The following is a 60,948-nucleotide window of genomic DNA, read 5'->3' on the forward strand; positions in this document are numbered from 1 at the left end:
ATAGTCCTATTTGCTAAGAGCGAATTCTGATATTAGCTAGCTACTTAATTTGGCCCGACCGCTTTTCCCCAATACACTAATCACTCATTTTGTTATGGTAATGAGGCTGTTAGTGGCAGTGTGTGGGGTGAGGGGGTCACATTTCACACACTTCACACTTCAGTGGTGAAGTCATGTTGGCTACTTCTGTGTGAATGTGAGAATGAGGAATAAAAACACATTCTATTCTAAAATGTGAACATGTGAATGTCCCATGTGACCATAACGACTCATGTGACTGCAACCAGACAATTGTTTGATGGATAAATACCTCAGTGCACATGGACTATCGCTTCAGTTCCCTCAAGAATTTTGTGGTGAAAGAAGCTCCTCTCCAAGGAACGAAGATGCAGAGATTCAACATTCAACAGGCATTGTAAGATTTCATTTCTAAGCTGTAAGGTAACTAACAGCCACATTTCCATAACAAAATGAATGTCTACAGGGAGGACTTGGGGCCAATTGGCCCTCTTGTGGGTTTTCTAGGTAAAAAGGCCAAATGGCCCCTGTCTGGGACTTCTAGTGTTTAATAGTTTACAATGTGTTGCTTAATTGTTCACCACATCCACACAGTGAAGCATGGTGGTGGTAGTGTCATATTCATTTACCCGTCACCTCTTGGTTGCTAATTTGGCAAATGCCCTCTTTACATGGTCACTGATTATTGGGTGGCGGCCTCTTCTAGGAAGAGTCCTATTCTGTCCGTTTTTTGAGAATGGGAAGTTCAAAATTGGATATATATTTTTATAACTAGTTGATTGGTCTGCTGCATGGCGGTATTTGTTTAGGTGTATTTTCAAACAAATTCTGGGGTCTTTCAGGTACCGGTGTATTTATATTGAGATCACATGACACTTTAATTCCATAGAGATCTATTCAACTCTATTCAGTTAACTGTGACATCTGATGGCAGCCCATAAGTTATTTTAAGTAGATTCATGATGTATAATCCCAATTATTCTATCCACATTCACTGGATATGAGCAATCACACGCTCTGATTGGCTACTCTACTACTAGGCTATCAGCTCATATACGATGAGTAGAGAAAAACAAAATGGTGGCATACATCAAGTCAGCTATACGGTATCACTTTGTTATTAAGTATTTAAAAGAAACGGAAATAGCTAAAATAATACAGGGTGTTTTCAAAAAATTTGATATCATTTCACAATCTAATAACTTTACCAATTCTCATTCAATTGACCTCAAATTTTAACAGCATGTGTGGAAACAGGTCAAAATTTTATGTTTAATGTTTTTTGTTTTTATCTTTTTGGGTATAGAAATGCCATTCACTGGAAAAGAAAAGGCGTTTTGTGTATTAGAGTACGCTCGAACACAGTCGAACAAGACTGTGCAGCATGCATTTCTGAGAATTCTCTAAAAATGCACTGTTACCAGAAAAGACTTTTACCAAAGACATGCTGCAGCATGCTTGGCAGGAGCTGGACTACTGACTTGACGTGTGCCGTGTCTCAGGTGGCACACGTTGAAAATTTGTGAACTCGTTCATGGAATCCACATACCTTTTGAATTTCTCATTCAAATTTTGAGGGATAAATCTTATATCGCTCAACATTATGCCTGTTCAGTTTCATTTGCCTAGACTATGTAGTTTCTGGGATATTTACATCTCAAATAATATCAAATATTTTGAAAACACCCTGTATAATTTCTCTCCCCCATATCACCTGTTCCACACTCCAGCCCAGTCGGTGATGGTAATGCACCTTTAAGTTGGTTTGCCAACCACCAAAAAAAAAATCCTAAAGAAGAAGAAGAAGAAGAAAATACTGACCATGTTGCTGTGAACCAACTGAGGACGAAATAAAAACTGTACTTGAAAACAAAACCCCCAAAATTGCAAAAAAAAAAAAAAGGCAACAAAATATGGAATAAAAGTATTTGATGGTAAGAACGTATCCTCTTTGTTTATTTTTCAAGAATTATTATTACAGGATTTTTCACAAATTGCTACTGTCATTTCGCCGGTTTGTTTACATTCTAAGCGGAAATGATTTTGACGTCATTTCCCATCCCTGATGAAGGCTCCTGAAGGAGTTGAAAGCTTGGGTATGTCCAAGAATATTGTGCAGTAAAAAGTTTTTTAAAAATCTTTATATAGAAATGATTTCGTAGGATGTTTTGTATAAAGTTTTTATTTATTGAATTTGCAATAAATAAAAATGCCCCGTTTCTCAAAATCCAGTGAATGTGCATAGAACAAAACAGTTGTTCCACTCAATCTCATCGTACACGGCTTATAGCCGACTCAACGCTACGAGCCTCGTCGGCTATCAGCTCATGTACAACTCGATTTCATTGAATAACTGTTAAATATGTCCATTTAAGTATCAGGTTGTAACATACTACAAATTATAGAAATGTTCAAGGGACGTCAATACTTATGCACAGCCCTGTACAACAGGACAAAGTTATAACATTCTTAGTAATTGTGGCTTGTTTTTCTGAACCGCAGCATCCCAAACAATGTTTTTGAATATTCCTTGAAGGCTGTTGCTTGTTATAATGAATTCTAAGACTGGTGTTTTGGATATACCCTTACATGGGCTTAACTGGGCCTGGATATATATCGTGTGTGTGTGTGTTGGTTTGCCCAGCATGTGCAGTTGTCACTAAAAACGGCGTTTCAGTTTTCTCTCCTCAAGGCACATGCTGCCAGACAGCTGCTGTATGAAAAAAAAAAAATCCTCTGATTATAAGACGTATTATATCAGAAGGGAGGATGCCAGAATCGCATACTTCAGCACTTTTAATGCTCTCCCTAGAATTCCTCGGCCTTTACGTCAACACTTTAACCGTGCTTCAATCACTAAATCACATGGCAGTGATCTGAAGTTACACCAAATTGTTGGGGGGGGACTTTTTCAGACAAGCTGTTCAAACTGCTTGAATTATGCATAATATGGTTGTCACTGAGGTTTGATTCTGAACTATGTATCAGGTTTTGAAGGACGCTTTCATCATTGACATCATCGAATTGGAGACAAATTGCTTTATTGGAAATGCATTCGAGTGCTTGGTGTGGAAGGTGTCTTGTTTGGGACTGAGCCAAGTTTGATGACACATCAGCAGACGCCTCCCAACCCCACACACGCCTCTGACAGCCGTCTATGAAACGTGATATGATCGTATAGTATCCCATGACAAGCCACTCAGTATGTCTGTGCATGTGTGAGCGAAAGAGGGAAGGGATTGTGTGTGTCTGGCTGTGCTTTTCTTTTTAATGGGGCCAAATATACTCTTTATGAAATTTAATATATGACCGTTTTAACCTTGTGAAGACCTTTGGCTGGTCTTTTTTCCTCAAAGGTTAATTTAGCCGCATTAACAATTGTGTCAAAAGGAGGTCCTCACTAAGACAAAAAGACAACCGTGTGCATGTGGGGGGGGGGGGGGGGGGGGTCCTACTGTCAAAAATAGGATAACCTCGATGGTCACACAGCACTCAGACTAAAGCAGGTTTTTTTTTTTTTTTTTAAATAAAGCAGGGATTACATACGGCCTTGAGAGCACAGATATTAGCCTTGTCACTACCATAAAAAGGTATAATACTCAGTTTACACTACACTCTATTTGTTATTGACTCATGAAAAATAGTAAAGCAGTGAACCAGACAATGTTTATCTGTGTTTGAGATTTGTTACAGCTGCTACAACTTGGCTCAGCCCAATAAGACTGTACACTGCTGTTAAAAGCTATGCTGTATCCATTTATCTCCATAATCACATATTTAGAGATGAACAAAAAGTGAATAATGAGAACTTTTGCCCTGAGGTGTTTAGACCAAATCTGAACCAGAACTAACAATAATTCGTTTAGTTACACAGCCTAAAACCTGAGATCTTACTGCTTGTTTACCTTAGAGCATGGATTTCCAAGAATGGCTTGACAAGGCTTATGTACAAAAGTGGATTTGTTAAGGAAGGAATTTGTGCTCCGGAGACATCAATATTTGCTTTTTGATTATCCCGGTTTTCAGTCAGACCAGCCTCAGAAGCACTATGTGGAATGAAATGCTCAACTACAGCTCCCTAATTGGGAGAAAATAACAACAGGTAATGGATATTAATTCATTCAGTCAATCATTATTAGTAACCACGTCATCTTAGTCAGGGTGGTCAGGCTTACCATGGATACCACCATGCCATTTACGTGATGGCTATATTAAGAAAATAACCATGGGTGAGGGCTCCTTGGGGAAAGAAAGCATGGGCAAGGGATCCTTGGACCAAAAAAGCATGGGCAAGGGCTACTTGGACAAAAAACAAAACAAACAAACAAAAAAACAACCACCATGGGCGAGGGATCCTTGCAGAAAGAAAGCGTGGGTGAGGGATCTTTGTACAAAAAAAAAAACCCATGGGTGAGGGATCCTTGGACAAAGAAAGCATGGCTGAAGGATCCTTGGAGAAAACGAGCATGGCCGAGGGGTCCTTGGACAAAGAAAGCGTGGATGAGGGATCCTTGGAGAAGGAAACTGTGGGCGAGGGATCCTTGGAGAAAGTAACAACAGGTGACAGATCCTTGGAGAAAGTAACTGTAGTTTGTTGAAGTGACAGGAGCTAAAACTATGGAGGCTGTAATTATAGATGACAGCTCGCTGGAGGAAATAAGTTTAGACCAAAGGTCTATGGTGCAGGCATTACATAAAGGACACACCTATGAACTTGTTAAAAATGCCATGCTGGAGGAGAGAAAATGTTTCATGCTTCTGCCACCAAAATAAAAATGTCAGTCAGTGTAAAGGCAGCGTGCTCGTTCCAGAGCTTTACTAACAACGACCTTGACTGATGAAGTTGTACGGATGGGGCCAGCTGCTGTGGAGCTCAGGGATAATTAAGACCTTGGACTTTCTTTTAGAAAAACCACAGGTGGCACTTGTGAAGCCATACAAGCAAATTTCAGATCGGCTTCTCCCCCAGTGGACAAGTAGTCAAGTTACGCATGACTTGTTACATGCGGTTTTGAATTGAGAATACATGGAGTAATTGCGTAAAAATCACCAGTTTCATCACAGAAATGAAATATTGACATCTGCTAGACACTAAAGCACTACTGTTAGTAGATAAAGAGATCCATTATTGTGTACAGGATGACGCTTTCTGCAAGGAGATATTTGTTTGGCATTTATGGAAGGAGTCTCCAGTGTCAGCAATCTGTAACAGTCAGTAAGTTTTCTGCCAGGGAAAAGTCTTCAGGTTAGGTGTAACATGGCAACCTGCGATCATTTGTCTTGTTAACTTTAATACAAGTCAAGAAGTAAGTAAAGAACTTCACACCACCCTGATGATGAACAGAACAACAAAACTCTGGGTTACAATACGAAAATGTTTTTTGTCTTGTCATGTCCTCCTTGGAGACTGTAACCCAAGAGGCCGGGTTTCTGAAGAGCACCTCAAATATCGTGCACAGCCGTCTTACACAGCTGTGAGATCCACTCTGACTCTGCACAGCTGTTTCTCACCCTCTCTTTAATACTGTCCCTCATCACTCTAAACACACTAATACACACATATAGAGTGTACGCTGATCATACCTGCCTGTATGGAGAACACGCCACATACTCTATGGCTAATAAACAAATTACAAAACGTAGCATTAGGTACTGTATGGTTTTTTTTGGAAGGAGTCTCCAGTGTCAGAGAGCAATTTAACAGCCAGTAAGATTTCCCAAGTTCACTTGAAAGTTCTTAGGACTGAGGACTATGAAATTTCTCATTAAGATGACAAACTGTTTATTTATTTATTCGTCTTCTTAACATCAGAAGAGAGAGAAAAAGGAGGTTGGTGAGAGAACAACTGTTTATAGCTGGGGTAATAAAATTTATTCTATCCACATTCACTGGATATGAACAATCGTGTTCTCTGATTGGCTACTCTACTACTAGGATATCAGCTCATATACCATGAGTAGAGAAAAACAAAATGGTGGCGCACATCAAGTCAGATACATCACTTTGCTATCAAGTATTTAAAAGAAACAGAAATGGCTAAAAGAATAATCCCCCCCAAAACAAACAAACAAACAAACAAAACAACCCTGTTCCACACTCCAGCCCAGTCGGTGGTGGTAATGCACCTTTAAGTTGGTTTGCCAACTGCTAAAAAACCCTAAAGAAGAAGAAAATGGTGGTGCGTGTTGCCGAACCAACCAAGGACAAAATAAAAATTCTATTCAAAAACAACCCCCCCCAAAAAGCGCAACAAAATATGGAATAAAAGTATTTGATGCAAGAATGTATCTTTTTTATTTTTCAAGAATTATTATTGCATTTTTCACAAATTGCTACTGTCATTGCGCTGGTTTGTTTACATTCTAAGCAGAAATGATTTTGTCAGACATTTCGTATAAAGTTTAAAAAAATACTTTCAAAAAGTTTTTTAAAAATTAAATAAAAATGCTCCGTTTCTCAAAATCCAGTGAATGTGGATAGAATGAAACAGTTATTCCACTCAATCTTGTCGTACATGGCTTATAACCGACTCGGTGCTACATGCCTCGTCGACCATCAGCTCATGGGCGACTTGATTTCGTGGAATAACTGTTAATTAATTTGTTTCATGGACATTCCACAACATAAAATGTGATCCAAGTAGCTGAAAAAAGTCAGAATTTTTATCACTAGAAACATGTGAGGCATCTTGGAGCAAATATCAGTTTCTTTAGTCCAGGAAATTGCCTACGTAGACTACTGTTCAAAAGTTTGGGGTCACTTTGAAATGTCCTTATTTTTGAAAGAAAAGCACTGTTCTTTTCAATGAAGATCACTTTAAACTAATCAGAAATCCACTCTATACATTGCTAATGTGGTAAATGACTATTCTAGCTGCAAATGTCTGGTTTTTGGTGCAATATCTCCATAGGTGTATAGAGGCCCATTTCCAGCAACTCTCACTCCAGTGTTCTAATGGTACAATGTGTTTGCTCATTGCCTCAGAAGGCTAATGGATGATTAGAAAACCCTTGTACAATCATGTTAGCACAGCTGAAAACAGTTGAGCTCTTTAGAGAAGCTATAAAACTGACCTTCCTTTGAGCAGATTGAGTTTCTGGAGCATCACATTTGTGGGGTCGATTAAATGCTCAAAATGGCCAGAAAAATGTCTCGACTATATTTTCTATTCATTTTACAACTTATGGTGGTAAATAAAAGTGTGACTTTTCATGGAAAACACAAAATTGTCTGGGTGACCCCAAACTTTTGAACGGTAGTGGATATGACGGCACTATGGAGGCATTGGGTTTTTTTGTTTCCTGGAGAGAAGCATTAATGAAATTATTCAAAAATGTAATGACCTTGATTTGGACTAATTTAATTTAAAACCCTCGAATAAACTCGTATTAATAAATCAGTTTAATCTGTAAGGGGTTCCGTGGCATGTAGTCATGATTCTGGCGCTCTCTGCTGCTCAGTGTTGTGCTGGTGCTTGGTGTCTGTAATAAATCCCTTTAGTAGCGATTATTTGGGTTGTGATAATTTCTTAATAATAGGTTAAACTAGTCCAAAGGGAGGGGGCGCATAATATGTGAAGTTGAAAAATACAACTTGCATGTGTTTATACAAACTAGCTATGTACAGATACTGTAGAAAAACACTGCTCTTTAGAGAAAGAGACTGCAACATGTTCATGCTGAGGATTCGGTGTTGACTGGTCCAGTGGTGTTGATCAGATCTCTGGGCAGACTCTCTCTGGCTTCCTGCATCCGCTTACGAGCCCTCTGGAACGCCTCTGTGTACACACACACACACACACACACACACACACACACACACAAGATACAAGGCTCTGATTGGCTGCTGTGTCTGGTGTAGTGTGTTAATAGGGGTGTTCACACGGCAACTTTTACTCCGGTGTAGCACCGGGGCTGCCCCGGTCGGGCGTTCACACGGTACAAAGTTATAGCGGTGTCGCCCCTGAAAGCTGCTTAAACCGGTGCAAATCTAACCCTGCTCGGGAGGTGGTGTAAGAAATTTACTCCGGAGTAAATGCTAGTTTGCGAGGCAGCACCGATATAAAATGGGACGTCTGAACGCTACAGGGGTAGACTCGCTACGCGTGAGGAGAGTTGATTACATACGGGCATTGCATAATTTGCATCTTGGTATTTTGCGCTTCCAAAATGGCGAATATCAACAACAACAGAACTGCGTGTCTTCCAGTGTTGCCAGATTGGGCGGTTTTAAGTGCATTTTGGCGGATTTGAACATATTTTGGGCTGGAAAACGTCAGCAGTATCTGGCAACACTGGTGTCTTCATCCACGTGGTTTTCCCGGCACTTGGTGATGCCATGACAACCGGGAAAAGGAAGTACATTTTCACGCATGCGCATATTTCATTTCCGCATTATTACTATCGTATAGCACGGTCGCAAAAACTGCCGTGTGAACGCAAGCGGGGCTGCACCGGTGCTAACACGCTTCTCTCTAGTAAGCAGGGTTGTGACGTGTGAACGCTCCACAAAATTTACACCGGTGTAAGATATATCGCAACAACATACAATCGGTGCAGCATCGATGCAAATATGTGCCGTGTGAACACCCCTAAAATCTTCTGATATCAGGCTTCACCTAGCACGTTATAAACAGATCCTTTCTGACTGTGGCCACCCAGCTGGTCTAAAACAGTCTGCTGTCTCTTCTTGAGAGCACTGGCCTCCACGAACGCCCTGCAATAAAACAGCAACACACTCACATTATGACAAAAGTTTAAAAATCATGTGTTTAATGGACTGGATAGGAGCTTTAGGAAGATGCTTCATTTAAGCTCACCGAGCATGCTGGATGCAGTTCAGGCTGAAAGTGACGCTCCCTGTCGTCTGTGTGCGAAACCCAAACCGACTCAGACGATCCCCCTTGTACAAAATAAAAGTTAGTCAAGTATGCACTGTTAAAGCGAGACGGCCTTTCTATTTCATAAAAATCCAGCGTTGCATTACTGCCATCTACAGGTTTACCTTTGACCGTGCACGGACACGAACAGCTGATCACACCGAGGTGCTCGTTGACCACCGATATTTATTAGTTTGGTCCTGCGTTTCCTTTCCTTCGTATATAACATAACGTCTTTTCTACTCGCCTTCCATTACTGTAGTTGGTCTTTCACACTTCATTCACGCACTCACGTCCTCCGTTTTTCTCTCCCGTTTCAAATTTGCATCCCACAATGCCTTGCGTGAACAAGGAAAGCCCACCATGTGACGCATGATGTAGTATTTTGAATTGGGTCATGGTGAAGCAGGAAAAAAAATAGTGGAGAATTTAGGGCCACGTGGAAATAAATTCATTAACTGTTCCATTTTAAAAAAACTAAAAATTGGAAGTCTGTGACTCGAATTCAGTAGCTTTCAGTCCACTGAACAAAAATAACTGGGTGTCAGGGAAAATTCTTTTTATTACCGTATTTTTCGGACTACAAGTCGCACTTTTTTTTCATGGTTCGGCTGGCCATGCGACTTATACTCCGGTGCGACGTATATACGTTTTTTTTTTTTTTCACCGCGGAATAACTGGAGCTGATGCTGAGTCTGACGACAGCCATGCAGAAGAAGAGGAAACGGCGCTTCATCTGCTGCTGGAGGCAGAGTTGTTCAGAAGCGACACCGAGGATGAGGAATTCAATGGATTTGCTGATTTGGAGTGAAATCGTCAGCTTGATAAACTTGATTGACCTGTGTTTTATTATTAATGACAGGCCTATAGTTATTTAAATAAGTTATGTAGTGATTTTAGGCAGTGCTTAATTTGTGAAGTGGGAGGTCCCAGAACGCAGGAGGTGGGTGGGTCCGGCGACTCAAAAAAAAAAAAAAAAAAAAAAAGGCGGGGGATGGTTTACTAACTTTACGCACATGCGCTTGTGTGTGTAAAATAATAATAATAATAATAATAATAATAATATTATCAGACATTATGATCTTAGAAAACGCTTTAGTGACAAACAGTTACAGACAGTAATATGTCGTGATATTATATTATAAAATATTAATTTTTATTAGTCTATATATTAAATTATATATTACATTTATCTTCTAAAATAACAGACTGTACTCATCACAACCGGTTTATTTCACCATTGGAGATCAGATCACACAAGACATGAGTTAAATGACTCATTTTAAGGATTTAAGTAGGGGATTTAAAAGCGGTTGTTGTTTTTTTTCACTAGACGGTTGTTTTTACTACCGTACCTGTCTTTGGAGATGATATACCTATAGCCTACTTGACCTCTGATTTGATGAAATAAAATTCGACAAAAATGAAGAATGACACTCCTCGATGATGACTACAGCTTTAATAACACAGATGAAAGAGCCATGGGGCGATAATAAGCCCTACCGGTAAAAATATTCTAAAAGCAAACTGATTAATGCATCAGTAATAGGCTACTAATATTAGTTATAATAATAATATAGGCTATTAGTAATAACGATAGTGATAGTATTAAAGATAGTAGTAGATATTTAAAATAATCAGACTAGGCTACTTACAGGGCAAAGGGCGCGTTATCACTGCTCAGCTGTTCGTTTATTAAATAAACAATGCAGTCGCGCAGTAACCACGCGCCGCTTATCAGATACAATCACAGATTCTATGGATAGAATAACCCTTCAAAAAAGTGCGACTTATAGTCCGGTGCGACGTATATATGTTTTTTTCGTCTTCATAATGCATTTTTTGGCTGATGCGACTTAAACTCCGGAGCGACGTATAGTCCGGAAAATACGGTACCTACACTTGAAAAATCTGAAAGGCAGTCTACCTTTAACATTCATTCCTTCCTTAAATTCTGAGCGGAACACTGAACAATCCACGTAATATACAGACAACCAAATATTATTAAATGTTTTTGTTATGACTATTAAATCGGTCCTTGTAGCATATTTTAAATAAGGGTTTCTGTGAACATTTATACCACAGCACTATGAGATTTCTCAATTCTGACTGGTCAGAAAGTACTCATTCGTTTTCTATAAACAGCAGCTCTGACGATACTTCTGGCTGCAAGGCGTATATTAATGAAACTCCTTATATTAAAGCGATGTTATGTTTATTTAACATTTTTCTTAGAAGTATTCAGTGTTAGAGCTTTGTATCAGTTAGAGACGTTTTCCACCACAGGAGAGTCTTCTCGATGGAGACGTTTGCACTTTCTTGGTAATATGACAAGCTGGTTATAGCCGCAATACCAGGAATTATTATACATACAGGACACTTTTTCGATGGAATAAAAACACGTGTTCTATTCCCTTATAGCGGGTTTATTGATGGCATGCAATAGGGCTGTAACGATACACCCAACTCACGATTCGATTCGTATCACGATTTTTGACCCACGATTCGATACGCCCACGATTTTTTAAAATGTTTTTTTAAAAGTAGTAAATTTGACTTATTAACATTTACTTACTTACATTAACTATTTAATAACAAATAATTCAGACCACTGCAGAGAATGAGTAATATGTATGCAAAAATGAACAAATGTATATCCAAAGATTGTTTTATTTCTCAAAATAATACTGTTGAGCCGGAAGCTCTGTTTTTTTCGGTTCTGAAAAAGTCATTTTTCCAAATCGTGTAAATCCGTTAAGATTTTTTTTGGGGCGGAGGGCTCTCTCACTGTCTCACTCTCATAGGGCCAATGATTTTCTGTGATCGCGGAAAACCGATGGAAATTACGGAATTTTTATGGTGAAACATTGCTCGCGTGTCAAAATGTAACTGCCGCAGAAGGCTTCCGCCCAAGCAGACATGCCTTCAGTGTTGCCAGATATTGCTAACGTTTTCCACCCCAAAATATGTTCAAAACCAGCCAAAAAGCACCTAAACCCGCCCAATCTGGCAACACTGCATGCCTTTCCGGTCAAGTGATTGTGATTGGCTTGTGGCACACCTAGCCAGCCAATGAGCTGCTTGTTTACAGATTCGCTCCCCGCGTCGCAACCAGAATGGCGACCGCTTAAAAGAAATGAATGCTCTGCCAGTGGCGAGTGTGGACGTTGCGTGACTCGCAGAAGATTGTCGCAGATCGGCGAAAAAACGACTTACTAATAGATATAAAAAAATAAAAGTAATTTAAGTAAGTTTAAAATGTAATTTAAATAAAAAGTAAAGTATTCATAAATTGAAGTTTGGAAGCGCCTCTGTTTTTGGGCTGAGGAGAAGTTTGAAAGGGTGTACCGCGATTCTGCCTTCTTGTATCGCGACACGGATCGTGGCTCTGCGTATCGCGATTTCGATACGCATATCGTTACAGCCGGGCGGCACGGTGGTGTAGTGGTTAGCGCTGTCACCTCACAGCAAGAAGGTCCTGGGTTCGAGCCCCGGGGCCGGCGAGGGCCTTTCTGTGTGGAGTTTGCATGTTCTCCCCGTGTCCGCGTGGGTTTCCTCCGGGTGCTCCGGTTTCCCCCACAGTCCAAAGACATGCAGGTTAGGTTAACTGGTGACTCTAAATTGAGCGTAGGTGTGAATGAGTGTGAATGGTTGTCTGTGTCTATGTGTCAGCCCTGTGATGACCTGGCGACTTGTCCAGGGTGTACCCCGCCTTTCGCCCGTAGTCAGCTGGGATAGGCTCCAGCTTGCCTGCAACCCTGTAGAAGGATAAAGCGGCTAGAGATAATGAGATGAGATGAGATATCGTTACAGCCCTAGCATGCAATATTATATCGCTTATCCTCCATATATTACGCCCATAGACATATAAACATAGACGCCGCCTTCTGCGTAGAATCATACGTCATCCTTGCCGCCATATTGGATGTGGCAAAGTGGAGATTCTTCACCCGTCTCTGGTATAATGTCTAGACAGTAGCCGAGAATAAAGATGCCTCATTCATGTGCTGCGTTTAACTGTACCAACAGGTTTACCGTCCAAACGAGATCACATGGGATTACCTTTCACAGGTGAGACTGGAAAAATACTTTTCATTGTATTTGGTCATTATAACGTAATTTTACGAACAGATTTTTCTGACTTTGTGGCTAATATGAAGTCTTGTGCATAATAGCCGCTCGGTGAAACCTGTCTCCAAACAACGAAGTATTTCCTTCGTAACTACGCTGATTGTTGTTAGTTGCTTAGCTAACTTTTCACATACTATGTAGGTTTCCCAAAAATAAAAGACATGAAAAAGCAGTGGGAGACAGCTGTGCGACGGGAAGGGTTTTCTGCTACTCCGTCATCCATGCTCTACAGTGAACACTTCAGAACGGAGGATTTTGACAGAACAGGTCAGACAGTCAGGATCAGAGAGGGAGCTGTTCCTTCAGTCTTCAGTTTCCCAGCTCATCTCCACCGGGTAGGTGTATAGTTATAAGCAGTGAGAATTAGATAATACAGTGCCACACTATGATGAACGTTTTTGAACGTATGATGAATGTTTTTAACCTTTCTGAATGTGAAAGAATCAGTGATGTATTTTGTTTTGGTATGGCGTTAGAACCTGGCCGAACTCTGTTTGGCGGTCATTCAGCTCACTTTATTCAACGAGAGCAGGTCTGTGTGGTGACTCAATAAATAAAACAGTAAATTTTTATTTTCATTCACCATTTCCAGTTTTTCCATTATTTCCATCATTTATCATATTCAGTCTTGTAGGTTGGTTATTGTGGCCTCAGGTTTTGGTAGCTTGCTACGGTATGCTGACTGATTAGCTTACCTGAGCTATCTATTGCGTATCTGTCGCTAGTTTGCAGTGTACAGGGTATTTCGCACACTACTTATAACCATCACATTAAAAGTTATATATGTTGTTTTGATGCCTGTTTGTTTCCCAAATATATACGTGTGTGTCTTAATGTGTGAATAAAAGGCATCGAGTTAAATATTATTGTAGAAAGGGGCTTTATGAAGTTCAGTCTATTTACTTGCATTGGTTTACGGGGAAGATTTGCCACAGCCAATATGGCGGACACTCTGACATATCCCAGCAACGGGCCACCAGCTCAATACGGCGTCTATGTTTATATGTCTATGATTACGCCACTCTACCCCATGGAGAATGAATGTGCAATATTGTTAGAATACTGTATGCTGTCAAGACGACACATCACACATCAGAGCTCATGTGACGATCCAGTGACAAAACTTTTCTGCTGCGGATGCGCACAATCATTTCTTTGTCTGCCGGGAAAGAGAGAAGACGAGGCTAATCCAGTGCTACTCCTAGGCTTAGCTATGCTATAATTAAGCACTAAATAAATAAACCGAAGACGTGCTGAACACCCGAAAGGCTACCAAAACTTCATTATGTAATTCTTCACACATATTTATATGAGAAAAACATACCAATGGACATCGAAAAACTGGAAAAGGGACACCTCGGAGATGTAAAACTTCTGCTCTAGCAAGTGACTGGCAATTTGTAAACAAACATAGCCGCGAGGTTTGCTTCGTTAAAACTGGAAGATTTTGAGAAAATTTTGCCTGCCAGGTCACTCCGTTCTGTGTAGTTTTCGATGTTGATTTTAAAAGTAGCTAAGTAAATTACACAGGGAAAATAATGATATTCGGCTTGACTGTGCTAGCATTGGCCCTCGCTAACACTACACCAGCTGGAAGGTAACTGGACTGCCGCGTGTTAACAGCGCCAAGTCGCGGGTAAGCTAGCATTAGCCTTTGCTAACGCTACTGCTACACTGGCTGGAAGGTAACTGGACTGCTGCCCTAACAGCACCGAGTCATGGGTAAGCTAACATTGGCCCTTGAGAATGCTGATATGAAGAGGGTGTGTGTATGTATGTATAATAATAATGGCTTTTTTTTCATGGTATATCAGATATATTCCATTCAGCTACTCATCTTTGACTCATTAAATATCATGCTAGCTGAATGGAATACATCTGATATACCATGAAAAAAGCCAGCCAATATTACTTAATGATATCATGAACTAAAATTGGTCCACAACCAAAATTATGGTTTACTCTTGCATTGCAAAATCGAGTCCTTTTTATTTGCATTATTGTTGATTACTTAACCAGAACAGCACACCACAAAAAGTGTCCAAGTGTACATAGCACTCAGTTCATATACTGAACTACATTTTGTCGCTGCTACCTTGAATGTTCCTGGTATTCTGACGTCACTGATGTCTTCGAGTTCAGAAGCGCCGCCAATAAAGAAACGTCTCAGTTCAGCCACTGTGCTGGTCTGCAGCGGCCTCCAAGTGTGACAGGTCACTCTGTGAGACCCTGACACACACACACACACACACACACACACAAAGAGAGAGAAAAAAAAAGGAAGGGGGAAAACCCCCCATCATGTTCTAACTTATAATTATCCAGCATAACAATGATCAAAATGATCTTTTAACATCATCAATGTTAATTTTCTCCATTTAGTAGAGTTCTGACCCAAACAGAACCCAAGGATCAGTTGTGATCCATCCCTCAAGACAAGTGAAGGCATGATGGTGGAAGAGAAGTCTTACCAGGTGTTGGGGGTAAGACCAGGTAACCATAGCCCTCGGTTCTGTAGCGCTGCCAGAAGTCCAGTGACAGAACCCTGAAGTACAGCACTGGCCACTGAGGCAATGACTCTACAAACAAGCCCAGTATAAATGATTACATATATGTGTGTTGTTGTTTTTTTAACTTTATTGTAAAGCTATACATACTAGAAAAGAAAAAAAAAGCCTCAGAGTACGCACCCTCTGACTCGTCTTCTTTCCTGAAGAAGGATTCAAAACTGAACGGGTAGGAGAAGAAAGCCACATTGTCCTGGACAACGAACACACACCTCGATCGGTTGCTCTGTAGCTCTATACATTTAACAGTTATTCCATGAAATCGAGTCATACATGAGCTGATGGCTATAAGCCATGTATGACAAGATTGAATTAAATAACTGTTTTATTCGATCCACATTCACTTGATTTTGAGGAACCGGGCATTTTTATTTTTTGCAAATTCGAAAAATAAAAACTTTATACAAAACATCCAACAAAATCATTTCCACTTAAGCTAGCCGCACACTACGCCGATCCACGCGGTACCGAACTGACCCATTTCAGAGCCGACTCCCGACAGGGCACGCACATATCCCCGACTAACTCACGACTGTTGACGAGTGCAGTCGCGATTGAAGCGACACCAAATGAGATTATGCGAACTAAGCATCATAACAAACATTCCGCTAAATATCACGTGACGTAGCTTTGTGATTGGCTATTGGATATAGTTACTGTTAAAGCCAACACTTGAAGATGCTACAGGCTGAATTACAAATGACACAACATGGAATATGTAGCGCGCTATCTAGGCTGCATGAGCTATTATTTCCAACCTTAATTAGTGCACTTATATAGGGGAGTTAAAGCGATTTGGAATTCAGCCACACAACTTGAGCAGAGTGGCTTTCCAGCCCACTGTGTCTATGGATAAAGCTTCAGTCTATGGAATTACAGTATATACCTGCATTAGGTGCTACCAACACGTATTTCTCGCGCTAGAAATTGTGTTTAATGATGTCACGTGTTATATGCGAAAGATATGATTGGCTATTGCTAGCGACTCTCGCTGATCAGTCTGGCTCCCGATTAGTTTTTCGAATCGGCTGTGAGATGAGTCGGTACCATCAAAAACTAGTCTTTACGCCTGACTCGCGACTTCAGTTGGCTCGGTACGCTGAAAATCAGCATAGTGTGCGGCTAGCTTTAGGCAGACTTCTTAAAAACCTATCGATGGCTGCACAAATTGACTTTAGCGTTGTTGTTTTTTTTTGTAGAAAGCGCCGTCTTGCCGAGGTATAATAGTTTTAGACATTTATTTAATTCTTCCTTGGACATTTCAGTTTTGTAATTTTCAAACTTCTTTGAACTTTTGAACCAGGCTAAAAAAAATTCAAGTTTTAATGCTTAAAAGATGAAGAATAAAAACAAACCGGCAAAATGACAGTAGTAATTTATGAAAAATGCTATAATAATAATAATAATAATTATTATTATTATTATTGAAAAAAATACGTTCTTACCATCAAATACTATTTTCCCCATATTTGGTTGCTTTTTTTTTTTTTGTATTTTTTGGGGATTTGTTTTCGTGTAGAGTTTTTATTTCTTCCTTGGTTGGTTCAGCAACACGCGCCGCCATTTTGTTTTTTTCTACTCATGGTATACGAGTTGATATCCAAGTAGTAGAGTAGCCAATCAGCGCATGATTGCTCATATCCAGTGAATGTGGATAGAATAATAAACACATATACAAAGCATTGTTTGTTGAGGCATTTAAACCTCCTCTCTGTACTTAAACCCCTCACTGCCGATTCTTAGTCAAGTTTTAAATTGAAATATTCATGATCATTGTTGATGTTGAAGACATTTCCTTTATTGTTGTTGCAAAAAACGTTTTCAGTAACCCACATATTGGATATCAATATGAAAAAAACAGCAATAAAGCCAATCACTCTTTCTTCGATGCATTTCCGTACAGGTGGATAAGACATTCTTATTATATACAGTGGGGCAAAAAAAGTATTTAGTCAGCCACCAATTGTGCAAGTTCTCCCACTTAAAAAGATGAGAGAGGCCTGTAATTTTCATCATAGGTACACTTCAACTATGAGAGACAGAATGGGGGGAAAGAATCCAGGAAATCACATTGTAGGATTTTTAATGAATTAATTGGTAAATTCCTCGGTAAAATAAGTATTTGGTCACCTACAAACAAGCAAGATTTCTGGCTCTCACAGACCTGTAACAACTTCTTTAAGAGGCTCCTCTGTCCTCCACTCGTTACCTGTATTAATGGCACCTGTTTGAACTCGTTATCAGTATAAAAGACACCTGTCCACAACCTCAAACAGTCACACTCCAAACTCCACTATGGCCAAGACCAAAGAGCTGTCAAAGGACACCAGAAACAAAATTGTAGACCTGCACCAGGCTGGGAAGACTGAATCTGCAATAGGTAAGCAGCTTGGTGTGAAGAAATCAACTGTGGGAGCAATTATTAGAAAATGGAAGACATACAAGACCACTGATAATCTCCCTCGATCTGGGGCTCCACGCAAGATCTCACCCCGTGGGGTCAAAATGATCACAAGAACAGTGAGCAAAAATCCCAGAACCACACGGGGGGACCTAGTGAATGACCTGCAGAGAGCTGGGACCAAAGTAACAAAGGCTACCATCAGTAACACACTACGCCGCCAGGGACTCAAATCCTGCAGTGCCAGACGTGTCCCCCTGCTTACGCCAGTACATGTCCAGGCCCGTCTGAAGTTTGCTAGAGAGCACTTGGATGATCCAGAAGAGGATTGGGAGAATGTCATATGGTTAGATGAAACCAAAATAGAACTTTTTGGTAAAAACTCAACTTGTCGTGTTTGGAGGAGAAAGAATGCTGAGTTGCATCCAAAGAACACCATACCTACTGTGAAGCATGGGGGTGGAAACATCATGCTTTGGGGCTGTTTTTCTGCAAAGGGACCAGAAAGACTGATCTGTGTAAAGGAAAGAATGAATGGGGCCATGTATCGTGAGATTTCGAGTGAAAACCTCCTTCCATCAGCAAGGGCATTGAAGATAAAACGTGGCTGGGTCTTTCAGCATGACAATGATCCCAAACACAACGCCCGGGCAATGAAGGAGTGGCTTCATAAGAAGCATTTCAAGGTCCTGGAGTGGCCTAGCCAGTCTCCAGATCTCAACCCCATAGAAAATCTTTGGAGGGAGCTGAAAGTCCGTGTTGCCCAGCAACAGCCCCAAAACATCACTGCTCTAGAGGAGATCTGCATGGAGGAATGGGCCAAAATACCAGCAACAGTGTGTGAAAACCTTGTGAAGACTTACAGAAAACGTTTGACCTCTGTCATTGCCAACAAAGGGTATATAACAAAGTACTGAGATGAACTTTTGTTTTTGACCAAATACTTATTTTCCACCATAATTTGCAAATAAATTCTTTAAAAATCAGACAATGTGATTTTCTGGATTTTTTTTTCTCATTTTGTCTCTCATAGTTGAAGTGTACCTATGATGAAAATTACAAGCCTCTTTCATCTTTTTAAGTGGGAGAACTTGCACAATTGGTGACTGACTAAATACTTTTTTGCCTCACTGTATGACTATTTTAAACATTTATTTATGAATTCACCTTCTCAATGATCTGTTTCTTACCTTGCCTAATGTTCGTGTTCGGCATGTCTGAGTCACACCTGACAGGCTCCGAGATGGCACACTGGACCAATCTAAAATCAATATTACAACGTTACTTACCAATCCAAGATTATACAACAAGATGAACGGATATAGAAATCTGACGTTTGGCTTGCTTACTGTTTGGCAACTCCAGGATGAAGTGAATGTATAAGTTGTCATACTCATAGCCCTGTGCAGAAACTGGGGGAAAGAAGGAGAGGAAAAAAAAAGAAAAAAAAAGGAGAAATATACAGGACTTTGCATATTTTAAAAAGACTTGAGACCAAATCCATGGAAATTATGTAAGGAGTAAAAACACTGTGGTGCCGTGACACCATTATCACCCTGAATTTGTTTATTTTCTTACAACAGTATGTCCAAAACAGTTATTCCTCTTCTACGGCAGCAATTTTCCAACACTTAGTGTTACATTTACTGTTTATTTAAGAAGGACATGGTGTACTTTTTATCCATTTATGTTTATATTTAACGTTGTGCAAGGTCAGTGAACTTTCCTAAAAAAAAAAAAAAAAACGTTAAAGGTAGACTGCCTTTCAGCTTTTTCAAGTGTAGGTCATAAAAAGAATTTTCCCGACACCCAATTATTTTTGTTTAGTGGACCGAAAGCTACTGAAATTGAATCACAGACTTCCAATTTTATTAGGTTTTTTAAAATAGAACAAATTAATGAATTTAAGGCCAAGTGGCCCTAAATTCTCTGCTATTTTTACTTGCTTCACCATGACCCAATTCAAGATACTACACCATGCATCACATGGTGGGCTTTCCGTGTTTGTGCAAGACATTGTGGGATACAAATTTGAAACAGGAAAGAAAAATGGAGGATGCGAAAGAAATGTGAAAGGCCGACTACAGTAACGGAAAGCGAGAAGAAAAGACGTTATGTTATATACGAAGGAAAGGAAACGCAGGACCAAACTAATAAATATCGGTGGTCAGCGAGCACCTCGGTGTGATCAGCTGTTCGTTTAGCGACAGAATGATGTAACTGTCAGTGCACGGTCAAAGGTCAACCTGTAGATGCCAGCTGCCATAAAACCCAAAAGAAGAAGAAGAAGGTGGTAAACCTGCGCATGCGCACACGGACTTCCTCGGTCTGCTTGACTGCGTGAAGTGAGCGATTGCATGCACATTATTTGCTCAGGAATCCCCTCAAATTAAATAACTTCCCAGCCACAGAATGGCCTGATATTTAGTGAGATATTACAGAAATAAACATATTCCAATGTTCAATGACCAAATTTCAGAGGGAAATAAATTTCATTGGTTTTATGAATTCGAAAGTCCGTCTCGCTTTAATAAATGTCTCCTCATAGAAAACTTCACCATCTCAACAATTACACTGTCTTTAATCAATTTATGTGGCACATCTGTGGTATAGATTCCTGTTTATTCAAGCTGTTTCCAGAAAAATGATAACGTATTAGAATAAAGGCATTAATATAAACTTGTGATGCGAGTTACAGCAATGACACCTTCTGACCCCATGTGGTACAAGTCAAACTTTTCTTTCTTTTTTTCGTAATACTGACCTATCTCCCCGTTAACGATCAAACGAAGAAATCCTGGTGGTGGCTGGAACACAACAAAATTGCAAAGTAATCAACAATTTATATCAATGCTTGTAAACTGACAGTAAGTATCCACAGTTTCTTAAAACCCCATTAACACTGCTGTGCCTTAGAGCCCTGCACTCCCGCGGGAGTCCCATGGGACCCGCGGGACCCAACGCAAAGCAGTGCGATGCGGGAAAATTTTTGAAAGCTCATTGCAGGCGCGGGTGGGAGGGGGAGTGCACAATGCGGGAGAGGTGATAAGCTGCAGTCCCGCTAACTAAAAACGTATTTAAAATAAAATTTATAAATTATTAATTTATGTCTATCATATATAATTTGTGCTGGATATTTTATTTGGCATTAATAAAAACATTTTAAGATGCCTAAATTTGCGGATGCGGTCTAATCTCGCGTACGTTTCCGATTCCTTTCTGCTCTTCCGTGTTTGAAATCTCCATTGAGAAGCTCACAATGGGTATCTCTGTAAAGCCTCAGCTGCGCATGCCGCCTGGCAACGCGCACCCTTGCTACGTACGCTAGGTGAAGGATCGGTCAGTGGAGAGCTCAGCTAAGCTCAGCATGTTTAATTCCCCAAGCCAATGACAAGAACTTTCGTGAGAAATAACGCGAACGTCTGCATCATGCGGGATTTGCGGGCGGGAGCAGGACAAAATATGGCAGGCGCGGACGGGAGCGGGACTGAAAATTCTGTCCCGCGCAGACCTCTACTGTGCCTGTGACACTCATTTCAGCACAGCTCAGAGTGGCAGATGGCTAGAGTTAGCAATGATGTTCCTCAAATGGAATAAATTCTGAAATGGAAGGTGTTCGTGTTAAAATAGACATGATACAGGTGTACATGGTAAACTGGCAACTCGTGCAATGCAAGATCATTCAAAAGGAATGCATGGAAAATGTTTGAGAAGATCGACACGATGTTTCTCGGTATAAACAAACAGTAACCTATGAATTGTACCATTTCAAAATCCTGGCCAACGAGGCTGCTGAGATAATCTTTATGGCGGCTGTATAACTGGAAAGAGACAAAGGCAGAATTATTTTCTCACACACAAACACATATCTCTTATCATAACTAGGCATGTCATGATATATTGTGCGACAATAAATTATGATACAAATTTATGACTATGTGAATCAATGAAATAAAAACGAATCATGATTATTATCAGGCTGTGTAATCTCTGTTTATCCGAGGTGCTGTTTAGATAACAGAGGGTGCAATAATGTACATTATTATACATACAGGACACTTTTTCGATGGAATAAAAACGTGTTCTATTCCCTTCTAGTGGGTTTCATTCATTTGGTTTGATAGCATGCAATATTTTTAGCATAATCACTTATCCTACGTGTATTACGTCACTCTACCTAATGGAGAATATGGTTCACGATACTGCATGGTTGTCAAGACAACATGACATCACATGTCAGAGATGTAAAACTTCTGCGCTAGTGAGCGACTGGGACAATTTGGAAACTAACATGGCCGCCAGGTTTGCTTCGTTAAACACGAAGAGAGAATTTTGAAAGAGAAAGACACACTGAAGGGCGGCACGGTGGTGTAGTGGTTAGCGCTGTCGCCTCACAGCAAGAAGGTCCTGGGTTCGAGCCCCGGGGCCGGCGAGGGCCTTTCTGTGCGGAGTTTGCATGTTCTCCCCGTGGCTGCGTGGGTTTCCTCCGGGTGCTCCGGTTTCCCCCACAGTCCAAAGACATGCAGGTTAGGTTAACTGGTGACTCTAAATTGACCGTAGGTGTGAGTGTGAATGGTTGTCTGTGTCTATGTGTCAGCCCTGTGATGACCTGGCGACTTGTCCAGGGTGTACCCCGCCTTTCGCCCATAGTCAGCTGGGATAGGCTCCAGCTTGCCTGCGACCCTGTAGAACAGGATAAAGCGGCTAGAGATAATGAGATGAGAAGATGAGATGAGACACACTGAACACCTGAAAGGAATGTGTATGTATAATAATAATAATAATGGCTTTTTAAATGGTATATATCAGATAGATTCCATTCAGTTAAATGGAATCTGATATACCACTCATCGCTAGCCAATATTATTTAAATAGCAGGAATGCTTGTGACTTCACTATGGATGGAAGTAACACAGCTCGAATGCTGAGAAAACACACACAAAAAAAAACGATCTAAAATTTGGAAGAGCTGTTGTACAATTGACTACAAATAGATTTAACAAGAAATCAGAGCTTTCTTTTTACAGACTGCTGACAGATCAAGAAAAGATAAGCAAATGGAGGAAGTACAAATGTTCAGAAAAGTTTATTAAAAGGTCCCATGGCATGGTGGTTTGTTGATGCTTTAAACGGGCTCGTGGAGGTTTCCGGATGTTATATCCGCAGCCTTTCTCGAAATGAACCCTCGGCACGTAGATATAGCCTCCTGGGAGAAAGCCCCATTTCAGCGCTTTTCCCAGTGCGTCGTTTTGCTAATGAGAAGCAGGAGGCGGGGAAGGGTAGAGGGTGAGGGCGGGTCTTATCATTAATATTCATGACATATAAACGTGTTACCTCCGATTGGCTAACAGCACTGTGACGCTACCTCCAGTAGGTCAGAACAAGCGGATGTGGGTGTCTTACTATGGCGAAAGAGAAGGAACAAACCGCGAAGGGAAAAATACTGCGCGCTGATGTCATTAAGGTGCGAGGCGAGGAAATAAAATAAATTCAACAAATGTTTGGGTTTTTACTGAACAAACAAACAAATAAAATGAACGAGTGACTTAAAAAAAAGAATGTGGGTGTCTTTGTAAAAACTGTTTTGATTGGCTATTATAACAGAGCATGCTGCATGCTTTTTGGTTTTGTAGCGCAGAGTATCTGGCTAACTGCAGGAAACGGTTAGCTGCACAGCTAATGTAGCCATTGCAAGGCTAACGTGGCACCGATTTTAAAACACGGCAAAACGACTTAACAGTTATACACTTACTTGTTCGGTGTTTGTGGCTGATGCAGCAGGGATGCTTGGTACGGACCCAGGCTTCAGTGACAGTTGATGTGCAAAACCTGCCCTGTACTGTCCCAAGTTGTGGAAACATTCATCAGGAAAATGCTTCCGACAAACATACACCGTCTTAGGTAGACTCGACGGCGTATTATTGGAGTAAATAAAATGAAGCCACTGCGTCTTCAGGGGCTCTCCCGTCGGCAGTAAAAACAGACTCCTTTCTTTGTTGTCACATCCATGTACAGCGCAACTTCCATGTTTGGTGGCAACTTTTGAGCTGGGCGGGCAATCCATACAGTGGGTGGGAATCCAGAGGGGGGGCGTGGGGATCATCTCCCTTGCTGACGTAGGCAAGGGAAGAGTTTATCAACGCGCTGTTTTGACGCGCCATTCTTAAATGTTGGGCATAGTTTGGTTTACACATTATGAAATTTCTAGCCACTGGGGTGACTTAAGCAGGTCAGAGGAACTCATTTTAACGTTAAAAAACCTCAAAGTGAAAATTTCATGCCATGGGACCTTTAAGAAAAAGGCCTATTTGTTATTGTTGGTTATTAAGAAAATGAAAAAGGTTTGTCTTTAATTTAACAAAAGGAATATTTAAGTTGATAAAGAACAGAAAAATAAATGTTGCATTTTTCTGATAATAAAATTTTCAAAAACATATTGTGGTAAAATTGAATGATGAACCTGATATCGTGAATCGAATCAAATCATAAATTGAGTGAATTATTACATGCTTAAGCCTAACTATCTGTCAATCAAAATGGCCAGTATGAAATTTACTGAAGGTGGAGCAATTTTCAGACCAAGTGCATGTTCTTAGTTCAATTTGATGAATAGATATGAAGAAAAAAAATATATATTTAACAGTTATTCCACGAAATCGAGTCGTACATGAGCTGATAGCCGATGAGCCATGTGTGACGAGATTGAGTGGAATAACTCTTTTATTCTATCCACATTCACTGGATTTTAAGAAACGGAGCATTTTTATTTTTTGCAAATTCAATAAAAACTTTATACAAAATGTCCAACAAAATCATTTCCGCAAAATCAAATCGGCGAAATGACAGGATCAATTTGTGGAAAATGCTATAATAAGAAGAATTCTTATAAAATTAAACCCGTTCTTACCATCAAATACTTTTTTATTCCGCATTTTGTTGCTTTCTTTTGTATTTTGGGGGTTTTATTTTCAAGTAGAGTTTTTATTTTGTTTTTCTCTTCTCATGGTATATGAGCTGATATCCTAGTAATAGAGTAGCCAATCAGAGCGTGCGATTGCTCATATCCAGTGACTATGGATAGAATAAATATGATATATACACAAACTGGTATCCTTGGCATAAATTAAGAAGGCGATTTTAGTCAGTCAGTCAGTCACATTCACTCCATCTTTTAATTACACTTGAACTTTCAGGAGATTCCTATTTTCATAAATGCCATGCAAAATGCTATGCGTGGAAATAAAAATGAAAAAGATACAGCTACTGTATATTTCTATCAAATCTGAGGATATAATATGACTCAACGTGCTATCCACTTCTACAGTAGTACATGCTTACGTCTTTGTACATGCGCTGCTCCTTCTGTTTCTCCTCTGCACTCATGGGAACGGAGGCGTTCTCCAGGTAGAGACGCCACACTTCTCGTTTTTCTCCCTCCGTCTCCAGCCTGGCATCAGGTTCAAAGATAAAACAGGTTGGGTTAATGCAATCCTAGCATCATTAACTTGGCTTGGACACTATACAGTGGTGGGCAAAAGTTTACATACCCCAACAGAATGTTTCGTTTCTTGCCTATTTCTAAGAGAAATTGAATGATAATACACAAAAACCTTTATTTCACTTGTGGTTAATGGTTGGCTGAAGCTATTTATTGCATTCATTACTGCATTTACTCTTTGAAAACCATGAAAACAACAAAAACTACCTAAATGACCCTGAGCAAAAGTTTACATACCCCTGTGAATTGGCCTGAAAACCTGTACACAATTTGACATAAACAGGACTGAATGGCAATTAAAGGCAACTAACTTCACCTGTGATCCGTTTTCTTCTAATTACTGGGTGAAAATAAAAGTCAGTAAATTGCTGGACTTTTGAGAGAACCTTTTATCCCTCATCCAGTGCTGCGCGTCATCTTTGAGATTGAGCCATGGGAAAATCAAAGGACCTGCATGAAAAGGTAGTTGAACTTTATAAATCAGGGAAAGGATATAAGAAAATATCAAAGCAATTAAAAATGTCAGTCAGCACTGTTCAAACAATAATCAAGAAGTGGAAAGTCAGGGGCTCTGTAGACACCAAAGCCCGTTCAGGTAGACCAAGAAAAATTTCACCCACCACTGCTAGAAGAATTGTGCGTGATGTAAAGAAGAAGCCCCAAATAACATCTGGTGAACTTCGAGATTCTCTGAAACAAGTTGATGCGGATGTTTCAAAGAGTACAATTAGGAGACTCTTGAGAAGAAATGGGCTGCATAGGAGAGTTGCCAGAAGAAAGCCCCTTCTACGCAAATGCCACAAAGAAGCCTGTCTACGATATGCCAGACTGCACAGAGACGCACCCCAAACCTTCTGGCAAAAAGTTGTGTGGAGTGATGAGACCAAAATTGAACTTTTTGGGCACAATACTAAACGCTACATCTGGCGAGGAATCAACAAGGCCTATGATGAAAAGTACACCATTCGCACAGTGAAACATGGTGGTGGATCTCTGATGTTTTGGGGATGTGTGAACTACAAAGGCACTGGAAATTTGGTAAGAGTTGATGGCAGGATGAATGCAGTCACTTATCAAAAAATACTGGAGGAAAATCTACACGCTTCAGCCCGGAAGCTGCGCATAGGACGAACTTGGACATTCCAGCATGACAATGATCCAAAACACAAGGCCAAATCAACTTGTCAGTGGCTACAACAGCATAAAGTGAAGGTCTTAGAGTGGCCATCTCAGTCTCCTGACCTCAACATTATTGAGCCACTCTGGGGAGACCTCAAACGTGCAGTCCATGCAAGACAGCCCCAGACTTTACAGGAACTGGAGGCTTTTTGCCAAGAAGAATGGGCAGCTTTACCATCTGAAAAGATAAAGAGACTCATTGACAACGATCACAAAAGACTTCAAGCTGTTATTGATGTTAAAGGGGGAAATACACAGTATTAAGAATTGGGGTATGTAAACTTTTGATCAGGGTCATTTGTGTAGTTTTTTTGTTGTCATAATGGTTTAAAAAGAGTTAACATTTTCTTGACAATAAATGGCTTCAGCCAACCATTAACCACAAGTGAAATAAAGGTTTTTGTGTATTATCATTCAATTTCTCTTAGAAATAGGCAAGAAACGAAACATTCTGTTGGGGTATGTAAACTTTTGCCCACCACTGTAGGTATTTAAAAACAAGATATTCTGCAATTGCACCAGTCAACAAATAAAAGCTCTCAGGATGAGTAGAGTTGAGTAATCGGAGCAGAGCAGAGCAGGACACTCGCCTGTAGGGTCCTCTCCCGTTGTTGAAATCAGGTTTCACTGTAAGAACTCCGTTGCTGTCGGCTTTTATGGTGCACAAGACGTATTCGTTCTCCTTCAACCCCAGTCTGTGTAAGAAGAAGAAAAAAAAAGTGACCAAATCTGTAGTTTCACTTCATCACCTGGAAATGTCATGTACTCAACATTACAGTATGCACAGGTACCCAAACACCAGGCTTCATAACTAAAAATTACTCTCTCTCACACTCGAGAGTTTCTCAGTGTTTTCACCCTTGCGTGCACGCAATTCACAGCCCCGTGTGCTTGTTTTTCCTGACTTTTCACACTCACTCGGACCAGATTCCTCATCTAAAGCATAGCCTGCTTTGCTTTGACTGCCATCGTTAATCACAAAATACATCAAGCTCTCGATTATTTCGTGAAAATGAGCACAGTATCTGACTGTTACTTGGACCAGTACTGGTATTCATCCATCCCAAGTTGCAGTGACCCAACATTAAAGGCTTAAAACCCTCGTAAACTCCAGAATACACAGTGTTAAGTGACTCACTTTCCAGCGGGTCCCAAATCTGCCATGATGTGCATGATCTGCGTTGGTGTGTTAACAATGTGGCTGCTCTTCATAAACTCTCTGGACGGCTCCCATACGACTAAACGGGCCTTTGGAATGTTGGCGTCTCTGTACAAATGGAAACAGTTGGTTTTATGTGCAACTTTATGTGCAATTTAAAGAGCTCTGTGCAATGGTTATAAAGGAAGTGGACTTACGCTGGCCGTCTGTCTTGGCGTCTGTGCCTGACATTTGCCATGCGCTCTGCAAGGAAGGTCGGCTTGTTCTGCGCTGGAGTTAGCAGACTCTGAGCCTGCTGCTCAAACAATTAACACTTCTTATAAAGCAGCCAGTCCCTTGACAGCAGCACAATGCATCAAATCATGCAGATACAAACAAGATCAACTGTGAGCTACTCCTCACTTACGTATCCCCCCCCGCTCTCGCTTATATCAGAATGCAAGCAATCGAAGGAATAGGACACTTATTCAACAAGTAATTAACCCTGAAACAAATACGGAAAGAGCAGTGTTCTCCACAGGTATTTTCAAATAGCATCCTGGTAAACTGTCATTTTGAAATAGCATTTTGCTTCTTGAAATAGCGTCAAAATCCACCCTATACGTTTCATAAACACGTTAAGTCAGTAAACAGGAAGTCGATGTGCGACAGACCTGAAAACGGTATACATGATATAGAACCTCAAGCTGAAGCTCGGTACCAAATATCAAGCAGTTGTGATTTGTAGTTGCTGAGAAAAATGTTACAAAAAACTTTGTAAATCCACGCTATATCTCATCTCATTATCTGTAGCCGCTTTATCCTGTTCTACAGGGTCGCAGGCAAGCTGGAGCCTATCCCAGCTGACTACGGGCGAAAGGCGGGGTACACCCTGGACAAGTCGGCAGGTCATCACAGGGCTGACACAGACACGGACAACCATTCACACTCACATCTACGCTCAATTTAGAGTCACCAGTTAACCTAACCTGCATGTCTTTGGACTGTGGGGGAAACCGGAGCACCCGGAGGAAACCCACGCGGACACGGGGAGAACATGCAAACTCCACACAGAAAGGCCCTCGCCGGCCACGGGGCTCAAACCCGGACCTTCTTGCTGTGAGGCGACAGCGCCAACCACTACACCACCGTACCGCCATCCACGCTATATGTTTCGTAAATACATTAAATCGGTAAACAGGACGTCGATGTGCGACAGACCTGAAAACTGTACACACGGTATAGAACCCCAAGCTGAAGTTTGGTACCAAGTGGCTATGATTTGTGGTTGCTGAGAAAAAGGGCGTTTCGGACAGACGGACGTACGTTTAAAAAAAAAAAAACGTACAATCAATCAAGAGCTTCGGTGAATGTTCACTTGAAACATGAGAACAGGAAAAATCGTGATCTCAAAACGTGACTTTCTTTCACTGTGGCATGGGTGTTGGTTTGAGCCAGATGGACTGGTTTGAACATTTCAGAAACTGCTGATCTCCTGGGATTTTCACACACACAACAATCTCTACACAGAATGGTGCAAAAAACGTCGAGTGAGTGAGCTGTGGGTGGAAACAAACGCCTTGTTGACAAGAGAGGTCAGAGGAAAATGGTCAGATTGGTTCGAGCTTTTTTGCCAGGAAGGATGTAGTAACTCTTTACAACCGTGGTGAGCAGAAAAGCATCTCAGCATGCAACAGAAAACAGAAGACCACACTGGGTTCCACTCTTGCAGCCAAGAACAGGAATCTTAGGCTACATCCACACAACAAGATTTGTTTTTTTAAATATCGCATCCACATGGGCAACGGATCAGTAAAATATCAGGTTCATATGGCAATGCAACGCTTGCTGAAAACGATGCAATACACATGCCACACCACTACGTGCGCTGTAAGACGGTCCCATCGGAGACACCAGAACAATAGAAGTAGACGCATGCGCATAAACCCCTTCTTCTGTAGCAACAGCCACATAATGTTTTGATTATTAATCAGTAGCATAAAACGAAAGACGCGGAAAGAGGAATGAATGGGGGTAGATGGAAGCCGGTACGCCAACATTCTGAGATCCTCCAGAATTCTTTAATGGTCCGGAATAAATTGAATGCTACACGTTGATGGATTACTTTGTTCTTCTACGCCCTTTTTGAGGAATGTATTGTCGGACTTAAACCAACATCTGAAGAGGTGAGGTCGCTCCTTTTTTCCCTATTTTTGCTGGCGGGATTGTTTTTGGAAAGCGCACGGGCGGTGCGCGGTTTGGTACTGCTTCCGCGGTGTTTGGACTAAAGACTCTGCCCTAAGGGCTATTCTCTCACTCTCTCTCTCTCACTTTGCACCATTACACAAATATTCACAGTGAAAATATTTTGTAAGCGCGTTTCATGAACCAAGTTATAGGATTTGTTGACAACTTGCATCGAGCTCGTTACACTTCTACCCGGCGTGAAGCACTGACAGTCATGTGGTTGTGACATCATCGTAAACAAATCTGTCCTACTCATCCAGACGACTTCGCAACGGCGCCGTTGCCAGATTTTTTCACTCTGGAACCCGTTTTCAAAAGATCTAGTTTTGGGGCACCCAAAACGCCGGTGCCGTGTGGACGCCAGGCTGAAACGATAAACAATTTTATCAGATTCACCTGAATCCGTTGCCGTGTGGACAGGGCCTTAGTATCAAGAACATAATAGGAATTAAAGTGGCCAGTGAGTGTATGCGAGCACAAGGAGTAATCTGCGCATATTGCTGTGTATGATGCAAACCTGAAATTTTCAGAAAGCATTTAGAGAGCATGAGCACACCCCCAGACTATAGAAGACAGGAAATGCTGGATGTCGTAAGCTATTGTTTAAAATGGTATTGTTGAAACTTGTGTTTTGGGCTAACATTACTCTGAAATCACTGATAAAACCTCTTCAGATCATAATAATGTTATGATTAAGAATTAATGCGTTTTTTTAAAAATAATATATTAATACTTGATATTCAAATCTATTCCAATGGGATCTCCAATACAGAAGTCAGTCAGTTCCCACCTCCTCCCAGTTGGTGAAGCGATCAAAGTCTGTGCAGGTGAAAATGCGCCGATTTTGTCGTCTTTTACATCGTTCCATTTCTACAATTTCTGCATGATACTGTTTTTCCAGCGGGGTCTGGCACACCGACTTGGTCTGGTACAGGTCCACTTCATACTACACATCAGCAAGATGGAAAAATCAGAGTGCTAAAAAAAAATAGTTGGATAGTGTTGAATTATATTCAGTAGTGGTTTGCGAACTCGTACCTGACTGAACAGTTTCTCTTGCCAGCCAACCACCAGCTCTTCTTCATCACCAACTGTGTGAAAACGAGAAGGAACCAGAAATACATATGTACATTTCTAATTAGAATAACGGTTCAATTCCAAATGACTCGCTGTTCCTTTATAAGTACATACAGTATGGAGTAATAGATAACAATACACAGCCTACGTAGTGCATCAAAAGTGGAGTCATTTGGGATTCTGCTGATCTCTTCAGCCATTTGTACCTGATTGGGTTTGGGAGATTAAAGGGTTGAGCTCGAGGACGCCTCGCTCCGACTGGTGTTGCTGTTTCAGATGATGTGCGAAAGCTCCTGCTGATGTCACTCTCTCAATCCGGATTCTACAAAACAGGCAAAATCTAATAGATCTAATAGGTTGTTTTCAGTCATGTGACTTCTGCTTGTGAGTTTACTTCTGGTGAATTAAGTGAAGTGGTGGTCAGGCAAAACAATTCCTACGGAAGCCGAGAGAGGCCCTTCATATAATCTTTTTTTTATTCACCTTGTTATCCCGAGATAACGACATAATTAATTCAGGATGTCGAGAAAACAACACAACTAATTCGAGATCTTGAGAAAACAAAACAATTATTCCGTGATCTCGATAAAACAAGACAATTATTTCATGAGCTCGAGAAAACAGCTGAGATTTCTAGCAGAGCTGCGCCCCCCTGTGGGTCAGACAATGAAGACTTGGAAATTGGCAGACATGTAACAGAGCAGAAATGGCTTTTTACGATGCCTTGAGAGAGAGGGGGGCCAGTCTTCTGCGGAGGTGCCGCGGACTAATTTTGAAATGATCCCTTATTAAAAGACTTGATGCAATCTCTCCCTGTGTCAACCCCTGATCAAAATATTGCCTTATTAGGTGATCGATTATTCCAGACATTCTAATGACCAAAGCTGCGTCTATACAGAATGAGAAATAGCCCCAAAGTCAGCATATCACAAGTCTCTTGGCGCACCTGAATGAACCATTTCTCAGCTGTTTACTCGAGATCATGAAATAATTGTTTTGTTTTCTTGAGATCACGGAATAATTGTTTTGTTTTCTCGAGATCTCGAAATAACGGTTTTGTTTTCTTGAGATCTCGAATTAGTTGTGCTGTTTTCTCGAGATCCAGAATTAATTATGTCGTTATCTCGGAATAAAGGTTTTGTTTTCTCGAGATCTCGAATTAGTTGTGTTGTTTTCTCGAGATCCTGAATTAATTATGTCGTCATCTCGGAATAACGGTTTTGTTTTCTCGAGATCTCGAATTAGTTGTGTTGTTTTCTCGAGATCCTGAATTAATTATGTCGTTATCTCGGAATAAAGGTTTTGTTTTCTCGAGATCTCGAATTAGTTGTGTTGTTTTCTCGAGATCCTGAATTAATTATGTCGTTATCTCGGAATAACGGTTTTGTTTTCTCGAGATCTCGAATTAGTTGTGTTGTTTTCTCGAGATCCTGAATTAATTATGTCGTTATCTCGGAATAACGGTTTTGTTTTCTCGAGATCTCGAATTAGTTGTGTTGTTTTCTCGAGATCCTGAATTAATTATGTCGTTATCTCAGAATAACGGTTTTGTTTTCTCGAGATCTCGAATTAGTTGTGTTGTTTTCTCGAGATCCTGAATTAATTATGTCGTTATCTCAGAATAACAGTTTTGTTTTCTCGAGATCTCGAATTAGTTGTGTTATTTTCTCGAGATCCTGAATTAATTATATGTCGTTATCTCAGGATAACAAGGTGAATTAAAAAAAAAAAAGGATTATATGAAGGGCCTCTCTCGGCTTCCGTAAATTCCAGACAGTTGATCTGGGTAACATCTTAAAAAAAAAAAAATCCCTGTTCAAAAATTAATATCCCACTCAGTCGACTTACGCCTGCATGCTACATCTTACCTGTGGTGTTTCTGCAGTAGCGCACCAGAACCAGAACCGATTTAGCTGCCGTTTTGTAAAGAGCTAGTGAAACCGTCTCCGACTATTTCCACAGTTTCGAGGCCAATGAATGGTTATGATATCTTCAGAAAGTTGCTCTTTGCAATAGGATAGATCCTTACACGTTAACAAAGAAGGATTTTTCCTACGAGGTGAAAAATTATCCATCCGTTGAGTTCCCCGACATTTCAAACTACCTGGTGCTGCGGACATCGTTCTACACGGACAAACAGATGAAAACCTGGAAGAGCACTGAGATGTATAACTTTTTATACGTGGCTGGGTTAAAGATCTGGGGATCAGGACACTACAGGATAAATTCTGTGTGTTTTTGCCTGGATAAGGAGGCATTTTTGGGCTTTTTGTACGCGTCTTTGCAACGGTTGCTAGTACGATACAAGTTTTAGTATCGTGTGTAAACAAACCACAGCTGCTTGATTCTCAATCCTCCCTGCTTTTCTCTTTCAGGTAAATCATTCACAAAGATCCACAGAAACCCCTTTAAACACCCAGGTATTACGCGTATTTTATATGCGTTAGTTTACAATGATCAAACAGTAAACAAAAACACATCTGAGGACTCCTGAACTTCAAAACACCATGAAATAATGGAAAAAGTGATTTGCGAATCCAAATTAAATAAATCGGAGGAATTTACAAACCTTTCACGAAGTGATCACTGCAAACTCGAATGATCTTCGACTTGGCTCCTTTCCATCACAGTGGAAGGTTCAAGAGCCACCTCTCTCATCGTCTTTTGGTAAAATCCTTTGCTCTTTCACCCTTTATCACTTCATGGGCAACCCGGAAGAAACTTTTATCAGTTTTACGGTTTGTTCGATTTGAACAGTGCAAAACAATGCAAGCGTGGGGGGCATTTTAGCAACTAGCAAGGCACCCCAGTGATAGTAATGCTTTGTGACCAGTGAGCTTAGCTGACCACCACTTCAGGCCTTGCATGTTGCATGAGGCGGATATGATGTCGGATGCAACCCACCTATATCTGCTGCAGCCAGACTTCAAAATACATTTTTTTTTTTTTTTGTTGTCCTCAAAATTAGAAATGGTGTTTTCATTCATCCCTCTTTATCCTGGTCACCTAGGCGGAATTTAGCATAACCAGTACACCTACTGACAGTTTTGGGAGGTGGGAGGAAACCAGAGAACCTGGAGGAAACCTACATGGACACAGAGACAACATGCGTTGACTTTAACCTGATTTCAGCAACCCTGGAGCTGCGAGGTGGCTGTGCCATGGTGTTTTCAGACTTTCCATACAGTATATTCAGTATTCCTCTTCCTCAGGGTTCTCAGGTTTCCTTTCACATCCCAAAAATAATCCATCAGGTGGATTTGTTAACCCTGTCCAGGACAAAGCACTTACTGGCGATGAATTACTTAACGAATGAGATGTGATGTACATGAGATGAGTGTATTAGTGCAGAAAATAATTGTTATTCCATGAAATCAAGTCATACATGAGCTGATAGTCGACGAGGCGCGTAGCACCAAGCTGTCTATAAGCCATGTATGACAAGATTGAGTGGAATAACTGTTTTATTCTATCCATGTTCACTGGATTTTGAGAAACAGCATTTTAATTTTTTTGCAAATTCAATAAATAAAAACTTTATACAAAACGTCCGACAAAATCATTTCCGCTTAGAATGTAAACAAACTGGCGAAATGACAGGAGCAATTTGTGAAAAATTCTGTAATACTAATTCTTAAAAATGAAAAAAAAAAAAAAACGTTACTAACAGATACTTTTATTCATATTTTGTTTCTTTTCAAGTAGAGTTTTTATTTCGTCCTCAGTTGGTTCAGCAACACGCGCTGCCATTTTCTTCTTCTTTTGGGTTTAATGGCGGTTGGCATGCCAGCTTAAAGGTGCATTACCGCCACCTACTGGACTGTGGAACAGAAGATTGGCAGGAAAAAAAAAAAAGGATTCCCCCCCCCCCCCCCCCCCCAATTTTCTCTATTACACCTTTTTCGTTCAACTTGCGAACCAGCTGAGAACCAGTTTGCTTTTCCATAGCTCGGGGTGCTAAGGGGAGCCACGTCATTACAGCACTGTATATGTCAGTTACGTCGCTGCGTTTGCATAAACCTTGGTGCGAACATCGAAGCAACAACAACACGAGAAGAAGAAGCAGCAGCAGCAACAACAACAACAGTGGATGACTGCTGCTTTACTGCATCCATGATATCTCGTCGCTTATTTAAAAATGGCGCCCTCTCGCGGTCTTGCTATTGTTGTTGGTCTTAACAACTCCGCCGCCCCCCGCTGACGTAAGCGGTTCTTTCCTCTAGCCCAGCAAAGAGCTGGTGCTACCCTGGAACAGGTTTTTCTGGCCCAGAGCCAGTTCTTTGTCAGTGGAAACAGAAAATCTGGTTCCAAACTAAGCACTGGCCCCAAACCAGCCCTGGAACTGATTTGGTGGAAAAGGGGTATCTGTGAGATGGTGTCAGTTCCATCTTTCTTAAATTTTTGTACTACTTTTGCTACAGTATTCTGACTGATAAGTAAAGCTTTGCGCCCTGTGATGACCTGCGACTTGTCCAGGGTGTACCCCGCCTTTCGCCCGTAGTCAGCTGGGATAGGCTCCAGCTTGCCTGCAACCCTGTAGAACAGGATAAAGCGGCTAGAGATAATGAGATGAGATGAAGTAAAGCTTTGCTGATCTTCTTGTAGCCTTCACCTTTGTGATGGAAAGAAATTATTTTCTTTGGGGAATTCTGAAGAGACAAGTTGAGTATCACTCTCCATCCAGCATCCAGTCACTAAAAGAGGTCATTGTTGAAGAATGGAAAAAGATTGATGTTGCAAAATGTCGCCAACTTGTTCATTCCATGCCTAGAAGACTTGGTGCTGTCATTAAAAATCATGGAGGCCATACAAAGTACTAGATGTCATAGTTTTTGTTGTGGGGTGTACTCATTTTTGCACCACCCTAATTTGAGTAAAACTAAAAAAAAAAAAAAGTGTAATCTAACAGGGCTCGACATTAACGACTGTCTGCTTGTCCGGGACAAGTGATCCTTTATGTTGGACAAGTTCATCGTCTCAGTTACTTGTCCGATCGGACAAGTGCCAAAATACGCCGATATTCGGGTTACATATCAAATTTATCAGTTTATTCACAAGATTTCCGAAGCATCTCACTCGACATATTGTTTTGATGAATCGCTGGATGTTTCTCTTCGGAAAGAGCGATGTGCGCATGCGCAATGTTCATCTTGCGAAACCGGCCAATACCGCTTTGCGTATTTGAGCTGAAAAGTAAACGGTCGTTTACCAGACCCTCCAGGATTTCGCGATGTTGCGATTTGCAACATCAACGCAAATTCAACCAATCCCCGTGAGTTCAGGGCGGTGTTGCAATTATATCCAATCACCGCAACTTTTCCGCAAATTTGACCAATCGTCGGCGTCGTCTTGAGGTGACGTCGACAAACTACCTTCCGCCTTACTTCCGTGTATACGTTCAAAAGAAGCAGCATGTGCGAGTCAGTGTTTATATAGGCTTAAATTCTGTTACTGAAAGTGTGTTGTGTTTACAGTGAAGGACTGTGTGCACTTTACATTATTTTTTTACTTAATACAAGAAATTAATGGATGCCAACATTTTTGCCAAAATGGTATTTTATTTTCCATTGTTTAGGCAGCTTCAGCATCATACTGTGAGATTCTGTTCAAATTGTTTTTTTTCTTCTATGAAGCCTGAGCCATTTATTTTATTAGTTTATAATTATTGTTTAATTTAGTCTTCAGGAGAGACTGCCTGCACACAGTACTAGTATTAATAGTTTTTTTTTCTTACATGAAAGCTGAGGCATTTATATTATATTTTAAGGTAACTTCATGTTATGCTGTGAGGTTCTCTGCACTTTAACTTTTGAACCAACAGGTGCATTTGGATAAGTAAAGCCTATTTTTCTGCATTTTTGTAGTCCTGGTAATCTTTTATATTGGTGAAGTTGTTTATAGGACCATTTCTCAGTGTCTTTGTTTTTTTAATCAATAGTTTTTCAGTAATAACTTAATATTTAACATATCACTCAATTTTAATCACAAAAAGAGAAAATCGCAACAATTTCTCGCAACTTTCACTTCCTCCCGCAATGTAATCGCAACAAAAACCTAAAAAACACCACAACTTTCATCGGAGCCATTAAATACCATACAGGAGCCACACTGAATAATTAGACAACAACAATTAATCAGTGGAGGATATATATTCAAAGTTAATAATTTAAAAATGAAAAAAAAAAAAAAAAAAAAAATATATATATATATATATATATATATATATATATATATATATATATATATATATATATATATATATATATATATATATATATATACACACTGTCTAATTTTAATTTTCTGGTTTTCAATTTCTCATAAATAAATTAATGATTGATGGAGTCCAATTTTTTTCTGCAGTGAATAGATTTTTGTGTTAAAGTAATTCTGGTGAAATTAGTTTATTACAAATAGTTTTTGTGTTTTGTTTTGTCTCAAATTTTTCTTCGGACAAGTCAACTTCACATTTGGACAAGTAAATTTCCTTTCAACTTGTCCGATAGGACAAGCGGTTTCAAAAGTTAATGTAAAGCCCTGAATCTAAGTTATATTATTAGCCTTACATTCCCGTTATATCCACTACCGTTCAAACGTTTGGGGTCACCCAGACAATTTTGTGTTTTCCATGGAAAGTCACACTTTTATTTACCACCATAAGTTGTAAAATGAATAGAAAATATAGTCAAGACATTTTTCTGGCCATTTTGAGCATTTAATCGACCCCACAAATGTGATGCTCCAGAAACTCAGGCTACGTTTACATTACGTCGAATCAGCGGATCATCAGATTAATGTTCTTAAAATGATTCGCGTTTACACTAAAACCGTTAGCCGTGCACACAGCAACACCAATACGCAGATACGCTCGGCTCCGCAGGCATCCTGCGCTCCAAATCACTCCGCCCTGAACAGCGAGTGCCCTCTGGAGGGTGCGCACTCCGGCCCTGCGCAGCTCACACAGCGCGCAAGTGAAGTGCAGAAGCCACGATTCGGGACTGAGCCGCTGTGTGTGAGATCCCAGCGCATATCACTTACTACTTGCAAGTGGAAGGATGGCAAGCCTAAAGACAATCATAACTACACAATGGGCAGTATTTGCATCAGTATTTGCAGTATTTTCATACTTTTATACTCTTTAATGAAAGGTGATACAAGGCGGAAGTCCGCGCCGGTTTTCAGCAGTCGCGTCACATGACCAACGCCAGCGAATCAGGAAGGTGGATGTCACAGTGACGTTGTCCAATGAGACGCCAGCTAGAGCTCAGCACAGCGTATCCGCGTATTCTCAATGTTTACACAGCACCGGAGCTGATACGATCTAGATTGAATACGTGGACGCTGGCGGATTCCCGTTTCCTGGCTTTTCCAGGGGGTTTAATGTAAACGGACAGTGCCTCCGCGAAGAAAACGAGACAGATACGGTCTAATGTAAACGTAGCCTCAATCTGCTCAAAGGAAGGTCAGTTTTATAGCTTCTCTAAAGAGCTCAACTGTTTTCAGCTGTGCTTACATGATTGTACAAGGGTTTTCTAATCATCCATTAGCCTTCTGAGGCAATGAGCAAACACATTGTACCATTAGAACACTGGAGTGAGAGTTGCTGGAAATGGGCCTCTATACACCTATGGAGATATTGCACCAAAAACCAGACATTTGCAGCTAGAATAGTCATTTACCACATTAGCAATGTATAGAGTGGATTTCTGATTAGTTTAAAGTGATCTTCATTGAAAAGAACAGTGCTTTTCTTTCAAAAATAACGACATTTCAAAGTGACCCCAAACTTTTGAACGGTAGTGTAAGTTAAACAGATGTTATATTAAACTTTGTCTTGTCAACATTTTGGAAATTGTTTGTGTTCGTTGAGATATTGTTTAAAATCTTACTTTTCAAAGGGGGTGTACTCATTTACGCTCAGCACTGTATATTTAAACCCATTCTGTATATGATACAGTATCTTACCTGCATGATTTTCCTGGCCTGATGCTCATGAGTGCTGATAAACTATCAGTGTATTGTTTTGGTTGTTTTCCTCTACCCATAGTAATCCTAGCATTATGGCCCCACCATTTTGTTTTTCTCTACTCACAGTATAGACCCCTTTCACTGACGTCACCCGAAACCGGAAGTAAACACCCTGCGCCATTTTGGAAGACCAACAAACTCGTGATAAGGGGATAATAACGGCAGCGGTATGTGAACCCACGAGAATAAAGTGGAGTGGCAAACGACTTAAACAAACAAATCTGAGCTGTTTTATTTATGATTTATTGGCCCAACAGTAGACTTGAAAGAAACCTGTGTGAGACTTGGCAAAAAACTGTGGATATAATGGACAAGTCTGTGCATGATCTGCGGACACTTTGAGGTAAGCAAACGCAAGAAATTCAGATTTAAAACATGCTAAAGTGGCCCCAAGTTGATAACTGGATGAGGAGCAAGCCTCCCAGACTTCTACAATTTAATAATAATAATAATAATAATAATAATTTAGGATGGTTTGGGGCTTGCTTGCTGCTGCCAGGTTGGTTGTTGAGTAGCCTGACTGTTTTTGTTCTTGCGTGTGGTGTCATTGTTGACGCGAGGTTGTTTTTTGAACATGCCAATGCGGACACGATTTCCCCTCATGAGTTATGACTTCAGACGCGATGCGTGTGTGGAGGTGTGGAGTCCGCGTGATATGTGCGCAAGATAGGCTTCTCATGTGTTTGGAGATCCGCGCTCCGAGACAAGCGCAAGCACACACACCCCCAAGGGAAAAAAAGGGGCCCCCCAAAAATATCGGCATAGTTCGAACACTGAGTGTAGGCACTGGGTGTAAACAACAAATAGTTTACAATGTCTGGGTAGCAAACAGATGGCAGAATTGGTGTCAGGTCCTCCTTATGTTTCCATTCTCCCTTGCCCCGAGTCTTATCATATGGGTCAAACCCATCAATCACAGCCAGTTTCTCCACATACCGTGCCCTTTCTGCAGCTGGTAATGTACTCACATAACCTGAATTATCATCCATCGTGTCACTTTACTCTCGCTCGTACTTTGTTTTATATTGTGAGTGCATGTACTTGGTCTTCCAATATGGCGCCTAACAAAATCTCGCGGCGCGGTGACGTCATGTGAAAGGGGTCTATGGCCCTGTCCACACGGCAACGGATTCAGGTGACTCCGATACAATTGCTTATCGTTTAGGCCTGGCGTCCACACGGCACCGGCGTTTTGGGTGCCCAAAACGCAATCTTTTTGAGAACGGGTTCCAGAGTGGAAAGATCTGGCAACGTTGCCGTTGTGAAGTCGTCTGGATGAGTAAAACGGATTTGTTTACGATGACGTCACAACCACATGACTGTGAGTGCTTCACGCCGGGTAGAAGTGTAACGAATATCACCAGGAAAAAGCCTTACAGAGCACTAGTGAGAGTGAAACACGAGCTTGGATATTATTATTATTATTATTATGTTCAGTGTTAGTTCACAGTAGTAATGCAAGAAGCAGAATAGTGACAGTAATAGTGAAGCAAAAACATGCAATTGTACAAACACTGCAGCTCTACAGCAAAATATTCATTTATGAAATGGTCTGATTCTTAACACCAGTAGTGGCAATGATCTTCTCATTGCGATGCAAGTTGTCAACAAATCCTATAACTTGGTTCATGAAACGCGCTTACAAAATATTTTCACTGTGAATATTTATTGTGTAATGGTGCAAAGTGAGAGAGAGAGAGTCAATCCCGCCAGCAAAAATAGAGAAAAAAAGAGCAATCTCACCTCTTCAGATGTGGGTTTAAGTCCTACAATACATTCCTCAAAAAGGGCGTAGAGGAGCAAATTAATCATTATTTAATTAGCATTCAATTTATTCCAGACCATTAAAGACACCGCCTTCCGCGTAGAATCATAGGTCATCCTCGCCGCCATTTTGGAGAGGTCAAAGCGGAGAATAAAGATTAGCTGCGTTTAACTGTACCAACAGGTTTGCCATCCAAACGAGATCACATGGGATTACCTTTCACAGGTGAGACTGGAAAAATACTTTTCATTGTATTTGGTCATTATAATGTAATTTTACAAACAGATTTTCCTGACTTTGTGGCTAATATGCATCCTTACTTCTTCTATTGTTCTGGTGTCTCCGAAGGGACCATCTTACAGCGCCCCTAGAGGTGTGGCATGTGTATTGCATCGTTTTCAGCAAGCATTGCGTTGCCATATGGACCTGATATTTTACTGATTGTTGCCCATTTGGACGCGATATATTTTTAAATAACATCTCGTTGCCGTTGTCGTGTGGATGTAGCCTATATGAGCCGATAGCCTAGTAGTAGAGTAGCCAATCAGAGCATGCGATTGCTCATATCCAGGGAATGTGCCCAGAATAAATAAGGATATCCAAATACATTATAGCTATGCTTTTGACATAAATGTTTTTATTTGCATCGTTTTAGGCTTAAAAAAAAAATATCACCTTCTGCTGAAATTTATGCTTATGGGTTGTTTTACAATCAGGGTACAAAGTTTGTGTCACAGGAGTCCAAAATTCAAATTGATTCAAACTGGTTCTTGTACCAGTTTTTAAGTGAAGGACAAGTTAAAGAACAGATAGGCATGTGTAATAGTTTGTATTATAACAAGATTAAGTGTAGCTTTAAGCAGGGCTTGGAGAAACAAATGAAGTGATTCTCGGAGAGGACTTTTTTTTGACAATTCAGAATCCACTCCTTCCATAGTGCTTTTAAATATAAGGCTGTAAGCTTTGTGTTAGTTGTCTCTAATATTTATGTCCCAATATCCTGACCACATTTTAGGACGAAAATAATCATTTTATATATGTTATTTTATATTGAAAAATTAGCTGTCTCGGAGAGGACTTTTTTTTGACACAATTGCATACTAATTTGATCAAAATAGTCTGAAAACTTACTGCCATTCAACATTAAAACTTAACTATGTTTCCAATGATATGGAACCAAATATGTGTTTTATGGTATAAAGAATGATTTAAGTGCAAACCTTTTGGAGCTACCTGTGGTCAAAAAAAGCACTTTTTCTAAATGACACGAGTAATTTTGCTAAATGAGACATATATTGCCATACATTCACCAAAAATAAGGTTATCACCAAATTATTTTTTCTTTTTTTTCCGTCTTCTTCCGCTTTATCCGGGACCGGGTCGCGGAGGCAGCAGTCTAAGCATGGAAGCCCAAACTTCCCTTTCCCCAGACACCTCGGCAAGAACACCGAGGTGTTCCCAGGCCAGCTGAGAGACATAGTCCCTCCAGCGTGTCCTGGGTCTGCCCCGGGGCCTCCTCCCGGGGGGACATGCCTGGAACACTTCCCCAGGGAGGCGTCCAGGAGGCATCCGAAAGAGATGCCTGAGCCACCTCAGCTGATTCCTCTCGATGTGGAGGAGCAGCGGCTCTACTCCGAGCTCCTCCTGAGTGACTGTGCTTCTCACCCTATCTCTAAGGGAGCGCCCAGCCACCCTGCGAAGGAAACTCATTTCGGCCACTTGTATCCGCGATCTTGTTCTTTCGGTCATTACCCAAAGCTCATGACCATAGGTGAGAGTCGGAACGTAGATCGACCGGTAAATTGAGAGCTTCGACTTTTGGCTCAGCTCCTTCACCACGACGGACCGGTAAAGCGACCACATCACTGCGGAAGATGCACCGATCCGCCTGTCAATCTCATGCTCCATCCTTCCCTCACTCATGAACAAGATCCCAAGATACTTAAACTCCTTCACTTGAGGCAGGACTTCTCCACCAACCTGGAGAGGGCAAGCCACCCTTTTCCGGTCGAGAACCATGGCCTCGGACTTGGAGGTGTTGATTCTCATCCCAGCCACTTCACGCTCGACTGCAAACCGCCCCAATGCATGCTGAAGGTCCTGGTTTGAAGAAGCCAGGGATGGCAACAGGAAAATTTTATTTCAGCTGAAACTCCGAACGGGGGGTTCAGGGGGGCAGAGCCCCCCTGAAGCTTTAGCCTTTTTAGCCTCTTCTACCTATTTTCTAGCCATTTTACATGTATATTGTGTGAAAAATGCATGACAAAAATAAGTAAGTATCTAAAGTTATTCACCGGCACAACGCAAGGGGGCGCGAAGTCGCTAGGAGTAGTTGGTGGGTGTGGTTAGTGGAGTGTTTATCCTCCGGTTACTTATAATGACTAGAACTTTTTTTTTTTATAATGACTAGAACTGGAGTCGTATAGATGTCCGTACTTCCTCAATCAACCGCTCTTCATGCTGCTCCATCTTCGCTCGTGTTTTTAAAAATGCCGGTCGTGAAAACAAACCAAACCGGGAAAGTAGGGAAGCGGAAGTGCGTGTACAGCGGATGTAGAGTGGACCAATCAGAGCCCTCTTGTTCATTGTTACACTCGATATAGAAGCTTCCATTGTTCGCGAGACATGTGGTTTCGATACGATTTGACACTAATCTCGGTAGCAGCAATAAAAGTTAGGTACCTAACCCCCCCTAAAACTTTTCTCTACGGATTTAGACGTTCCACAAAAACGATAAAATTGAAATTCAAAACGGCGGATTTCCGCCATTCGGCGGAAAATTGCCATCCCTGAGAAGCCAACAGGACAAGATCATCCGCAGAAAGCAGAGATGAAATCCTGTGGTTCCCAAACAGGATTCCTTCCAGCTCCTGGCTGCACCTAGAAATTCTGTCCATAAAAATTATGAACAGAACCGGTGACAAAGGGCAGCCCTGCCGGAGTCCAACATGCACTGGGAACAGGTCTGACTTACTGCCGGCAATGCGAACCAGACTCCTGCTCCGTTCGTACAGGGACCGGACAGCCCTTAGCAAAGAGCCCTGAACCCCATACTCCCGAAGCACCCCCCACAGAATACCATGGGGGACACGGTCGAATGCCTTCTCCAGATCCACAAAGCACATGTGGACTGGTTGGGCAAACTCCCATGAACCCTCGAGCACCCTATGAAGGATATAGAGCTGGTCCAGTGTTCCGTGACCAGGACGAAAACCGCATTGTTCCTCCTGGATCCGAGGTTCGACTATTGGTCGAATTCTCCTCTCCAGTACCCTGGAGTAAACCTTCCCCGGGAGGCTGAGAAGTGTGATTCCCCTGTAATTGGAGCACACTCTCCGGTCCCCTTTCTTAAAAAGAGGGACCACCACCCCAGTCTGCCACTCCAGAGGCACTGTCCCCGACCGCCACGCGATGTTGCAGAGGCGTGTAAACCAAGACAGCCCCACAACATCCAGAGCAGGGATGCCATGGTTATGGCCCGCGGGCCGGAAGTGGCCCGATTGGACATCACATCCGGCCCGTGGTTGATATGGGAGAGCCATTTTTTAATTAAAAAATGTAATAAAATAAACTTTCATCTAATGGTTTTTCCTTTAAAAAATTCAATCTGACGTTTTATTTTTATTCAATTTTCGTGGAATTATTTCAGTTTGTCTTTTGCTGCTGCCCGCCTCAGCTGCTGCAGTGCGTGCGCTGACCAGGATGTTAGCCTGCAGTGTTGCGCGCCGTTGAAGGATAAGTACACATCTGTTGCAATCGAATCATTCTACAAATACTTGCCGCCAGAGTACCCAGTTATGACGGCATTTGCATTGTGTATGTTTGGGACAACATACAGTATTTATGTGAGCAGGCCTTTTCTGTGATGAATATTAATAAATCGAAACTGCGTAATCGCCTGACACACGAACATCTCAATGATGTTATGAAAATAGCCACGGCCCAGAACCTGTCCCCCAATGTTGACAAGCTAGTGAAAGTTAAAAGGTGTCTAGCTTCGACAAGTAAAATGTAGCTGAAGTAGGTTTGTCTTCCCATTCATCATATTCCTGTGTGATATGGTTGGGAGGGAATAAAATGGGTTGGATTTTACTGATGTATGCTGTACAGTAGGCTAATGCCATAGGCATGGGTTTGTGAAAATGTGGGTTGGAGTTGTATGACTGGCAAAGGAAACGTGCCATCTGTTGTTGAGCCAATGTAATGTGAGGTCATATCTGGCTTTTTTCAAGAACCTTACGTTTTTCTACTGAGTCACTTTGCTTATTTTTTGGATTGCTTTGTTCTGGCACTTATTTCTGTGACTTGTTTAGGAGTGTTTGGCCTTGACTTTTTTAATTGGCCTAACAATGCTTTTATGTGTAAGCCTTCAATAAACATCTCATCTCATCTCATTATCTCTAGCCGCTTCATCCTTCTACAGGGTCGCAGGCAAGCTGGAGCCTATCCCAGCTGGCTACGGGCGAAAGGCGGGGTACACCCTGGACAAGTCGCCAGGTCATCACAGGGCTGACACATAGACACAGACAACCATTCACACTCACATTCACACCTACGCTCAATTTAGAGTCACCAGTTAACCTAACCTGCATGTCTTTGGACTGTGGGGGAAACCGGAGCACCCGGAGGAAACCCACGCGGACACGGGGAGAACATGCGAACTCCGCACAGAAAGGCCCTCGCCGGCCACGGGGCTCGAACCCAGGACCTTCTTGCTGTGAGGCGACAGCGCTAACCACTACACCACCGTACCGCCCCTTCAATAAATATGATCAAAATAATTTACAGTTTACTCTTGTGTTATTTGTAGAAAATGTGTTGGCATTGGCACCTAGTCTATTTTGTTGCATTTCTAAATGTGGACTACTTGCATGGATATGTCCGTGTCACATTTTCAAAAGGGTAAATATCTGCTATGTAATTGTATGTCTCATCGTGAGGCTATTGTGGTGCCAATACAATTCCTTTTCGATGTGTTGTTGGCATCATTTTAAAAACAGTATATCCATGTGTTGAGTTACCTAAGGTGTAATTCGGCCCCCGAGGTCCCACTTAAAAAAATCTGGCCCCCTAATCAATTTCACCCTGGCATCCCTGATCCAGAGACTTGAGATACTCAGGGCGGATCTCATCCACCCCCGGTGGCGAGGAGCTTGCAAACCACCTCAGTGACTTCAGCTTCAGCAAAAAAAAATAATAATAATTTTTTTTGCATGGTAAATAGAGCGATCACAGGGCTACAATAAACAACCAAGTTTATTTAGTCAAGCCTTTTGATATTGAAGATAATAAGTGTTAAATGTGATTTTTAGCTTGCGTACCCTGATTGTAAATATTAGCTAACAACAAGAAGGTATTCCTTGTTAACTTCCGGTCTCTGGTGTGTTGTGGTTAGCTTTGTGGCTAACGTGCTATCTAGGGAAACACAACAGCTATCTGTCCAACCACAATTTTAAAAACTAGACACAAAACCTTACCTTATTTTGAAGTTTTTCACTGCATCCCGGGAGCGGTACACAGCCTCCCCGCTGTCACTGCACCATCCATCAGCCATATCATCCGATTATTTACTCCTGAACTGAGTTAGCGGTGGAGCTAGCTACACGAGAAGCATGCATTACAGCATGACTATGCACTTGAAAATAATATTACACCGCCATATATACATACTTCATGAAATACATCTAATGTTATTAAAAGTGCAACTCCGAAGCGTCTGGTTGCATGGTAACTCGGGCTGGGATTCAGTCTCAAAAAAAAGAATCGATTCTCCGATCACAGGAGTCGACTCCTCAGCTTTGAGACGATTCCAAATCCTGACATTGATTGAGAAATTAAGTAAGATAATTTAGCTAACGAACATGACAATTTGTCACGGATGCTCAAATGAAACCATTTCACGTTAGCCATACTATTCATCAAAAATGTCCTGCGAATCGAGAAAATCGTTCGACTCGGCTCCTTTAACGGGATTCATTTACTTGGCAGCCGGAAGTGTTTGGCGCGCATGCGCGACAGTGACTCCAGGCACTCTGTTTGTGCGATCATAACACTGACCCTGGATCAGCATTGAGTACGCGCGGCTCAATAAGTGAGGCTTAGAGGAAATTATTAAAACTGATCTAAGACCGTAACCCCGGAAGTTTTCTCAAACCAGCGCGCACATGGGTGTAATTTGTAGCTGTGAGAAGGATGCAATGGAATTAAGTGTGCAAGTCTCAGACAGTAAAGAAAGAGTCACACTGGAGTATGTTTAGATGTAGCATGCCAGTGTTTTTCGAGTTGTGTGGAATTTCTTGACTCGACCTCTTTATCTAGCTTTGGGATAATCTTTCCAGACCAGATAAAGGATCAGAGACGGTTCTATCTGGGAGTATTGCTGCATCACAGTCATTTTGTTTTGCCTAGAAATGTGGAGACTTGCCTATAGATTCTCACGTTTGATTAAAAATAACTGCACACAACATGTGCTGTATCACAACTCCAAAGTGTTCTTCTACCCAAAAGACACTGGTCTTAAAGTTGCTCAACGGATAAGACGCAACCCCTTCAAGTCTTCAGATCATCTTTCCAGAATCATTCATCCTTCTGGAAAACCACCAGGTTCTGGCAGGGGGTCTGGACCTGAGCACAGAGTCTCCTCTGAACTCCAGAAGCTGAGCTTGGAGGACCTCAGAAAGCCAGAACCAGAACTTCAGAAGTTCCCTAAGAAAGGCAAGGATAGGGTCACGAATATTCGTCTCCAGAGAAAGAGTCAAGATGAGTTGGTCTTCGGCGTGGCCCCATGTTTACTAGCCTTGACTCAGGGGAAACGGAAACTCACTCAGCTTTTCGTGAAGCGCGTGGAAGGTCGTCAGAGGGAATCTGTGGAGAAGGTTTGTGAAGAGGCAGTCAGACGAGGTGTTCCCATTAAGCACATCACGAAGAGGGAGATGGAGAAGATGACCGGTGGTGCGGTTCACCAGGGACTGTGCCTTCAAGCCAGTCCATTAAGTTTCCTCACCAAGGAGAAATCCCGCAGTCAGCAGGGAAATTGGTGCACTAGGAACCCTCTTCAACTGTGGCTTGTCCTGGACGGAGTGCAGGATCCGATGAACCTTGGTGCCGTCCTTCGCTCTGCATATTTTCTTGGAGTGGACAGAGTAGCCAGTAGCATTCGCAACAGGTAAACTTTCTAGTTTGTTCCTCAGCTTTGTACCAACATTAGCATGATAATAATGGTGCTGTTCTCTCTCTGTCAGCTGTCCGTTAACGCCAGTGGTGAGCAAAGCCAGCTCAGGAGTGATGGAGCTCATGGATGTGTATGGCTATGAGAACTTGGTTGACATCATAAAGGTGCTTCTCCTTTCCTTTTACTGACAGAACTTCGTTTTTTAGCCTCTAGAGGGCAGGCACGAATCAGACATAACATTTTCATATATTGTGGGGTACAAGAAGCCACTACCCTAACTTTAACCAATCATTACTCTGGACATACTTTGTACTTTGCAGATGAAACTCAAACAAGGATGGCAAGCAGTTGGCACTATTGGGTCTGAAGAGACGAGTTCGGGAGTTTCCATTATTCCGTGTTCTGATTTCAAGATGTCCAAACCTACACTGCTGCTGATGGGTATGTGTCTTTTTTAGATTTGTGTGGAACTGATTAGTATGTGTCCAGCTCTCTGTCATATCTACTTAAGTTCTACTTCATGTATGGATGCATTAATCCAGTACTGGCTTGAATTCGTTGGACTGGGTTTGACACATTTTCCGATCGAATCCATGTACGTTTTTTGTGAACCGAATAGAGTGGCCGTAGGACAAGTGTCCCCAATTCAATCCTGATCTTGAGATACTGTCTATCCAATGTTTTGCTTGGGTTTCCTCCCTCTTTAGAAACCCATACTTGTAGGTGAATTGGTAATGAACTGGTGTCCCATCCAGTATGCAGTTCTGCTTCACATCCAGTGTTACTAGATAGGTTGGGATAGGTTCCACCACGACCCTGATCAGATCTGTATAAAGTTCTTACTAAAATGAATGAAGAAATGATGATAAAGCATTTATTTTCTCCCATGGCATGATGTTGACTGACATAATACTGATTTTGCATTGAACATAACACACTTGTCCTAAATCATAATATTGGCATAACTTTGGAGTATTTGGATGAGGATTGGGCGTCGGTTGATATTCCGAGCTCTGATATTGGTATCATATCCAAAATGGGATGTGTCTATCCCAAGTAACAAGCATACTGAAATTGCATGTAATTAACTATCAGTAATCCTACTATACAAGCACACCAGGAAGTATAGGTTACATGTGGTTGATTTTGTAGGTGGCGAAGGTTTCGGGTTGTCTCCTGAGCTGTGTGAGCTGTGTGATGTTTTCCTCACTGTCCCTCCCAGAAGAGAGCTTCATCCCGCTGTGGACTCACTCAACGTCTCTGTAGCCACAGGTGCACGATTATGCTCTACATTGGCATGTAAACAAATGGCAAAGCAGATAATAATGTGGGTAGAAACATAGACAGTGATGAAATCAGAAAGTATTTAAACAAATAATGATTCAAAATGTCAAAGATGGAGTTTAAGGTCTTTTTTGAGGGGTAAGGAAATAGATGGCACCATAAAGATAACATTTTCCAGATTGTTGGAGCATAAAAAATCCACTTCACTGTTCTTTTGGTATCTCCAGTTGTCAGTGGATTTAGATAGTGAGTGGTAGACAGATTAAAAAAAAAAACTCTTTCTGTTTACAGGGATCCTCCTGCATTCTCTTCTCACGTCATGTAGAACTGACCGATGATGATGGTTCATTTACTTGCACTGCCTCCCTGTGCCACTTAATGACTGGATTCGTTCATCAATTAGCCATCAGCTAATTGATCCTAGAGAACTCATCGATCAGGAAACCGATACTGGGGAGGACCTCTCAACTGCCACTTGGACTGCATCCTACTCGAGGAACCAGCAGAGCAGGAGATTTTTAGGCTTTGCTAACCATAAAAAAATGCAAAACATGATGTAAGATCTCATATGAAGGAGGAGAAAAATGTCAGGGATTGTCCTGACTAAAGTGTACAAAATTAAACGTAAAGAATTATTTAAAAACAAATGGGTGCTGTTTCGTTCAAATGTTTGTTCAGACATTTTTCTTATCTGACAGCTTTAGCACTTTCCTTGAGGATTATCTTGGAGCATCTGTTAGTGCTGTAGTACTTGAGATCAGTCTTGGTCTTGAGACCACTCAGTGAAGGTCTCGTCTCAGAATTGACTGCATTTTTATTCGGCCTCAGACATGGAGGACTCAAGACCACAGCTGTACGGATTTCACTAAGTTGTCTGTGCATTGTCTGATTTATCTGTTAACATCATTACTGTGATTGGATGTAAAACTTAATGCTTCGAATGCAACCAATAACGTGATTCATTGCTAATTTAAAATTTTTGTTACTGTTAATGGCTGTCACCCCTCCCCACCCCCTTCACATGCACTCCAAAAAGTGCAGGAGACAGGAGAAGAAGCTGTGGCTGTCTGGGAGTGGGAGGATATGTCAGTCAAATCTTCTGGAATAAAATTTGAGAAGTGCCTATGGTTTGCATGTTTCACATTTTATCTTAAGCGTGTCATGCAGTGTGGTACTTGCACTGGTCTGGTCTTGATCTTGACTCAGTCTCACCCTGCCTTGGCCTTGGGTTTTGTCTTGACTTGGCTTTGACTTGGTCTCAAACCCTCAAAGTCTTGGTCTTGACTCAGTCTCACCCTGCCTTGGTCTTGACTTGGTCTCAACCCCTCAATCTTGGCCTTCACTCGGTCTCACCCTGTCTTGGCCATGGTCTTGGTCTTGACTTGGTCTCAACCACTCAAAATCTTGGTCTCAACCACTCAAAGGCTTGGTTTTGACTCAGTTTCACCCTGCCTTGGGTTTTGTCTTGACTTGCCTTTGACTTGGTCTCAAACCCTCAAAGTCTTGGTCTTGACTCAGTCTCACCCTGCCTTGGTCTTGGTCTTGACTTGGTCTCAACCCCTCAATCTTGGTCTTGACTCGGTCTCACCCTGTCTTGGCCATGGTCTTGGTCTTGACTTGGTCTCAACCACTCAAAATCTTGGTCTCAACCACTCAAAGGCTTGGTTTTGACTCAGTTTCACCCTGCTTTGGCCTTGGTCTTGGCTTTGACTTGGTCTCAACCTCTCAGTCTTGGTCTTGCCTCAGTCTTGATACACCCTGGTTTGGTCCTGGCTTTGTCTCAGTTTAAGTGGTCTTGACCTCAATACTGGTGTCTGCCATATAGACAAGACAAGAGAACGTTTTAGAACAAGCACCTTCATTGAAACCTTGCAGTTGGAACTATTCTCTGAGTAAATGAAAAAGCACCACCTGTTTCTGTGCTGCGAAACCTTTTATCTGGAGTACTCTTACTTTTTCAGCAGGTGGCACTGTAGGCCAGTGCTCCTCCACTAGATTTGACATATGTCTATCCTGGGTATCTTTTTCATTTTTTCCCCTTCTGTTTCTGATGTTTAAAGCTTACCCACAGATAATCCCAGAACACCAATGAGCAAAAACCTAAATCTGAGTAAAAACTTGCTTTGTGTCACGCTTCACGGCTTCTCCACTGACTTGGGGGTGTTGCAGAACGGGACGGTTCACAATTAAAGTAAAACGGGCGAGCGGGACAGGACGATTAACCCGCTAATGCTATAGACCATTAGACCTCTCTGTCTTACTCTCTTTTTAGCCTCGAGCCAGCTCGGGGAGAATGGGACATTAGACGAGACGGTTTAATGTAATGACCCATTCTGTGATTTTTACAAGGCAGAATGATTTGCAGCACAGAGTGGGGATGACAGATCCTCCTCAGATTTGTCAAGATTTGCACAAAATGGGTCTTTTTTTTCCAATCTTTTTATTAAAATTATTTATTGAGCTAGACATCAGAGGTTTTACTATTAATAAAAACAAATAAGCTAGATCTGAAGTTTCAACTCCAGTCTATCAAGACAGCTAAAGACAACTGAAATATCAGACAGGGTAAAGGTACGTCTAATTTTACTTCCAGAAAGTACATTATAATTCTGGAATTACCAACTAAACACAGGAATAAGTGGGAGATGATAAGGTTTTAAGAGATGATGATGATGATAATAATACATGTATGTTTACAGTTTTAAGGCCAGGTCATTTGCTAGCTTTTTACAAGTCTTCATTTTACTTTCCAGCTTAAACCTCCACAATTAAGGTTATATTTTGACATACACTCTAAAAAATAAAGGTGCTTCAGTGGTTCTTCAAATCTCTGGATGGTTCCATAGAGAGTCAAAACTCTGTGATGAACATTATGCGAAAAGTTCTTCACATTGGAAATGGTTCTTCAGAGCCTGGCATTCTCTTACCATTTGCTGGTCAATGCACATAGGCTATGTTTACACAAATCTGTCTTCACTGCTCAAACAAATGGTTTAAATGGTTCTTTAAAGAACTGTTGCATGAACGGTTCTTTGAAGCCCTGAAAAAGGTTCTTCTATGGCATCACCCTGAAGAACCAGTACTGGCCCCATTATTTTTTTTTTTTTAGAGTGTACAACCTTTTATTGTATTTATTGTGACTGAATTCTCGATTCTGATTGGTTAGAAGGCCTTGATTCCTTTTCTATAAAAGCAGTTCTGACTACAATTCGGTTGCAAATCAGAATCCATAATCATCGCTATGGTGAGTTTTCTGTAAAGAACATGCATTGAACTGAACTGAAGCTATTCATGGACAAAGTCTCCAATTTCACCATGCTTTGTAACAGTCAAGGGTAAAGCTTCATCTTTAATTTGTCCAGCATGGAGTCATCAGGAGAGAGGACGCTGCAGTTAAAAAACAAACAAACAAACAAACAAACAAAAAAGCCAAACAACACTACTACTACTAATAGTTATTAACAAGAAAATGGGGAAATGGCTGTTCATAGCTGCTATAATAAGTGATAACTTGGTTCACAGACATTCCATAACATCTAATGCACATGAAACAAGGCCTAATTTATGCACTTGTTGCAATGGTGAACCAAGGAAAGTGTTAAATCTGAGGGGAAAAAATATTTTTTTAAAAATGTCCATGAAGCAGAGAGATGCTTTTGTCTGCTCTGTATTTTCCATAACACTATTCCATGCCATAACTAGGACACATGGTAGAGTGCATACCGCCACCAAGCCACGTATTATCAACATCAAAATCAAATCACTTGAACCTAGAATAATACTAAAGCTGTCCACCAAATTTCATCCAAATCCATTCACTACTTTTTGAGTTCCGTTGAGAAAAGACAAAGAACTGGTGGCAAAAACATAACCTCCTCCAACAAAGTTATCAGAGGTAATTAAATTAGAACTGGTATATTATTATCTGGGCGGCACGGTGGTGTAGTGGTTAGCGCTGTCTCCTCACAGCAAGAAGGTCCGGGTTCAAGCCCCGTGGCCAGCGAGGGCCTTTCTGTGCGGAGTCTGCATGTTCTCCCCGTGTCCGCGTGGGTTTCCTCCGGGTGCTCTGGTTTCCCCCACAGTCCAAAGACATGCAGGTTAGGTTAACTGGTGACTCTAAGGCTACATCCACACGACAACAGCAACGAGATGTTATTTAAAAAAATATCGCGTCCAAATGGGCAACGATCAGTAAAATATCAGGTCCATATGGCAACGCAACGCTTGCTGAAAACGATGCAATACACATGCCACACCTCTAGGGGCGCTGTAAGACGGTCCCTTCGGAGACACCAGAACAATAGAAGAAGTAAGGACGCATGCGCATAAACTATTATGCGCGAGACTTCATATTAGCCACAAAGTCAGGAAAATCTGTTCGTAAAATTACGTTATAATGACCAAATACAATGAAAAGTATTTTTCCAGTCTCACCTGTGAAAGGTAATCCCATGTGATCTCGTTTGGACGGTAAACCTGTTGGTACAGTTAAACACAGCACATGAATGAGGCATCTTTATTCTCCGCTTTGACCTATCCAATATGGTGGCGAGGATGACGTATGATTCTACGCAGAAGGCGGCGTCTTCAATGGTCCGGAATAAATTGAATGCTACACATTGATGGATTAATTTGTTGTTCTACGCCCTTTTTGAGGAATGTATTGTAGGACTTAAACCAACATCTGAAGAGGTGAGATCGCTCCTTTTTTTCCCTATTTTTACTGGCGGGATTGACTCTGCCCTAAGGGCTATTTTCTCTATCTCCCTCTCTCTCTCTCTCTCTCTCTCTCTCTCACTTTGCACCATTACACAATAAATATTCACAGTGAAAATATTTTGTAAGCGCGTTTCATGAACCAAGTTATAGGATTTGTTGACAACTCGCATCGAGTTCGTTACACTTCTACCCAGCGTGAAGCACTGACAGTCATGTGGTTGTGACGTCATCGTAAACAAATCCGTTCTACTCATCCAGACGACTTCGCAATGGCAACGTTGCCAGATCTTTCCACTCTGGAACCCGTTCTCAAAAAATTGCGTTTTGGGGGACCCAAAACGCCGGTGCCATGTGGACGCCAGGCCTAAACGATAAACAATTGAATCAGATTCACCTGAATCCATTGCCGTGTGGACAGGGCCTAAATTGACCGTAGGTGTGGATGTGAGTGTGAATGGTTGCCTGTGTCTATGTGTCAGCCCTGTGATGACCTGGCGACTTGTCCAGGGTGTACCCCGCCTTTCGCCCATAGTCAGCTGGGATAGGCTCCAGCTTGCCTGCAACCCTGTAGAACAGGATAAAGCGGCTAGAGATAATGAGATGAGATGAGATATTATTATCTGCAAACTTGGACAACCCTACCGGAGTTTGATGTTTGTGTGGTCTGATGCCAAACTATGTGTCAAGGAAGAAACTTCAAGATCATCTTTAGCTCTATGCTGTCTTTTTGTCCAGTGTTGGACAGATAAGTGTGTCGTACAGTATCAGAAATCAGACACAGTGTGTGTGATGATGAAGCTATCCATTCTAGGTGACGCTAAACTCTTCAATTACTTGGTAGCTCTATTACCCTTGTAGGCTGAGGGTCAAAGTAATGAAGTGAACTTTGGACGCCAATCATGTTTGGTGGATTGATGACTTTGGAGTTACCAAGTTTAAGAAACACTGATTGAGTACTTGTATTAAAGCAGTGTTGTAATCGAGTCACTAAACCTTGAGTCCGAGTCCAGCCTCAAGTCTCCAGTGTTCAAGTCTAAGTCATTAAAGAAAATTTTGAGTCGAGTCAAGTCCACTATTGGTCCGAATTGAGTCTGAGAACAAGACTCCAGTCACACCATTTGACGGTGGCTGTTGCTGCCTTTATGTGAAACCATCTCTGCTACTGTGTTGGACTAACGTTACTGCTTGACTGCCCCATTTTAGTTAATAGGCTACAGATAAAAAGCTTGTTCATTGCTCAGCAAGCTCTGCTATCAACAGAGCAATGAGCATAGCGTGCCACTTACTTCTCTGGGTGGAATCTTGCCAAATGACGATTGAAGTTCGAGGTTGTCCCCATCGTCTCCTCAATAGTTCTTCAATGTGTTCTCAATGGAATACATAGCAGTGCATTTTTTTCCTAGGGGCGTCTCTCCAGGCATTTTAGTGCCATTAACGTTAGTTTGTTCCTGAACATGATGTATGAACAGGTGAATGTGCATTCTCTTGCATGAAATTAATATAAAATAATTAATGTAGATATAAATATCTTTTGCCAAATTATTATGGCATGTTACAAAAAAATATATAAATCTGAGCCCTTGTCTCCAATTTACGAGTATGAATGCAGTTTAATGCACAAGTCTAAGTCCGAGTCATCAGCACTCAAGTCCAAGTCAAGTCAAGTCAAGTCACGAGTCCTAAAAATTAGGGCACGAGTCGGACTCGAGTCTGAGTCCTGGACTCGAGTACTACAAGCCTGTATTAAAGTATTTGATTTTGATATCTTGTTACAATTTATTTTTTTTAATTTCCAGCAAAGTTCCAATCATACCATGTTAATAGTTATTGGGAAACATGATCAAAGTGGGCGCCACGGTGGTGTAGTGGTTAGCGCTGTCGCCTCACAGCAAGAAGGTCCGGGTTCGAGCCCCGTGGCCGGCGAGGGCCTTTCTGTGTGGAGTTTGCATGTTCTCCCCGTGTCCGCGTGGGTTTCCTCCGGGTGCTCCGGTTTCCCCCACAGTCCAAAGACATGCAGGTTAGGTTAACTGGTGACTCTAAATTGACCGTAGGTGTGAGTGTGAATGGTTGTCTGTGTCTATGTGTCAGCCCTGTGATGACCTGGCGACTTGTCCAGGGTGTACCCCGCCTTTCGCCCGTAGTCAGCTGGGATAGGCTCTAGGGTTGGGCGGTATTACGGTAAGAAGGTATCCCGAGGTATCCAAAAGTACCAACGGTATCGGTCTCATTACCGTCATTTTAAAAAAATATATAATATCTAAATAAATATGGAGTACATGAGGTCATAATATAAAATAATAAATTGAAGATCATCCCGAATAACTGTGTGATCGTATTTTCACTAATTCTATCAATTTCCTAAAGAAGTTTTCATCACGTGCAGGGTTGTTTATGTCGTTACCATGGCAACCCTGCGTGACATTTTGGAGTCTGACAGAAAGCTTCGCAAGAGACTGAGACCGGGGGTGTCATGGCTCAGATGGCTAAGGCACCGTACCATAAATCCGGGGACCCGGGTTCGATTCCGACCCGAGGTTATTTCCCGATCCCGTCCCGCTCATTTCCTGTCTCTCTATACTGTCCTATCTAAAAAAAAAAAAAAGAGACTGAGACCGCGGTTGAAAGATGGCAAGTCAAGATAACGAGTTAGTGGTAAAAAAAAAATACAACATCGGCAGTGCGGCAGCATTTTGGTTTCAAACCAAACGAAAAGGAAGAGCCAGCAATAATGTAAATGACCGCGCAAAATCGAAAAAAATCTAATATGTCCCCTAAGGCACACCATAGCCTGGGGTACTCCACTTCCACGAGATCTCTCCAATGAGTTGTGTTTTGAGTAGGTTACATGAGTAACAACAAGGTAAAATAATATAACGTATGACATTTGGGATGTGGGTAATAAACGTTTGAAATGTCATCTACTGAAGAAACGGAAGAAAACATCGTAGCGTAAACTGTTCGGTTTCTGGTGGGAATTAGCAATGCGCTTGCTATCTTTGTTGGGTGTGTTAAACCGTATGGATTTAAGTGGAATAATTGTAAGGAGTTATGTGATCAAGACAACGTTTTAAGCAAGGTAAGGCCATTTGATTATTAATTTCCCCGCCATGGCATGACGTGGGCCCATATGATTTTGCCTTGTGCAGCTACCGCGCATTTGAATTAGGTTCGCCTCATTTGCGCTGAAGAATATGGTTTATCACGCAGTCTAAACGGACTTGGGTGTTGGTTGATTCTTTTTCTTTTTTTTATTTCCCATGCTTGAAAGGGTATGATCCTGCTCATCGTGTACTTTTTTTTGATGGAGTAGGTGAAATAGTGCTGCAAATGGCGTTTCAACGCAGACGTGTGTAAACGACAGTTGAATGCTATTTTCAAGATGAAGGAAGAGTTGCGTGATGCTTTGAAATATCTCTTAATCCATTCATCAATGCACAAAATTCGCTTTGCTGCTTAATCCATACCACAATGCACACAATTCGCTATGCTGCTTTTAAATAGTACATTTGAGGCATAGGCGCACGTTACACAGTAGGCCGAAACAAAATATTATTTTTTTCTCGGTAATACCGTATACCCCGGGAAAACACAGAGACGGTTTAAAGGTATCAAAATTTGGATACCGCCCAACCCTAATAGGCTCCAGCTTGCCTGTGACCCTGTAGAACAGGATAAAGCAGCTAGAGATAATGAGAATGGGATGAGATGATCAAAGTGGGCCACACTTTATTAATAGGTATCTGCTCACTGTTACACATTTTTGAAGAGGACATTAGCTTGTCTTATGTTGGATTGCTGTTAAATTCTTGGTTCTGATTGGTCAGAAGGTGTTGATACATTTTCTATAACAGCAGCTTTGACAATATTGCTACGGTATGGCTCCGCTAGTTCATATGGACTCTGACTTCGATGTGTTGGCGCTTTCTCTGAGGTATTTAGTATTTTTGCAAGGAGTTGCCAGTATTGATAATTTGTGACAGTCCTGGGTAAAGCTATACCTTGACAAATTTTTCAAGAATTGATTGAAATTTCCAGTTTCTCTGTAACACGGCAAGATTATAATTTTTGATATTATTATTTGCAAGAAGGAAATAAAACCTGTTTATAGCTGCTAGAGTGAAACCTAACTAGTTTCATTGGCATTCTGTAACGTTAAATGTAACTATACATGAATAAAAGCATCTCTTTGTGTTTTATTCCTTACACATGACACAGTACTATTAAATTATTGCTTTGGTTCGAGAAACTGCTGGGATTTTTTTTTTCTCTGCCAGAAATGTAGTTATACAGAGTATGATGCTGTATCTTGAAATAACATTTTGTGACATTATCATCTATACTGATCCAGAATTAATTTTGGTTTCTTAATCACGGTATACTGTCATACCAATATCAATAGATCACCCCCCTCCCCCCCGTTCTCACTCACGCGTTCGTACCTCCCTGTTTTGCACCCTGTGTGCTAAATGAGGCAACTCTCTCCCGCAAATAAAAATCCATCATAAATTTCCAATGACAGTATTTTAGTTCATTACGGATGGTGAGTTATTAGCTAATTTGCCCGAGTGAAATTTCTTGGGAGGATTGACGGAGCCGGTGTCTCATTATTGTGCTGTACGCAGGGTCCAGGCTCAGAGGAACATTACACTGATGTGTGGGGCACAGGCAAACCTTTCTTAGCAATAGAAAATATCTTGAATGCAGTCAAATTTATTTAGAATTATAAGATCACAATAAACCTTATGTATATTCAATCTATTTGGAGACATTTTTATGAATTTCAAGCTGGTCGTATTCTATTGGCAGATAATTTCACTTCTTTGTAGACATAAATGTTTAAAATGAGCAAAATTGTCTGCCAACAGAAGACTGTTTCAAGCTTGAAACAAGAAAAACAAGTTGGCAAATTGGGTTAGTAATTTTATATTTGGTTTACGGTAATCTTATCATAGGAAAATTAGATCAACTTGATTTGTATTCCAAATTTTTTCAGTTGTTAAGGTTTTTTTTTTTTTTTAGGTGACGGTCCCTAGTTCGAACCTGAGTTCTGGGATTTTTCATGTTTCAGCTGAATCTAATCTACTCTGACAATTTCCTTTACTAAGAAGCCCTTGAAGAATATATGGGGTGCAAGACCACAAAATGACTCCAGTGCAAAAGTTTATTCCGAGATACAGTATAGAGATTTGAAATGAGAGCACATCAAAAAAAAAAAAAGACCTATGTACTGTTTTCCGAAATTCTGCTACAAATACATTCTGTAATCTATAATGTAGTCCTGTGATGACCTGGCGACTTGTCCAGGGTGTACCCTGCCTTTCGCCCGTAGTCAGCTGGGATAGGCTCCAGCTTGCCTGCGACCCTGTAGAACAGGATAAAGCGGCTAGAGATAATGAGATGAGATAAGAATCTATAATGTATCTGTGACCAAAATATTGTACTGTAAAACAACCTATAAATATGACTTTGTCAGCCAAATAAATGTGTGATACATCACTAAATTTACAGCTTATTTTCTCCAAACTTGATTTTCTGTGATGATGATGATGATGATACCTTAAACATTTTTACTAATTTCTACGGATTGGCTTCACCAAATTTAACAACTCACCTCTTATTTTAAAGATAATTAACTGTAGATTGGGGCAGCACAGTGGTTAGCACTGTCTCCTCACAGCAAGAAGGTTCTGGGTTTGACAAGGGGCCTTTTTGTGTGGAGTTTGCATGTTCTCCCTGTGTCTTCATGGGTTTCCCCCACAGTCCAAAGACATGTAATTAGGTTAACTGGCTGCTCTAAATTGTCCATTGCTCAAGCTTTTCATTTTTTGACCAATTGGACTCATTTTGTGGTGACATATATATTTTATCCCTAACCCCCAAAATAGAATCCTAGGCATGGGAAAAGCCTAAATATAGAAATAACAACAGTTTGGATTACATTATCTTTTAAGAAATGTGTCACCGTTATCAATCTCCTTACTTGTGCTGTTTAAGATTTTCCACCTGCTTTGGACTAAAAACACCAGCAAACATTTCTGATCTCAGGTTCACAGCTTGCTATATGCTACGTATTCCTTATCTCATCTCATTATCTCTAGCCGCTTTATCTTGTTCTACAGGGTCGCAGGCAAGCTGGAGCCTATCCCAGCTGGCTACGGGCGAAAGGCGGGGTACACCCTGGACAAGTCGCCAGGTCATCACAGGGCTGACACATAGACACAGACAACCATTCACACTCACATTCACACCTACGGTCAATTTAGAGTCACCAGTTAACCTAACCTGCATGTCTTTGGACTGTGGGGGAAAACGGAGCATCCGGAGGAAACCCACGCGGACACGGGGAGAACATGCAAACTCCGCACAGAAAGGCCCTCGCCGGCCACGGGGCTCGAACCCGGACCTTCTTGCTGTGAGGCGACAGCGCTAACCACTACACCACTGTGCTGCCCATATTATTATAATAATAATAATAATAATAATAATAGTAATATGGCCACGAGCAGCAGTGAAGGCTCCGAGCACTTCTGGTGTACCAAATCTGGCATGAATCCAACAATCTGCCTAGGAGGTGAATGTCAAAATGTAACATGTCAGAATGCATAAAACCAAATATAACTCACTTCCTGCTGAGTATGGCTAATACAATGTACATTACAATTTACTTCATTTTGGGGCACCCTACACACCTACCAAACCTGACACGGATAGGTGAAACTATATACCGGGCAAAAGTCTCAATGACTTGTGGGGGTGCTATGGAGTCCCCTAGACACACCTGGGGTCAAGCCTTTATCCCTTAGTAGCGGTGGGCAGGACTGATGTCCGTACCAAATTTTTTTTTAG

At 41.3% G+C, this 60,948-nt stretch overlaps 2 protein-coding genes across 3 annotated transcripts; one reads left to right on the top strand and one right to left on the bottom strand.

The window, feature by feature from the left end:
* Positions 1 to 6,289: 6,289 nt before the first annotated feature.
* mks1 (MKS transition zone complex subunit 1) lies at positions 6,290 to 46,731 on the bottom strand. Of its 2 annotated transcripts, XM_060912958.1 has the most exons (18): positions 46,406 to 46,731; positions 31,342 to 31,457; positions 31,097 to 31,149; positions 30,849 to 31,004; positions 28,030 to 28,127; positions 27,812 to 27,940; positions 27,264 to 27,368; positions 25,335 to 25,443; positions 21,761 to 21,817; positions 20,761 to 20,803; positions 19,346 to 19,408; positions 19,187 to 19,257; positions 15,719 to 15,788; positions 15,500 to 15,607; positions 15,124 to 15,257; positions 8,838 to 8,920; positions 8,637 to 8,734; positions 6,290 to 7,796 (listed from the first exon to the last, which is right to left on the bottom strand). In XM_060912958.1, exons 1-18 carry the CDS (start codon positions 46,480 to 46,482, stop codon positions 7,693 to 7,695), a joined length of 1,674 nt encoding a protein of 557 aa, XP_060768941.1. In that variant the 5' UTR covers positions 46,483 to 46,731; the 3' UTR covers positions 6,290 to 7,692. The 2 variants fall into 2 exon arrangements, with proteins under 2 accessions (XP_060768941.1, XP_060768942.1); XM_060912959.1 differs by lacking the exon at positions 30,849 to 31,004.
* A 351-nt stretch (positions 46,732 to 47,082) lies between these two features.
* mrm1 (mitochondrial rRNA methyltransferase 1 homolog (S. cerevisiae)) lies at positions 47,083 to 50,030 on the top strand. Its single transcript, XM_060913322.1, has 5 exons — positions 47,083 to 48,093; positions 48,170 to 48,263; positions 48,420 to 48,540; positions 49,252 to 49,371; positions 49,675 to 50,030. The coding sequence occupies exons 1-5, from the start codon at positions 47,339 to 47,341 to the stop codon at positions 49,719 to 49,721; spliced, it is 1,137 nt and encodes a 378-aa protein (XP_060769305.1). The 5' UTR covers positions 47,083 to 47,338; the 3' UTR covers positions 49,722 to 50,030.
* The last annotated feature ends 10,918 nt before the right edge of the window (positions 50,031 to 60,948 follow it).

The sequence above is a fragment of the Neoarius graeffei genome, chromosome 28, assembly GCF_027579695.1.
Source record: "Neoarius graeffei isolate fNeoGra1 chromosome 28, fNeoGra1.pri, whole genome shotgun sequence".
Lineage (NCBI taxonomy): Eukaryota > Metazoa > Chordata > Actinopteri > Siluriformes > Ariidae > Neoarius > Neoarius graeffei.

Bases quoted from the DNA above. Each gene is read 5' to 3' on its own strand.
- mks1 (XM_060912958.1), bottom strand. From the start codon at position 46,482: ATGGCTGATGGATGGTGCAGTGACAGCGGGGAGGCTGTGTACCGCTCC. The intron at 28,128-30,848 runs GTGGGAACTGAC...TTGTTTGAGCAG, and splicing joins GCTTCACCAACTGGGAGGAG to CAGGCTCAGAGTCTGCTAAC. The intron at 21,818-25,334 runs GTAAGCATGTAC...GTCTCTTTCCAG, and splicing joins AGCAGCGCATGTACAAAGAC to TTATACAGCCGCCATAAAGA.
- mrm1 (XM_060913322.1), top strand. From the start codon at position 47,339: ATGTGGAGACTTGCCTATAGATTCTCACGTTTGATTAAAAATAACTGC. The intron at 48,094-48,169 runs GTAAACTTTCTA...TCTCTCTGTCAG, and splicing joins GCCAGTAGCATTCGCAACAG to CTGTCCGTTAACGCCAGTGG. The intron at 48,264-48,419 runs GTGCTTCTCCTT...TGTACTTTGCAG, and splicing joins ACTTGGTTGACATCATAAAG to ATGAAACTCAAACAAGGATG.